General features: G+C 33.5%; 2 protein-coding genes across 2 annotated transcripts in view; one reads left to right on the forward strand and one right to left on the reverse strand.

The window, feature by feature from the left end:
• Positions 1–893, forward strand: part of CycH (cyclin H) — an 8,724-nt gene extending 7,831 nt beyond the window's left edge. The window contains exons 5-6 of the mRNA XM_072530924.1: positions 419–533; positions 661–893. Of these exons, the coding sequence (XP_072387025.1) occupies positions 419–533; positions 661–763 (218 nt within the window). The 3' untranslated portion in view covers positions 764–893. The remainder of the gene's footprint in view (positions 1–418; positions 534–660) is intronic.
• A 4,978-nt stretch (positions 894–5,871) lies between these two features.
• Positions 5,872–59,466, reverse strand: LOC140441138 (barH-like 1 homeobox protein). Its single transcript, XM_072531602.1, has 4 exons — positions 59,101–59,466; positions 17,314–17,483; positions 7,101–7,237; positions 5,872–6,216 (listed from the first exon to the last, which is right to left on the reverse strand). The coding sequence occupies exons 1-4, from the start codon at positions 59,414–59,416 to the stop codon at positions 5,994–5,996; spliced, it is 846 nt and encodes a 281-aa protein (XP_072387703.1). The 5' UTR covers positions 59,417–59,466; the 3' UTR covers positions 5,872–5,993.
• Between the last annotated feature and the right edge of the window lie 12,623 nt (positions 59,467–72,089).

The raw sequence follows: 72,089 nt of genomic DNA on the forward strand, positions 1-72,089 counted from the left end.
GGAGATTAAGCCCAAAATAGCATCTATTAGCCGTGCAAATTCTGCGGTTTATCTCTGCGGTAGTGTCATTTTCAGTATTGACGAGCGTTCCCAGGTATACAAATTCGTTAACTGCTTCGATGACGTCTTTTGCTATAAGTGGCCGTAGTATTTGTGGTTGCGTACCTATTTTCATGTATTTCGTTTTATTGGTGTTTATTATTAAACACATTTTTGTAGCCGCTTCCTATAGTGCTACGTTACTACGTTATTTGTTAACCAGTACTTCGTATTCGTGATGTGGAACATAAATACTTGAATATGAAGAGTATTTTTACTCAATTTATGGAAGAGTTATGCAGTAATCTAGTTCATTTATAAGATTATATATCCAGAGATTAATTTCTTATAAAAATCTATTAATTTTGTATTTTTTTAGCTATTAGATCCATGGTAAAAATGACTGACTCGGTGCCAGACAAAAATCAACAGAAGATCTTAGACAAAAAGCTCGAAAAATGTAGAAATCCAGATAACAACCCAGATAGTGAAATGTAAGTGGTGTTGTTTAATTAGCGTTTTTGTTATAAAGACATCTTTCTTCTTCTTACCATGTTACCTTCTTACCGAATTCTTTTCATAATGCGTCTCTTCACTACACCATCACTTTTTATTTTTTAGTTACAAGAAGCGTATGCAAGCTTTGTTGGACGAAGACGATGAATTGTACAATGCTATATCAGCGCAAAATACTTCTATGGACACATCTATGCTTAGTATATAAGTTCTTCCGCTCTGAAATTAGGATAAGGACAAAATTTATATTTAAGTTTGAAATAATTTTGTGATATAGAATTTTTCATAATTATTTAAATATTTCTTTTCAATTAAATAAATAAAATAATATATTATTATTGTGATTGTTTCATTTTTTCTACACAGATCTAGGTGAAGTTGGTAAACTTGATGGGGATAGGTAGGGTATATTTTCAATATTTTAAACATATTTTTAAGATTTTTTTTTGAAAAATTGTTTTACATAAATTTATTTACAACATTAGTACATTATATAGCACAACATTGCAAGAGCATTTTCTGAAATTTTGGTACAAAAATATTAAAAATTAAGAAAATGACAGCTACTTTTCCATAAAGGAAAAAACAGTTACTTTTCGGTGTTCGTCGTTACTTATAACGATCATCTAGGTTTCAACGTTGAGATGTTGTTCATTTTATCGTTTTTTTAAATTTTAGAAGTAAAAAAAGAAGAATTTTTGAATTTTCGAAAAGTTTTGACTAATTTGGTGTTATAAAATTAATTATAACAACGAAATGGACAATATCTCGACGTTGCGACCTAGTAATTTATCTAAAAAAGAAGTGTGCAAAATTTGAGAAGGATCTATCAAGTAGTTTTTGAGATACAGTGAACCCGACTTAAAAAAAATTATTCTGAGGAAAACGCGTTTAAAAAAAACTTTTTTTTTATATACTTACACAGTATCGTCTATTCTAGGCCCATATGACGACGTGCTTCCTGCTAAAACATCTAGAGCATCGTTTTGCTCCTGCTTTCGACGAACTCTGCCTTTTTTTGTTGCATCTGCAGCCATCTTATCCGCTCTAGTAATTCGATTGTTATCTGTCGCGAGTGCAAAATTGTGAGAACTTGACACTGTACTTATTCCATTTCCTATGTGAATGTTCACGCGCCTCACCCAATCACTCACCTTAATCCCTCAACCCACTCGATCACTCATAAATGCCTATAAATAACACATCAATTTTGCTCCGATCACTCTGAAACTTTAACTGGATACTTTTAAAGAGTTACACTATCAAATAAAAAAATAAAAATAAAACCCTATCCCCCCCCCCTTAACAGGTTAAGCACCAAGGATTTTTCACCAAAATGTTCCCCTGGACCAAAGCAATATTAAACAAAATTTTAACATTTAATCCGCAATCAAATCGAATCCCCACCATTTAGACCTTTTTTTGTTTAACAGTTTAAAAAAAAAATAGAGCGGTCACCGGTGTCCGCTTCGGCCTGGCGGGAACTACGTATGGACACCGGTGTCGGCCATGGCCCACCGAAGACGTTCAAAACGAGCGGACACCATATTCATCGAGGTGTCCGATGACGCAACGAAAGGAAATTGCACAATTTCTAGGTTTACTGGGATACATGGAAATAGTGCGAATGGATTCCATTCGGGATTATTATTCAACGAAGTGGATGTTCAAAAATAATGTTGCTCCTAATATGAGCCGCAACCGATTTAAGTTACTTCTGAAAATGTGGCACTTCTCAGATAACTCATAAGTGCCCAGAAGGACACCGACTGTATAAAGTGCAACCACTTATAGACCAAATCATAAGCAACTATAAAAACATTTACACCAGGGAAAAAATTTTGCATCGATGAAACCATGGTACCGTTTCATGGACGTTTACTCTTCAAGCAGTATAATCCACAAAAGTGCCATAAATATGGCATTAAAATATTTAAAATATGTACTTAGAATGGTTATACGTGGAACTTAAGTGTATAATTGTCAAGAGGTATTTTAGGGTCTAGTAGAATTTGTGTAACTGATAATTGGTCTACAAGCCTTCAATAAATTAGAGCACATACTTTTGGAAAACAACACCCATTGTCTCAGAACTTTGCGAAATAATTTCAAGGGTAATCCAGCCGAAGTAATAAAAAAACTTAAAAAAGATGAAGTAATTGCCAGAGAAAATGAAAGAGGGATATGTGTTCTCAAGTGGCATGACAAAAAAGATGTTTTGGTTTTACCCACTTGCCTTAAATGGTCCAACTTCAACGTCGGGGAAATAATATTCAAAAACCGAAAGCGGTAATTGATTACAATTCAGGTAAAAGCTCCATTGATTTATCCGAACATATGTCGAGTTACAGTACGGACCTACGACGAACTGTCCGTTGGTACAAAAAAATAGATAAACTCGTTTTCATCGTTCTTGGCGTGTGCCTGAAATAAGCTACTGCGGAATTTTTAATATTCGTCTCTCTCTGATACACAGATGCGTAATTCAATTGTGCGAGTCACGTTCGTCATGGTAAAGTGCGATGAGAAGGGAATGAAGAGACCACTCACGTCTCCCAGTATTGTAGCAATAACACCGATGCGTTTGGCCGATACGGTGTCGGTGATAAGTTCGGCCTCTTTACGAATACAGATAGCTGGCAGTGACGTGTTTTTTTTTAACATGTTACCCTGATCTGTGCAGGTTTGAGGTAGCTGATGAAATAGTTTTTATAAGTAAACAGTTTTTAATTAATTAATAATTTGAGCTCTTACTGTGTGGAATTCCATTACATAAAATAATACTCTCGACACCTTAAAAATTCCAGTTTATTATAAATTAACTCTCCCTCTCTTCCGATACCCATTGCAATAATGACTTGTGGCATTGTTCTTGAATGAGCTGGCTAATAGGTTTATAATTGTAGCAATTACCATTGATATTTTATGTTGTTTTAGTCAGTCATTGTTGGAATTTGTTCTGAACAGTTTTACTTATTATTTTTTGTTGTGAATAACTAATTGTTCTATTTAATAAAAAAAATGCCGGGAAAAACGATAACAGGAGAAATGTGTAGTTCATTTATTGGAGTATTTTTAAAAAGAAAAAGAAAACAACGGACCTTTGCTTTCGTTATCATCGGTACATGAACGAGTAGCGGACGCTTTGAAAATCAGTCATTGCACAGTGACAAGAATAAAGAGTGAATACAAGACAGGGGCAGCTCTTAATACACCAGGAGAGTCACGTAATGTACAAAAAGAAAGACTAATGATGTCAGCGACACTATAAAAGGAGAGATTAGAAATGTACTGTATGGCATGAAAGCAAAAGGAGAGCACGTTACAATTAAAGTTCTAAATACACAATTAAGAAACAAGCATCTTTATGATGGTTCTGATACAAGTTTGTGGCGTCTTATTAAGCATTGTGGGTTTTCATACAAACTAGAAAATAGTAGAAGAGTGCTATGTGAGAAACCATGTATTGTCTCCAAACGACTGTATTTTTTGAGGCATTATATGAGAAATTTCAGTAGTCCAAGCCCACTTCAGTTCGTTTTTTTAGATGAAACATGGATATTCCTAAAAGGGGCATATAAACGTACTTGGCAAGATGACTGTGTGAAAAGCATCAGAAAAGGACACGAAAATACAGGTAAACGCTTTGTTGTTTTACATGCCGGAAGTAGGCAAGGATTTGTTAAAGATGCTGTATTACTGTTTTCTACGAAATCGAAGACTGCAGACTATCACGATTCTATGGATAAAGAGTCTTTTAAAAAGTGGGTCTCCGAAAAGCTGATACCAATGTTGGAGGAACCATCTCTAATTATTATGGATAATGCCTCATACCATAGCTCTTTAATAGAAAAGTTACCGAATGCCAGTTGGAAAAAATCGGACTTATAAGAATGGTTACGAGCGAAAAAAATAATTTTTGACGACGATTCGGGCAAGACAGAGCTATTGAGTCTTTGTCGCCAGAATAAACCACAAAATACCAGGTACGTTATAGACGAGCTACTCCAAGAACATGGGCATCAGGTTTTGAGATTGCCTCCATATCACTGTCAATATAATCCGATTGAGTTGTTCTGGGGCACTTCTAAACAATACTATGATCGTCATATTGGAGAACATGGACGTGGAGATGGAACAGTGAAAAAAGTTTGGGGTGATGCATTAGCTGAGGCAACACCTGCAGTGTGGGCGAGTTGTGTTAACCATACTGAAAAATTAATTCAGGACGACTGGACAAAAATGGTCACATATGATGAAAATGAAAGTAGGATTATCATCGATTTGGCGGAAGATTCCAATGATGAAGACAGTTCCAGTGAAAACGCTGACTGATTAGCTAATTAATCAAGGTCAGTACGTTGTAACAGTTCAGAATTCGCTACAGTGCTTAAAACTTAAAAAATCTGTATCATTTTTTAATTAAAGTGGGTTAAATAATTAACACTTTTTTGGATATATTTCAAAATCCTTTTAAAATGTACTTTTTGTTATATCCTGTCCTATTGTACTGCAAGCTAGAAAAATACTTCTTCGCAATTTATACGCATATTCCGTTATTAGAAATTTAATGAAAAATAATTTATAATTTTCTTTTATAACTATTATTTCGTTTGACATGCTACATTTTGCTCCGCCACTGGAGGAGGTAAACGAATCGAGCTTAGACAAGGAAAGACAGATGAAACAACTTATTGCAAGTGTTTTTACACGCACACGCCAAGAACGATGAAAACGATTATATAGAATTTTATTAGGTACTTCAATTGTTATGCCCATTTTGTCTGGTTTTGTTTTGTTTTTGTCTGGAATGTTTCAATTTAATTCACAAAACTAATTAATTTTTTTTAAATAAAGGTATGCACATATCTATAATAGATATATATTTCTATAGCTTATTTGTTTAATACTTTTTTATCAATTGTAGTTATTCTTATTTCTATACTTGAATGAAAGACCTCAAGTTGGTTATTTCCTCAATTTACTTAATAATTTATTTACTGCTTTATTGTAGATAAAAAATATATATGGATTTTTATGATTATTTTTATATACGTATATCCGCCAATTAGCCACGAAAAAGTATTTAAGAACGGAATCAATTAAACTGATGTTAGTCTGGTGGCTGGTGAATAATATAGTACCTATGAAGCCAAAATACCAAGCAAAGTTTGGTGTAACGATCAATATAATAATGGTCGATTGAAACATAACACGCCCAGTTATAGATATAATAGGCCCTACTGACAAATAAAATAAAATCAAGAATAAGTTTAAACTTTTATTATAAAAAATGTTTTATTTTTCAATTGCTTCACCAATTCCACACATTTTATTATAGTTATTTTACAATTTTCCTTGTACAATTATTATTTGTAATTTTTACAATAATATAATTTGTTTAAAAATAAAGTTAAATAAGTCGGCTCGTTTTAATTTCACGAATTTTCAAATTGTCTTCCAAAATTTTGTAACTGAAGCATTGGAGGTATTTCGGTTGGTTGCTCTTGTGCATATTCGACATAGTTTCTCATGCATGGCCTTTGCGGGTGGATAGGCATTTGGGACCCCATCGGTGGACCTGGAGGAATTGGTAGCATATTTGGTGGGAGTCCTGGTTGGGCACTGGAAAGACCTGGTTGTCCAGGATAGTTGAAAAACCTACAAAAAATGTTAATTTAAAATTATTCAAATTTAAGAAATAAATTATATAATATTAACTTTATAGTAGCTGATTAAAGTAAAAAAAAGATCAAGTTTTTCGTTTATAAATTTATAATTTATTTAATAAGACTAAATGTGATTTATTAGTTGTTCTTCTCATTCATCTAGCTTCTTAGCGGGTATTGAAACTCATATTTGTAAGATATACGGTAATAAAATTCGAGAACAATTTATTTTGATCAATTCAACGTTATTTTTTAGGGCAACTTTTACTATTCTTCTTTATAATTTCATTAGATATGTGATGTATCCAAGATTCTCAACGTACGTTGGTACTACCATAGGTATCACCATGTATAGTTGAATAAAGATGTAATTCTCCTTTGACTACTGTTCGAATAAACCCATTCAAACATGCAAAACTATTTAAACATATTTTTTAATTTCGAAATAAAAATGTAAATCTACTTTTGACAATACTTTGCTAACAGTGTAAATATATAATTGACAATAATGTTTAGTATTTCGTGCGCTTAAAAACATAACCAAATAGTTGATCAACAAATCAGGGATTTGTCTCGCTTTTGGTATGAGAGCAATTAATTACAATTAATTATAATTATAATTAATGATAAGTTTGTAGTGCGCTTTTTATGTGAATCAGTAAGTTTGTCTAAGAAGATTTTCGTAGTTCTCGGTACCCTTAGATATCCAGGGTTGCCACATCTCTACATTCAGGATCTGCCTGGTAGTGAGTTGGATGAACAATACAGATATTGGAAAGACTTATATTCACTAAGTATGGTTAATTAAGATGCTATGAGGTAAATAAAACATAAATTATGAGAGATGTGTTTAAAAATTACCAGCAATGAACTTACCATAATCTATCTCCTAAAAAAATTGGTCTAGGCGTCATTATACCCATGGAGTTATAATATTGTTGGGCTAATATTTCAATATCGTTCGTGTATTTTCTTTTCCATTTTGTTCTTCTGTTTTGAAACCAAATTTTTATCTAAAAGCAATAAAATAAGATAATATGCCTAATACTTAATATATATAGTAATTATAAGATGTATAATTAATATGGAATATTGACGACGAAAAGTAAAATTGTTCGAAGAACTATTTAACGAATACTAAAAATAATAAAGGATTTTTGGTTTTGGTTTGTATTAATAGTTGTGAAGCTAATTGTAAAAGAATGTGTAATTAATTGTAGAGTAACTGGAAAAACGATTTGAGTTACAAAATAAAGAAATGTACAGAGAAAATTGAAGTACCCACTCTAGATGTACCTAATAAAAAAGAAATTATAAATAGCGACTTAGAATCGAAGGACATCTTACTCGACATAGTAGCATGGCGATTTATTTTTATATAATAGATGTCTCTGTTTAAATCGTCTAACTTTTCCGTGTTTGCACAAAGATTTATTGGCATTAATAATCACCTACTACCTACCGAAAAGAAATACTAGGTTTTATATACATATACAAGGATTTCCACAGTTTTCACTGTATTCCTTCACTCAACCGTTTTCTCCAATTTTTCCTGTTTAGCCAGTCCCCTTCCTGTAGGTTTCTTCTACTCATTGCTTCGTCCACCTCATCTCTGAAAGATCTTCGGGGTCTGCCTCTCTTTCTTCTTCCTATCGGGCTCCACTCTGTTATTCTATTTATCCACCGATTTTGGTCTGCTCTTCTGACATGTCCGTACCATGTTAATCTCTTCTGTTCGATGTAGTCTATTATGTCGGAGTTCATTCCCATTCTCCTCTTAATCTCCATGTTATTTTTCCCATACTAGGTTTTAATGGTGGTCAAATAATTGGTACTAGACCACAGGAGGAACATGGTTGTCTTAGCTATGATTTCAAATAAAAACCTTGAGAAAAAATAACAAATTACCTGGAAAAGATGTCATAATCTACGTTATGTCATTCATAACCTACGTTATCATTATCATCATGGTACTACAGCCCTTAACCTTCCGTTACTCGCGCACGGTGCGTCAGACCGGCCGGTCTTGTATATTTATAGGTATACAGATATGGATTACGAGAAAGAGAAACAAAGATTATTAAAATTATTTGAGGAAGTATCGACCGACGACGAAATGTATGAAGATAGTGATGAACAAAATAAAAGTGACCATGTAGAAGAACGATCCGAATGTAGTGATACTTAACAAGAATTTGAAGACGATTAAACAGAGGAAGAAAATGTTAATTTTAGAAGGTAGCCGTACTTTATAAGTAAAGATAAATTAACAAAATGGAAAAAACATTGTCAACCGAAGAATGTAGAACACGCAGTAATAATATATTTGTACGATTGTCAGCTATAAAAGAATTTGTTAAAACTCAATCAACACATATTGACATATGGAATTGCATTTTTGACGAAGAAGTGCTAAATCTGGGGAAGGTTAGGTAAAGTGAGATACTTAGCGTTTGAGGCTGTATAACACCGAAACTATGTATTGGAGGCTACTCACATTAGTTGTTGACTGTACAAATATAAAAATTGAGAGTGTTACAAATGATTACAACTGACAAAAGATGCGAAACCTACCGACATTGCCGAAATCAAAGCCCTAATTGTATGAGATCCTCCAGGAGCTAACCAATGACTGTTACAGAATAATCACTATGATCTTCAATGTTATGCTTAGTCTGCATTACTTCCCTCTGCAATGGAAAGTGGCACAGATTATACTCATTCAAAAACCTGGTAAAGATCCAAAAGATGTCAACTCATACCGACCGATTAGTCTACTCCCAGTCATCTCTAAGGTCTTCGAAAAACTTCTACTACGAAAAATCAAACCAATATTGGACGAAAAGTGCCTCATACCTGACCATCAATTCGGTTTTCGTAACCAACATGGTACAATCGAACAAGTTCACAGACTATACACAACAATAAGAAGTAGTCTCGAGAACAAGCAATACTGTACTGCAGCCTTTTTAGACGCCTCTCAAGCTTTTGACAAGGTGTGGCATACAGGACTTCTGTACAAATTAAAGAAAAATTTACCTTACCCTTAATTTAAACTGCTTCAATCATACCTTACAGAAAGGAGATATCTGGTAAAATATAGTGAAGCCTATACAAAACTCTACCCCATCCTATCTGGTGTACCTCAGGGTAGTGTGCTCGGACCGATTCTGTACCTGATATATACGGCTGACTTGCCAATAAGCAATAACCTAACGCTTGCAACATTCGCAGATGATACTGCTTTCTTGGCCTTTCATAGCAACCCAATAATAGCATCAGAGAGACTGCAACTACATCTGAACAAAACAAATGAATGGCTTAAACTCTGGAGAATTAGAGTAAACCCCTCAAAATCCACACAAATTACATTCACTCTAAGAAGAGGTACATGTCCACAAGTTAACCTCAATGGACACTCTTTGCCCTAAAAGCATGACGTAAAATACTTAGACTTGACAAACGTCTAACTTGGACCAAACATATATGGACGAAAAGGCTTCAATTGGGAATTTTATACAGAAAACTTTACTGGATGTTGGGAAAAAACTCTCACCTATCGATTGACAACAAGCTGCTGATATACAATACAATAATAAAACCCATTTGGACATATGGCTTACAGCTCTGGGGTTCAGCTAGCAAATCTAATATTATGATAATACAAAGATTCTAATCCAAAACTCTGAGAACAATCGCTAATGCACCTTGGTATATCCAGAATGATGCAATACATAGAGATCTTCAGGTACTAACAGTCTCTGAAGAGTGCAAAAAATCTTCTGAACAATATCAAAACAGGTTGCGGGAGCATCCTAATACCCTGGCACACAATCTTCTCAACAACTGACAAGCGAAGAGATTGAAGCGACATGACCCCTTGGACCTACCTCACCGATCCTGACAGAGCCTACAGCAGTGGGAGTTACGCCTTCAATAGCACCCAGCCATTGTGATCAGTGCCGCTTTTAGTGCTCGCGTATCAGTGTATGTGCGCATCCTACCGGTAAACAAGCCAATTTGTGTCGTGATGATTTGGCCACTGGACCTTACATCTCTCTGTCATGTAAAGACAAAAAATTTTACTTATTGTTTTCACTGCAAAACAGATTGTAAAAATCTTAAATGTTAATAAAAAAAAATGAATTTAGGGGATCTCTGAAGAACAGATGGCACTGGCATTGAAACTTTTCGGCTTGTAATGGGTAAGCCTAAATTTCAATTTCTTTTGCAGTGTCTGCGATTTGATAACATTCACACAAGAAATGAAAAAATACAAGTAGATAAGCTGGCCCCAATACGAATATTGCTAGAAAAATTTAACAGCACATTTAAAAAATGCTATTCTCATTCTGCTTATGTTACTATTGACGAGAAACTAGAAGCTTTTCGAGGAAAATGCAGTTTCAGGCGGTACCTTCCTAGCAAGCCGAATAAATACGGCATAAAAATTTTTGCTATTTCCGATGCCAAACAGTTCTGTATCAGCCACTTAGAAGTGTACGTCGGAAACAACCAAATGGCCCTTTTTAAGTTAGTACAGCGACGCAAGACGTAGTAGAAACACTTTGTGAACATATTTATGGGAGTAATATTAATGTTACTCTGAATAATTGGTTTTGTAGTGTCCCTCTAGCTGATAGCCTTAGATAAAAAAAATTAACCTTAGTGGGTACAATTTGAAAAAATAGAAAGCACTTGCCATTAGAATTTGTACAAAATAATGGCCGGTGCTTTGGCTCTTTAAAGTTTGGTTTTTATGACGAAATCACATTAGTTTCGCATATTCCAAAAAAAAAATCTAAACGTCCTACTCATCTCTACAATGCACCATAGAGATGATATTGACCCTACCACAAATGAAGCTGAGATAATAATTACATATAATGAGAGGAAGAGCGGAGTAGATGTTGTGGATAAATTATGCGCGCAATATAATTTCGCCAGTGCCATAAGACGATGGCCTATAGTTCATTTTTTTTAGTTTGTTGAATGTAGCAGGAATAAACTCTTTTGTAGTTTATACTAATAGTCTAAATGAAGAATCTAAAACACCGCGTAAAGAATTTTTACTGCAACTCTCCAACTACAAGTATTAGTCGTAACACCCAGGACTCAAGGTCGCTGTGCTGTTTGTGATTGGCGGAAAAATATGAAAACAAAATAATATTGCCGAATATGAACAAAATATATGTGTTTGGAACATGTTACACCATTGTGTAATTTATGTTATGAAAATGTTAATTAATATTACTTATTTTTTGTTACAATTACTGTTTATTTTTGTTTGATTGTGTATTGAATTAATTTCTTAAAGTTTCTAGTAAACAAATTTAACAATATTTAATATTTTTTTAATTTCCAAGTTTTATATTAAATAATAATGGATCACTATGAAAACTAGCTAACTTTTCATTAAAGTAATATAATGTTGGAAGAAATGCATATCTACAAAATTATATGATCATATATATTCAGTAAATAAAATAATTGTACATAATTTTCAAAAAAAAAATTAAAGAATATTACTGACTTATATTTTCGGACCCGGTCTTGTGCACCATGTGCGAGTATTTGATCACACAAAATTGGCGCGAGTAACGGAAGGTTAAAGGGCCTCAGCCTTCCTAAGATTTTTTCGCGATTCTGCTCTGTCCCTCAGGGGCGGCTCGTGATAGTACAAGATGGTGAGGCACACTACACTTAAGGAAAATTATTATTATTATGGTTAGCTTCTCTTTGCTCCAGTCATACCCGGCTAAGGAGGCATTGCTCGCGCCAGCAAACAATGACTTGACGTGAGAAGGACTTCTGACGATACGCGCGCGGATCAACAAAAGTCATCCTCACCTCAAAGCTCTCCTAAGCCCTCCTCCACCCTCCCTTATGTGCACTGAAGGTGCAACATAAGGGCTGACTGCTTTTTGAAAAAGTCCGCGATTGAGCTGTATTTATGAGCACCATGTGTAATAGGGTGCTCATAAATGTAACTTAAATGATACCCAAGGTGTCGTTAAGCGACTTACTCCGGTTTATCATGAAATCTCGTATCGTGAGATAAAAGCGAACGAAAAACGAGGGAGCTCTAATCCTCGAGCCTGCACCTTGGTTAGCGGCCAAGTTGTAGCCTCAAGGATCTAGGTGGCATCTCCCGTGGCCTTTTTTTATTTTTATAATTTTTTTGTGAATTTTTTATTATTTTATATTTTTTTTGAATCTTTATATTTTTTATTAATTTTTTTGGGATTTTTATATTTTTTTGGGGGTTAGTAGGTATTTTTTATCTGGGAGATTTGTTAGTAAGTGTTATAAATGGCGACTGCTAATCTAGTGCCATCTTCTTCACGCTCTCACATATCCCTTCAGTTGAAGCTTCGGTCTAGCATATCTCCATTGATCGTTCTCGTCGTAAGATGTTAGTCGGAAGGTCGATTTTGTGACATCATAACGTGAGGCCGTTTACGTTAAATAAACTTAAACAAAGGGTTAAATTTTGTTTTTTGGTTTTTTATTTCACGATTTTTAAAAATTATAATTATTTTAGAAAAACTTCAAAAAAATAAATTCTAAAAGGAAAACTGAGTTCTAAAATTTAAAGTTTTTTATAAATTAAAGGAATTCTGCGAGACTTCTGTTCTGCAAAATGATCTATTACATCGTCTATAAAAACGTTCTCATCCTGTGATTTTATAAATGATTTTTCAATTGAGATTTTTGCCATATTACTCAATCGTGTCTGTCCAGTTGTATTTCTGATGTAATTTTTAATCCTTTTTAGCGCGGAGAAACTTCTTTCTGCAGAAGCACTTGTCACTGGCAAAACAACACAAATGCATAATAATTTAAAAACTTCTGGCATACAAAGTTTTAAATCATAATCGTGAAAAAAAGTTAACATTTCATAAGGGCTTGCGCAATTTTCTATTATATCATTCCCGTACATAGCGGATAACTCACTTTTTAGTTGATTTATATCAAAAATATTATACTGCGTTGTCAAGTTTTTTAATAGATCGTGAGGAAATTCTTTAGCAAAAATGGGAAATTTTGATATATTCAACAGATCAAAGAAATGTAATTTTTCAACGTCGCAAAACCTAACCTCTATTTGGGTTGCTATAATGTCAAGAATTTCAAAAAAAATTTGCCTTAATTGTTGAGTTTTATCAGTCATTTCAACTCCCTTACGACGACGTTTCGAGTGTAACGCAGCGGTATCCAGTTTTTCATAAATTGTATCAAAATAAGTACTGTTACTCCTAAATTCACGTATTTTACTTAGGGTATTTTGAAGTAAATTTCTGGCCTTAACAATGTCTGTATTTCTATTTTGTAGAATGGAAAAAACAGTATCAGTTTGATGAAAAATCAACGAAAATATTTCTAAAAAAAATATGTTCTGAGGATCTTCTAAAAAAGCTTTTAAACCTACTGCTTCTCTTATTGTTTTGTCATCAAAATCGCGACTATTAATAATAAAATCAAAGGTCTCAAGTAATTTAATCTTATTATTATTAACTGTGAGAACTGCGCGTGAAGTAAAATTCCAGCGAGTTGCTACATTAGAAGGTATACGATTTCCTCCAATGTGTTCTAACACTTGGGTACGCTTTGTAGATTTAGAAAAATATGAAGAAAAACCGGATAAGGTTGAGAAAAAAACTTTAACTTGTTGAATTGAACTGCATGCGTTACTTAAAACTAAATTAAATACATGTGCATAGCAATGAATGAACATGGCTTGAGGCGCTATAGATTTAATTTTTGCCTGTAGACCATTCACTTCTCCCGACATTACAGAAGCTCCATCGTATGTCTGAGCCACTAATTTACTATGCAAGTTGAACTTTCGAAATTTGGTAGATAAAAATTCAAATAAATCTTGAGCAGAACGCCCGGAACTTACATCGTAAAATCCCATGAATCGTTCGACTGGTTTATCGTTTATTACGTATCGAAAAATAACGGATAGTTGTGAATGGCAGCTTATATCAGTAGTCTCATCCACCTGCCAGGAAAAGAATAATGATTTTGAAATTTCTTCCTCAATTTTTTTATTTATAACAAAAGCAATTGAATCGATTAATTCATTTTGTATGGTTTTAGATGTCCCAGAAAAAACTGATCTAGAGTCATTATCATGTTCTAAAAATGTTTTTAAATTAGTGTCAAATTTACTAACAAGAACAACTAGCTCTTTGAAATTCCCGCGATTTAAAGATTCATTAGATTCATCATGCCCCCTAAACGGTAACTCTTGCATACAGAGGTGTAACGTAATATCTATAAGGCTTTTTAAAATTTGCCGATTTTCTTTAACCCTAGCATTGAAATTTTCAATATCTATTTTACGCGAATTGTCTAGTGCTGTGGCGATATTTTGCTTTTGTTTTCTCATAAGAGTAAGCTTGCAATTCGATGTAATATGTTGAGAACTTTTATTGTGTAACAATAGACTCCGAGACAAATTTTTCAAATCAGTATAACCACTTTTGAACCAAACTTTGTCGCTAGTATTAGCTGTGGCAAATAAAATGCATGGCCAACAAAACAATTTATTTAATGTTATACTACCCGTAAGCCAGTCAAACTTTTCGTACCATGCATTTTGAAATCCCCGATTTGGTTTTCCGACGCCACCGATAGAAACAAGATGTTTACTTAAATCTGGAATAGGTCGTTTTACTAAGCCCCCTTTCAGACGAGGATACTGTATCCGAGATACTGTATGCGAGATACAGAATTCGTGTCTGAAAGCGTTCATTTAACGTAATGTTTCTTCTGTATCCGAGATACTGAATTCGGTATCTCGCATACTGTATCTCTCGCGCGTCTCGTGTGAAAAGCTCCATTTGAGTCTATGTAATATCTGCGTCTCGGATACGCGTATCTCGGATACAGTATCCTCGTCTGAAAGGGGGCTAAACCACAAAATATTAAATAAACAACGGCTCAATTTTCCGCACCAGCTTCTAATCTGTGCATCTCATTCTCTCTTTAAAAATTATAGCCGCCGAGGCAAGCCTCACGGCATTGCTCTGTCTGACATATTAGACATCACATTATCTAGCGAAATTCAACATGATTTATTTATTTTCTGCCCACGATTTCACCGAACAAGAGAGGCATGCCGCATGCCGCTCTGGTTTGGTGTAGTTCTTAGCAGCGTTGCCGTTTGGATACAAAGGTACCCAATTCGCTACATTTTTTCCCTCGGGGTATAAAAGTACATTTTAAATAAAACATAGATTTTTATTTGAAAATTGTAACAACATTGTTATGTTGTAGTAGAGTATTTTCCTTTAGTAGATGGTACTATACATATTGTTCTATTGTTTTCCGATTTAACAAAAAATATTTTTTTTCTATGCATTTACCAGATTGGCAACATTGGTACATTTTGGATAATTTCTGCAAAATTGTTGTAGTAAGAGTAAGTAGTAGTTAAATTACTTCCTGTTGACCTCTTTGTGCGGCAGGATCACGTTTGACGTATCTCGTGTTGTTTTTCATTAAAAAAACAGTAAGATTACATGTTATATAATAAGTGCAATTCTAATTAAGTTTTTTAAATAATTTTGGTGGGTTTGTTGTTTGTTTTTGTTTGCAGGATTTTCGGTTTTAGTGAAAAATGGATTTAGCACCGAGCACTTCGTCACAACTTTCCCAGGTAAATGTAAATATTCGTAATACTTATGATCTCGTAAATTTTTTAGTCAATCAGCAGAATTTTTCAAGTCATTCATATGAAGATAAATTATATATAGTTAAAGTCGTAAAACGACCTATTCCAGATTTAAGTAAACATCTTGTTTCTATCGGTGGCGTCGGAAAACCAAATCGGGGATTTCAAAATGCATGGTACGAAAAGTTTGACTGGCTTACGGGTAGTATAACATTAAATAAATTGTTTTGTTGGCCATGCATTTTATTTGCCACAGCTAATACTAGCGACAAAGTTTGGTTCAAAAGTGGTTATACTGATTTGAAAAATTTGTCTCGGAGTCTATTGTTACACAATAAAAGTTCTCAACATATTACATCGAATTGCAAGCTTACTCTTATGAGAAAACAAAAGCAAAATATCGCCACAGCACTAGACAATTCGCGTAAAATAAATATTGAAAATTTCAATGCTAGGGTTAAAGAAAATCGGCAAATAAGCTTGTCCCTTGTCCGGCCCGTAGATTATGAAGAAATATACAAAGATAAGACATCAGGGGTGTACATATTTTAATTTTTTATCATAATGAAAATAAAGTTATTTAGAAAATTCCAAAAAGTTAAATTGTAGTTAAAGAACGTAAATAGTCGATTGATACTGGTGAGGCACTGCCTCACCTGCCTCATAGGACCAGCCGCCCCTGCTGTCCCTTGCTTGAAAACTAGACTAGTTCCCAAACTCGAAATGTTCAACTAATGTCTCCAAAATACTGAGAAAATGGAAAGTATTTTGGAGACACTAGTTGGATCATTCGAGTTTGAATTTTAATCAGCTCGAACGAGTGACGAAATGGATACACCGAAATAACAGTTATGCCGTTATATTAATTCCGATTCAAGCGCGAAAGGTGTGAATAATTTGTGCTACAATGTCATAATATTTGACTTTTATTACATATAGGTATACATAAAATAATTGTACATCGGATACCATAGAATAACAAACGACAAGTGACATGATCAGGGAGCATAAAATCATAAAAGATCATGCTGGTCCGAAATGGATCCAAATAGTTTATGGTAGAGAACTTTAGAGGAAAGAGGAGGACGCCTATATCCAATAATAAAAGTTATTGGCTGATTAGATAGATAGACCTTTGAAAGAAAGCTAGATTATTATTTAAGAGAAAATATTAGTAGTAAGTACTATGTATTTACTCAATATTCCAACATTGTTCTAATCCTGTTAAATACATGATGTGCGACATGATCTGTTATTAAAATCTCCAAACAAATTTAATTTTTTTTATTTTGAAGAGAAAGAGAGGGAAAAAAGAAAAAGGAGATGAAATGAACTATTATTTTATGTCATGGGTAAAGCACCTCATTAGCTACTAATTTTAAAATACAATGTTTCTTAGTTTACCTGCGTTTCTGTTAATTTAAGTGTTTTCGACAACTGACATCGTTTGGCCACCGACAAGTATTTATTTCTTTCAAATTCTGCCTCCAATGATTTGATTTGTGATGCTGTAAATGCAGTTCTGGGCCGTTTCTTTCGCTCATCGTCTGATTTACAATCTGAGTAACTTAAATCTGAAATAAAAAATATATTAAATTAGTCAAGCTTGTTTAATTTAGTAACTTTCTTAATTTTAATAAGTTTTTTGTTAAGTTCAACTATTTGTGTAAAACATTTATAGTTTTACACTAAGTGTAAAATTATTTTTAATAATTAAAAACTCGGGAAATAGAAATGAATTGAGTAAAATTATTGCATAAGTCTAAACCCATAGATGATTGTAGATCTAGATAAAGAAGAACTTTTATTAAATTAATGTGATGCATTAGAAACTAACAAAAACAAGTTAACGTATCTTCTGGCATTTAGTATCAAAAGTATAGTATGAATATTATTCAACAATCCTTCTAAGGGAGAAGGGGTAAAAGATAACACAGGCCGACATGATTTTAAGTGTTTTTTGAATTTGATAAGTTTCCTTAGCTAATACGTTAATTCTGAATGTAAATTTGGTATCAGCCCATCACGTCAAGATTTTTCACAAAATTAAAAAAAAAATCTTGTGAAATATTTTGTACTAGAGCAAAGAAGCACTTTGTTAATATTTTCATAAATTGAATCAAAATTATTTCTTTAAAATACTTGGTACATCGATAGAAAATATTTTAGTATATTATGTTTATTTCATTTGATTGACAACACAGTTGTCTACGAAATAGTTACAAGCAGCTGTTTGTCTTATCGAGTTGTGTTTCGTTTTCTGAGTGTTTTGTGCTTTATAATATCATCAGGAAAGTGGAAAAACAGTCCTCACATATTTTTAATACGCGTTTGGTGATTTAACAATAACAAAGCATCAACGAAACTAGTGTTGCCCAAAATCGGTCTTGGTCTTGCAGTCTTGGTCTTGTTCTTGCGTTTTTGCAAGACCAAGACCAAGACCAAGACCGCCTAATTTTAGCAAGACCAAGACCAAGACTGACTGTGCAAGATTTAAGCAAGAACAAGACTAAGCCTGCAAGACTCTTGCGTCTTGCAGTTAGGACTGAATGTGGTTTTAGCAAGTATAGTAGTTCGGGTATAGGCTTAAAGACTCAATGAGACGCAAAAAAATGTAATAAAAATTTAAAAAAACTGAACTAATGCGTATTACAAACAATACCATAAACATACATACCGAATCAAAATATTCATTAAAAAAACACATTTGACACGTGCTCAGAGGTCGAGATTACAAAATTAAATATTTTACATTCTTCATTTTTTTCCAGCACACGACTTCTTCGCTCTGAAATTAATTGTCCATATTTTGAGTATAGCCGTTGATTGTATTCAATCAACGGTATAGCCGCCCTCTAATCATAAAAATAATCTTCTTGCAATGCGACGCCGACAGTAATATCGTATTCCCATTATAATTTAGTCAGAAGGAATCTAAATAAACAAATCTTATCGGCCTAAGACTATAAATTGTTTCTGCTGAGTGTGCGATGAGATCATTCGGTTAAACAAAATTTGCTGAAAGAGCGCGAAAGTAACGAGACAAATTAATAACATATAATGCCGCCTACCGTAACAAAATACCGAAGTATTTAGAATAACGAAGTAACGATATATAATTCTCGGTTTGTTATTATAATTGGACAGTAACGAACATAAAGTAACTAGTAGTATCGTAGTTACTTTTTCGTCATTACTTAACTTCATTCCCAATTGAGCTTTCCTTTGAGTTTAATGTAATAATTGTTTTTCATCTAATCCTTTTTGTTCCCGGAGTGACAAATTTACAATTTGACATGAGGGACAAAAATTCAAATAATTCTAGTCGGAATAGTGAGCGTTGGAGTTATAGATCTAAAAGACCTAAAAGCAAATTTTATGAGTTTTTCGAAATAATTCATGCATCGCTAATTGGTTTGTGTAAATTGTGCCTACATAGAAAGGTTGAAATGAAAATGAACAACAGAAACACGTCAGGTTTAAGGAAGCATCTAATATCTTTTCACAAAAAGGAATTACAAATATTTCTTCCTGAAAAACCAAAATTCGGTAGAGATATCACAAGCTTTTTAATAACCGCTGGTAAAAGTGGACATGTAAAAAAATATACTTATTACCTTATTACCAACTACATATCATATACCTACTACTTTATTTTGGTAAATTAATGTATTTATTAAGTAGGTATCTCCTTAATTTAAAAGAACTTCTTTTGATTGTCATTGCTTTTTTACCTATTCTTTATTTTTTCAAGTTAGTTTTTTATATAAAAGTAGAGATAAGATTTCTAAAAACATTTATTTTGCTTTAATAAGAGGATTATAGTTTGTTATCTTATCACCTAAAAAATCTGTGCCCTTGATACATGTATGTGGATTTTTTGTCCATCATGTCCATCAATCTCTTTCTAGGCAGATAATGTTCTTTAAAATACAGGCATGCTTATGTCATTAATTTGTTTTTTTTTGTATTTTAACCATGTTTTAGCACATTTAAGCTTAGTAAATGCAAACGTTTATTAAGAAACAGATTGACTTCTGTGGGGCATGGTAGATAGCTGAATTAGTTAGAGCATAGGCACGGTAAGCTTAGATCGTGGCTTCAAACCCCACCCGATGTCAGTTGTTTAGACATTTATTAATTTGGTTGGTCTTTATTATGGCTATGTTAATTCAAGCTTAAAATGTACTTACTCCGTTACGTTGTTCTAAGATCTAAAGTAACATTTAATAAATAGCAATAGGCTAATGGGTAACTGCAAGACTTGCAAGACTCTTGCTGCAAGACCAAGACCAAGACCAAGACCAGGAGTGCAATACCAAGACCAAGACCAAGACCAGGTGTATTGGCGCAAGACCAAGACCAAGACTGCCTAAGTCTCGTCTTGTTCTTGCATTTGGGCAACACTAAACGAAACATAACAGAATTCATCAACACAACTTAACACGCTTACTTTGGTATATAGCTTGATGATCAGGATAAACCTTGGGCTCCACACAAAATGTGCTTTCATTGTGGTATCTAGTGAGAAAATTGCCTAAAGGTGCACGTAGTTCTTTACTTTTCATCATTCCTTTGGTATGAAGCGAACCAAAAAACCATCGAGATGACTGTTCTTTTTGCTCCTGCGACGCCAAGGGTTTTAATTCGAACAGGGAATCTTAATTTTTTACCTTTTCTTTACACCATCCAACAGCATTCATCAGATGGAAGTTTAAACGAAAAAACAGATATACCGAATTCAATCATAATATAGACCAATCTCAACAGTTTTTTCAATTTGAACTAAATAACTTGGCCCTATCGAAGGATGCTGTATAAGTCTTACGATCACGACTGAAAGATAAAAATCTGTTTGCTCTAGGAACCACATTTTCGTGGTATAGCCATCGTGAAAAAAGTTAGCGGAATATTTCTCTTAAAAGGACGGTGTATTGTAGTAATATTCCTGAAGTAGTCATGAAACTGAAGTTTAGAATCCGAATGATCAGATGTTACGTTTTTTCTCTTACTGTATGGCTGTGAAAGTTGGACAATGGAGTCTGAAATAGAAAAAAGAATAGAAGCCTTTGAGATGTATATATACAGACGAATGTTGAGAATTCCATGGGTACAAAGAGTTACTAATGTTGAGGTACTTCGTCGCATGTGTAAACAAAAAGACTTACTAAGAATAATCAAAAAGAGGAAAATGCAATACTTGGGTCATGTGTTGAGAGGCGAAAGATATGAATTACTTCAAGTTATACTGGAAGGAAAAGTACAGGGCAAAAAATCAGTAGGAAGACGCCAGAACTCATGGCTGAAAGACCTGAAGAGATGGTTCGACCGCTCATCAGCAGAAATCTTTCGCGCAGCAGTTTCCAAAACTAGAATTGCCATTTGGATCGCCAAACTTCGAAAGGAGACGGCGCCATGAGAAGAAGAGTCATGAAACTAGAAGCTGACAATTACGATTCCACATGTTGACGGTTATTTATTGATATTTCTAAAAGAAGTCTGAAAGGTGAATTTTGCACAATGATAATAGGTACTTATGCCTCGGTGACTGTTGCTCATTCCGTGCATCTCAATGAAATGTAGGAGAATCTTGGGTTTGCTAAATAATAAATAAAATAAAGTGTAGCTAATATTGTTGGCAACTCTGTGGAGAACTCAAAAAATTTCCATACTTTTGCGTCAGCAGTCTGGATTCACAAAATATCCATGTTTTTTGTGCGAGTTGGACAATCGAACACGAAAGTGACCAAATTTACATTACTTTTAAGAAAGAATGGCCACGTGATACAAAAAAAGACGTGATATGTGATGCATTAGTTGACCCAAAATTAGTTCTTTTGCCACCCCTTCATATAACGTTAGGATTGACGAAGCAGTTTGTCAAAGCTCTAAATAAACAAAGTTACTGCTTTAAATACCCGTATGACAAATTTCCTGCACTTTCCGAAGCAAAACTTAAAAAAAAAAATTTGTATGTCCTCAAACTCGAACCTTAAAATTGGACAGATTGTTCGAGAATACAATGACCCAGGATGAATGGAGTTCTTTCGTAGAAGTAAAAGAAGTCAAACTACAAAGAAATTGTAACTAATATTCCCTAAAAAGAGCAATTCGTTATCTATTTGGTCTCAAACAAACAACTCATTGCAAGACCTACTTAAAAAATCACGGAATTTTGACGCTTCCCTCTTTATTTCTTTTGGAAACGGTTTGTTTGATTCGCAAGCATCTAAACATTTTTCCCGATAGACCTGATCATGGCTACTCCATTAGAAATTCGGATTGTAACGTTTATTTACCGATCCCGTCCTCTCAGCTAGTAAAGAATTCTATTCTATATAGTGCAAAAAAACTTTATAATCACCTTCCAGGAGAAATTAAATCCGCAACATCTTTCATTAAGTTTCGTAAGATGACAAAAATCTATCTCTCTGAAAGACCATATTATTCAGTTGACGAGTTTCTTAATGTATAACAAAGAAACAAAATTAGTAATGTTTATAATTACATTTGGGTGTCTCAAGCAGTGACTACAATTTGTCTCATTTGTTGTTGTCTGTACAAATTATGTAAGTGATACTAATTAAATTAAAATACTAATTTAAAATTGTATTGTTCTGTTTTTTTATTATATTTGTTTTTGTTTTATACTTTTTGTACTGATTTTTTTTAGCTTTGTCCATAAAATTGTTCAATAATTTTCAGTGACAATAAAGCATATTTCTATTCTATTCTATTCTATAATATGGTCGAAAATTATAACAAACTGGTATGCAATATGAGCGTCAACATTTTCTGGAGTCCCACATTGACTATTTTCCAAAATACCTTGGAGCTGTTAGCGAGGAGAAGGGAAAGAGGTTCCATCAAGACATAAAGAAGATGGAGAGACGTTACCAAGGAAGATTCGTATTAGAATGATGGCTGATTACTGCTTGACATTGAATCACCTACAAAAATCCATAAAAAGAAAACTAAAAAACGAAGTTTTCACGGAAAAAGAAAACAATTTTGTTTAAAAAAAAACAAACGATTGTCTAATGTAGATTATACTGCATTGTTTTTTTTATGATCAACTCAATTTTGCAGTGGAACGTTTTATTAAATACAATTTTAAGTAATATTTCCTCAGTATTTTTGGCAGTTCCTATGAAAAATTTCCCTGAGAACCTGACGTGCTGGAAAAAACTAAGCACAAGATTTGTAATCAGCACACCCCCTTTTCTGTACGATATCTAAAACTTGAAACACTTTTTCGTGAGAAAAAATGTGTGTTTGTGTAATACTTCTCCAATTCAAGCACGACCTTTTGAAGAAATGAGATATAATATGGGATGTAGAACTGAGAATACGAGAGATAATCATACTCCCAATGTAAACAAACAAAAAGGTGATCGAAAATGATCGAAACATAAAGGACTGTATGTACCATAGTGTGACTATAAGCATACATGTCTACATGTATAAAAAGCAAAAAGTATGGTTTTTTTTATATATAGGAGAAACAGTTAGTACAAAGTAAAGTTTTTGTTCCTTTGAAGAAATCGTTCCTTTAATGTACTCGCCACAATCCTGAAAACATTTCAAACCAATTAAACCACTGTAAATACAACAAGAATAGCCATAAATCCATTACAAGTCTCACTAGATTAAATTTAGTGCTTAAGAATTCTTATATGTCGTTTATAACAGAAATTAATGTCAGTTATACGCCTCTAATCGTTTGACGGGAAACAGATCCTAAATAAAGAGGAGTTTAAGGTTAACTGTCACCGGCGGCGATTATATACGAGCGCCGTGAGCGGCGTTTGTTTTTTGCCTCATTTTTCAACGCTCTCTAGATCGTTAGCCGTTTAAAATCTAATTTTGTCTTGCCAGCGCAAATTAGTCTCTTCTTGAAAGTGTCTGCACTTCCCACTGCGCATCATTCACATAAATTTCGCTACGGCAAATTAAAAACAACTGTTTGGTGTAAAATTTGAAGCCTCTGTACTACTACCGCTCAGAGGTGGACTAATTTATTAAGAGATTAGTTAGATACTATTGGTTGAAACACAAATAGTTCTAAAAGTTTTAACTAAAAACATTAAGAAAGAAAACAAAAGTGCATAAATTAAACAGAGATTTGATTCGATACATCCATCCATGTTTTGTTGCAACCAGATGCTCATTGGTCTGGTATACAAATAGTTCAAAGATGGATCAAAAGACTGGTGTGAAAGAAACTTAATTTCCATTCTTCATCGCGCTAGAAAGAAGAGCTATTATCTATGAAAGCAACAAAACCGATAATGATGTACAGAATCTTTCTGGGAAAACTTGGGGATGTAATTCTCTCAATGAACTCAATGTTCAAATATAACAGATAATAAATCCGGTACAATTGTAACAGATGTATTCTGAGTTTTTTCAAAGTATCTTAATGCTTTATATATTCCTACCTCTTCAGCACTAGCTTGAATAATTAGGATTTAGTCAACAAAGTTTTTCTAAGTTATTTGATAGAATGTAGAAAGCGCACGCAATACCAACAATAGACTTTGAGGCATCATTATAAAGAACTAATGAGTCTGACATACTAGCTAAACAGGACCTCAAAATATTGGAACTAATAGAAGAATTTACATGGTACTTTGGTTGTATTACAGTGATGGGCTGCAAGCAATAAAAATGTTCGATGTTTAGAGAATTTAGAGAAACGAAAATTTAATATTTAATAAAACCGCCAAAAGAAGATTCACTAAAAGATTTCGCTTTAGTGTATGAAACTTTACAGTTAAACATATTGTTTTTAATTTTGTTTTGACTGTCATGATAAGGGCATTTATTTATCTATAGATACATGTCCACTGGTTTTACAATGTTTGTGATTTTGAATTTTTTCTGAACCACAGCTAATGCATGCGGAAGAAGTGCTTTTACATTGTTTGCATATATGCCCAAATTTTAGACAATTGTAACATTGTGTTACACGACCAATAAATTGTTCAACTGGAAAAAAGACTCGGTTAATAGAATGACGATTAGGACCAGGAGAAATAGGGTAAAAATGGAAGAAAACTTTTTCCAGACAGGTCAGGCGAATAGAGATTTAAAGCAAGTGGATCCGCTATCAACGAATCTATTGAACCTAGTACTCAAACAAATCGTAAGAAGATCCAATATGAGCACATGCAGGGATATTTTCAATAGCAAAGAATAGTGCATATCGTACGCAGATGATATGGTGGTACCACTGAGGACGAAAAAACATCTAGAGAAAGTTATCCAGAAATTGGAAAAAGAAGCAAAAAAAGGACTAACAATAAATCAACTACGTATGGAAATGAAAGGACACATAATAAATGATAGCAAATATATCAAAATGTAAGGAGCAGAGGCTGTTTATAGTTTTACTAGTGAACTATAAGGAGCACGGGAAAAGAAGGAAAAGATAAAGACAAAAGATGTGTCAACAACAGACAAACTGCGAGTCTACGAGAAATCAGACCCACAGTGATGTTTGTCCGCGAAATGTAGATCATGAACCAGCAGGAAGAAAAGAAAGTAGAGATCTGGGAAATAAATGTGCTCAGAAAAATCTTCTGAGGAATGCAGACGGCAGAGAATATTGGAATAAGACGAACAAATAAAGAAATAATAAGGATGTAATAATTATGACAAACTTAGAGCTTAAATAGCTAGATGGCCGGGTCACACTATACGAATGCCAGAGAACCGAAATGTTCTAATCAAAAAACAATACTTAAGAAGGAACATAAAAAAGAAAAAATTGTTGGATGCTGTAAATCAAGACTTGTCAAAAATTTTTCAAAATTCGAATGAGACCCGGCACGTTGTCCCGCTCTACCCCTTGGGGGTAAACGAGGACAAACTTTAAAAGCTTAAATAGATACCCCCTTTTTTATTACAGATTCAGATTCAACGTCAAAAACTGTATTCAGTAAGATAAAAATTGTTTTTTTGCGATAACAGCGCCATCTGTGGCTAATGAAAAAAATTAGTTAAACTTGTTTATTTTTTTACGTAGATACCAAATATGCAAAAAATGATATTTTCTATTTAAGATTTCAAAGCTACCTCCCGCCCATCCCCAGGGGGTGTAGTTGGAGGATCGTGTTTGGTGTCATTCGGTAGATTTTTGAAAAGTAGTACACACTTTTTTTTATTTTCATTTACAAGTATATTTTTTGGGATATTAGACCTTTCTCATAATTTACTTCCTCCAGGGTATCAGGATAAAACGTATTTTCCGATTATAGCAATATCAATCAACAATTCGACAACAGTTTTTCAACTAAAAGTTACTTATTTTTTCATGAGTGATCCAAATCTGCAAAAAAATGGGGGTTCAAATTCAACATGTTAATGTTGCCCCTTGTTCACTCACAGGGGGTGGACTTGTCTCTTCTCTCAAGTTGTTTAGTTTTTACGTAGAAACCAAATATGCAAAAAATGGTATTTTCTATTTAAGATTTCAAAGTTACCTCCCGCCCATCCACAGGGGGAGTTTTTGGAGGATCGTGTTTGGTGTCATTTGGTAGATTTTTGAAAAGTAGTATACACTTGTTTTTTTTATTTTCATTTACAAGTATATTTTTTGAGATATTAGACCTTTCTCATAATTTACTTCCTCCAGGGTATCAGGATAAAACGTATTTTCCGATTATAGCAATATCAATCAACAATTCGACAACAGTTTTTCAACTAAAAGTTACTTATTTTTTCATAAGTAATCCAAATCTGCAAAAAAATGGGGGTTCAAATTCAAGATGTTAATGTTGCCCCTTGTTCACTCACAGGGGGTGGACTTGTCTCTTCTCTCCTTAGATCAATACATAACTCACTATACACTAAAATAGTAAACCAAACATGTATTTTAATGATTTGCAAACAGTGAGTTAATACGTCTATGCCCAATAAAAATGTTCCCCAAAAACTTCGGTCATGAAAAAACCAGTTCGCTCCTGTGCAAATCTATAAAGACCTCACTTGTCTCGCTTTATTAACTATATCCGGTGTCAGAGGTCCAATTAGGCCCGTGAAATATTAGAGAGGTGAATCTTGTTAATTGTTTATTATTACCATTCATTTGAGTTTAGACATTTTTTGAAATGCGACCTGCTTCTTTATACGACATACGTCAAAATGTTATTCCGGAGGTTAACGCAACTTTATGAGCATTAAAATGAAAAATTCGAGACGCCAGATTTTGTTTTCATTAATTAGGTTTGGATATTTATCACAAATTTATATGTGTGTATAAATACACACTGATAAAAATGATTTGTTAAATGCTTGTAGACGAATAATATTATTTCATAGAATAGAAATATGGTTTATTGTCACTGAAAATTGTACAATTTCATTGACAAAGTTTACAAAAAGTTAAAAAAATAACAATTATAATTTAAAATTTACAAACAGTACATAAATCGTCAATATCGCAAAATAAAAGATAATGAAGTATAATCCATTCCAACATTGAACTAAAATGAAAATTGCATAATAAAATCTTACGAACTAATACGTTTAAGTTGCTGCATGTGATACCCAAATATATATATATATATATATATATATATATATATATATATATATATATATATATATAAATACTTTACTTGCTTGTACCTAAACGTATTGTAAGTTATTCGTTAAGAAACTCTTTCACTAAATATTATGGTCTTTCAGATCTTCTTCTTCTTAGAATGCTGTCTCTCTACGGAGGTTGGCAATTTTAATGGCTATTTTTATTTCTGAACTTGCTGCTCTAAACAAATCAATCGATCCGCATTGATACCAATCACGTAGATTCTTTAATCTTAAATCTTTTTCTGTATTACGAGTCTCAAAATGTCTAATCTTGGTCCCTTCATCAAGTGGCCTGGGTATTCCAGTTTTCTGGTTTGTATAGTGGTGATTAGTTCTGTTTCTTTACCAACCCTCTTTAGTACTTCTTTATTTGTAATTCTATCAGTCCATGATATTTTTAATACTCTGCGGTATAACCAGAGTTCGAAAGCCTCGATTCTTTTTAAATTGCATTTTTTTAATGTCCAAATCTCAGCTCCATATAATAATATTGAAAATATATAACAGCGAATGGTACGTAGTCTGATCAACAAATTTAGATTTTTGCACGTTAGGAGTAGCTTCATTCGTATAAATGCTGATCTGGCAATCTCTAATCGCCTCTTTATTTTTGCAGTATGATCATTTGGTTTCATTAATCAAAGTTCCCAAGTACTAATATTTTTTTACTTGTTCTATCACGTTACTTATCACGATTGTTAATAGGTGATGTATATTTTGTGGTCTTTTTGTAATTAGCATGTACTTCGTTTTTTTTAGCGTTTATAGTAATTCCCATCTCAGCACTATTCATACTTAAGCTTTCGATAAGATGTTGTAGATCTTTTCTACTCGTTACTATGATCACAGTGTCGTCTGCATATCGTAAGTTGTTAATTATTTCCCTTAACGGTAACTCTCGCTTTGATATTATTAAGCATGTTTTGGAAAATTTCTTCAGAATATAAGTTAGGTCAGAAAACAAAAGTGGCGATAAAGCACATCCCTGTCTAACTCATCTGTAGATCTTCATTTCTTCTGAGTGTTTCCCATTAATTTGCACTATGGCACTTTGGTTCCAATATAATGTTTGCACTATATTTATGATTTTACTGTCAATGCGCTTGTTCATAAGTTTTGATATTAGTTTTTCATGTCTTATTCTATCGAAAGCTTTTTCGTAGTTAACAAAGCACAAGTGTAGATCAACGTTTACATCCCGGCATCACTGAATTAATATGTTGATGGCAAATAGTCCTTCTGAAGTACCCATTCCATTTCAGAACCCGAACTGCGTCTCGCTAATATCTTCCTCTAGCCTTTCGTGTATTCTCTTATGTATTACTTTCAGTAGTACTTTTAAAGTATGACTCATGAGGCTTAGTGTTCAATAATCACAGCACTCTTTTGCTGCTTGTTTTTTAGGGATGGTTATAAATGCTGACTTCAGCCACTCTTGTGGTATTATTCCCGTATCGTACACCGTGTTGAATAAATCTGCCAATACTTAAAAGTTATTCTCTTCCACTAGTTTAACAGTTCTACTGGTACTTCATCTAATCCAGCTGCCTTATTGTCTTTAGAGTTTTTGATAGCATATTTGATTTCATCTATCGTGATCTTCTGTTTCTCTAAAGGATTTAATTCTTGTATTTTCTGCATTGCACCTCTTTCATCTTGGAAAAGTTCTCTAACGTACTCCTCTCATTGTCTTAATTTCTCTAGTAAATCTATAAGTAGTACTCCTTTTTTGTCTTTTATGTCTCCTTGCTGTATATTTCGACCCATTCCAGTCACTTCTCTTCTTTTTTTGTGCATAATTCTCATATCGTATTTTGTTTCTAGTTGTTCTATCTCTTTACATTGTTTCATCAAATAGATTTCCTTAGCTGTTTTGATTTTTTCCTTAATTATTCGTTGTATTTCTTGATACTTCTGTAGATCTTTTCCTTTATATTTCCTTCTTTCTTCCATCTGTAATAGTATTTCTTCTGTCATCCACTGTCTTTTAGCCTCTGACCTATGTTGTATCAAACTTTCTTGAGCTGGTTTCAACAATGTGTTTTTTATATTATACCACTTTTTATTTACATCCATAGTTTGTTTGTCTTTCAGATAGATAGGCTTTTGTCAATTTACGGAACTTAAGGAAAGAAGTTGTAGATTTAAGTTGCAAAAGGAGATGGTTGTATAATTTTGTTGCCGAATATAATATAGATTTCTTTATTAACTCAGTGGATGAGATCGGTAAATACACATCAAAGGTTGAACTTTTGGTGAAGTAGTCATAATTAGGTCTTGCTGGAAAAACATGTAGGGGTTTACGAATTAAGCAAACAGTTCTAAGATATATAAAGAGGGAAGAGTTAAAATTCCGTGATTTTTGAAGTAGCTTCTTCGATGTGTTATTCTACTGAGGCCAAAAAGATACCATATTGCTCTTTTTTGTAATTTAAAAATAACATCAGATTGGGCAGCTGTACTAGAACCCCAAAAAGGAAGGCCATATCGAAGATGATCTATGACCTAATAAACAATGTTGTTTAAAATTATCTCAGGTACATCGTTTATTTGAAACATTTTTTTCCACGGTGTACAGATTCTTGGCAAATTAATTTTTTTGCGTTTTTACCCCCCTACGATGGCAGTTTTAGGGGGAAGCCCGTGGGTTAAAGTGATAAACTTTTCCGCAACTTTTTTGGGGTCCCAAAATTAATATTCTCTGAAAAATTCAGCTCGTTAGTATGATTTTTAGGGGTCAACTCTCTGACGACTGGACTACATTGCAATACTAACTATAAATTACCAAACCACTCGCAGAATAAACTCTATCTATTCCGTTTCACTAAATATTTTAAACACTTAATTATACATTCTAATTATAATAAAAGCAAGAAGTTGCCAAATTCAATTCTACGATTTTATTGCCAAGTACTAATGATCTTCAACGTAATTTATTTCATTTGTCAACAAACCGTAAAACTCGAATAAAATCAAGTGTAAAAAATGGTGGAGTTCAAAATACTAAGGAAGATATTTGGACCAACCCAATGCAGCGATAGTTCGTGGAGAATTAAAATGAACCACGAGCTGGATGAACTAATGCAGAGCGCAGATATTGTCAGATTTGTAAAATCACAAAGACTAAACTGGCTTGGTCACCTAGAAAGAATGCCAGACAATCGAGTTGTAAAAGTAGTCCAGAGATGGAAGCCCCAAGGAAACAGAACAAGAGGAAGGCCCCGTAAAAGATGGATAGACGACGTAGAGAGGGATCTTAAAACCATGAACATCAGGCAGTGGCGAAGGAAAGTATCCGACAGGGCAGAATGGAAGAACATTGTTAAGCAGGCCAAGACTCACAAAGGGTTGTAGCGCCATTAGAAGAAGAAGAAGTAAAAAATGTGGATTTAAAATCTTCCGCCATAGTATTGAAAAATAATAATCAAATTCCGAGATATTTTTTCGTGCTATTCTTGAGAGTACTCAAATATCTTAAATCTGAATATCTTAAAATTTCAATATTAACCCTTTCGAGACGGTTTTTTTTAACGAGTTTTAAAAACATATTTTTGTGGTTTTTTATTTTTATATACACAAATATACCCTTTTTTAACAAAAAATGTTAATGAAAACGTTAGGGTGTTCGTGGGGGTAGTGGTACACATATGTACCATTAGTCTTGTGTATTGGTACATATGTGTACCAACAGTCCCACATAAAAATATTATTATATACCACATAATATATTTGTATTACTTTATTACTCAAAAGTACAAAACAATTACTCAAAAATACAAAATATTATTTACGGTGATATACTGCGAAACAGTTTTTACATAAAGGAATGTCACACTCTTCGCAAAGGGTTTTTGTACGTGTTTGAGTTCTATTATCAGTGCACATTTTACATCGTCTTCTTGTGCTTCCTTCAATTGGAAGATGTAATGATACACTCTCGAAACGTTTTCTTTTCATAGATATTCTTCCCTTCTTAGATAAACGTCGTATAGCAGCTATTTTTTGTCCTTCAGCTATCATTTCTTCTGCCAGAGGTACCAAAAATTGAATCAGAGGAATTTTTTTCTTATTTTTTTCATTATAAATAATCCATGAGTTTACAACTGACATCATAAGTAAGCGATGGAATACTTTTTTCCACCATTTGTTTGATTTACGATCTAAATCGTACAATCCTACCATTTGGTCTGCTAGATCAACCCCACCCATAATTTTCCTGTAGCACGCTATCATTTCTGGACAGGACACATTTACTTTCAACCCATCTCTCATGGTTTTATTGATAGATGAAACACTGTCATTATGGCAATTACTCAGCATCAAGACTTCCTTGGTGTCCTGCCATTTCACAAACATTAGTCCGTTTTCACTGCACTGAAATACGCATTCACCTCTTTGCAATTTATCTTTTATTTTTGGCAAGTTTTTTCTATTTTGGTTACAGGTCCCTATTGCTGCGTACTCTATATTTTCCAACAGACAAACCGAAGTAAAAAAACGATCAAAGCAAAAGGTTATATCTCTTTCTTTTGCTGTGGAAACAAGTTTGTTCACTACACGTTCCCCAAGAGTTCCTTCTACATATTCAGTTTCGCTACCTGTGTAGATGTTGAAGTCGTAGGTATATCCAGTAAACGAGTCTGATCTAAGCCACATTTTGATTCCCCTTTTTACTGGTTTTAGCGGCATATACTGTTTGAGTGACGATCGACCTTTGAATTTCGTCATGGACTCGTCGATACTTTGAAAACTGCTGTCTTGTCGATATTTTTGAAAGGTACCTTTCAAGCATTGTACAACGTCATCAATGTAATACGTTTTTGAGGCTTCTGTTGGTTTCTTTGGTGATGCAAAATACATTTTTTGATGATATAACTTTGAATCTGTCACGGGATATTGCATTTTGAATTGAAACGTTTCCCAGTGAAGGATGAGTTGACCAATAATTACTGATTTCTGGTACACAGTTGTAGCACATAACTAGCATACAACCAAGAACTATTTGAATTTCTCCTAAGTCAGTTTCTTTCAGACGAGCGTTTCTTCTTGACTGCTTACATATTTCAATCCTTTCATTAGTGCATTGAGCAATATACATATACAAAGAACGTGGAAACAACTTTTTGAAATATTGGTATGGCGTCAAGTTAGATTGTATGCCAGCATCCAATGTACAACTTCCTTGACTTGAAATTTGTTTTTTCGGAGCAAAACCTTCATTTGGTGTTGACCACAACACAAAAGAACTACTAGGTGTGGCAGTTTCTTGTAAAGTTTCCTGTGTATCACGAACTTCTAACTCTGATTCTGATTCTTCATTAGAAGTTTCGTGAAAATTATCTTTGCAGTCCTCGTCTGATTCCGATTCATCATCAGAAGGCTTATACATGTCATCACTACTTCCAGACTCGGAAAATGATAATTCTGCATAATATTGAAGTTCTTTCTGTGTAAGTGGCCTTTTTTTATCCATATCTAAAAATGACATGAATAAGACTAATGGTACACTTACATACCGTACTATAAGACTATTGGTACTTATTAGTACCATAGATTTTAAAAACAGTCAAATGTTTATTTTACTATAAATAAATAACAATCTAAATATACTTACTATAAAAAGACACAAAAACAAACAGTCTGTAAAATGATATAATACAATTTAACTATAATTTGTATCAAAAAACAATGTATTTATGCTGACTGTAGCAACCAACACATCTAAAACTCGCAAATTCTAGGTTAACTAAAATATTTTACGCGGCTACACGTGAACGTGACTCAAACGATGCAATGGAGAACTGACTGGTACATTTTTAAATAATATTTAACGGCAAAATATCACTTTAGGCTTGTATGCAAACATAGTGGTACACATATGTACCTGGAGTCTCGAAAGGGTTAAATACGATAACATTTTTTTTTATTTCTACATGGTATTTCAATTGTGATATTCGGCAGATATTCATTGTTGTTTTTTTAATAATAACTTTTCTAACTTTGTTAATTGAACTAATTTTTGGTCAAGTATGTAACGAACTATGCACAGCGTTTAGTTAATTTGAAGTTATCAAATACATTAGTATATTTCTTTTATTTCATACCGTAGATTTAGTTTGACCTTTAAAGCATTATTTATATTATTGTCTCTTACAGATACAACTTGTTATTTGATTGTAATAATTATATATACATATATATATATATATATATATATATATATATATATATATATATATATATATATATATATATATATATATATATATATATTGAAAAAGTTGTATTTTATTAATTTTATTTTTATTTATAATAAATGTTGTAATTTTTAAAATCTGTGGTTCGTTGTTTAATTTAATATATACCTCAGCTAGCTCAATTATGTGTTCTAAGCAATCTGTCACTGTGTGACGTCGACTCTGTAGTCTCCTGGTAGAGTTCAAAAAGAAATTAAACCAAAATTTACTTTAGACCTTTGATAAATTAACCCAAATGAAGCACGTTATTTATTAATATTGAACAAATTAATATAAACAATAAATTCATCTGCAACTTGGGTTGCCTTTAAAAATTTACAAAAATAGGAATCGTATAAATCTTAATGTGGTTTAGAGTCGTGACAATAAAAATTTATTACAAAATGTGGAGACTCTATACAAGTACCTAAAAACTAAATAAATATTGCAACTTTATAAAGTGTTTAAATGAACTATAAAGAAAAGAAAATGAACACTTTATTCCGCTGACTTTTAACTTGCATTCAAATATAATCAAAATTTCAAATGATCCCAAAATTATTATCCAACCTTACTTTAAACAGTTCTGATTTATTTAAAGAAAACTAACTACTCGCAAAATAATTGGTGAAACTGAATATCAATCCTCTCTTCGGAAGTTAAGGTACGTACTATTCTATTTTTAATTTAATGATCATTAATATTTTCAATTTTTTTAGGCCTATCGCAATTATGTTAATTCATGAATTTTATTTTCTCAATTTAAATTGACATTTCTGTACTCCAATAATAATTTATAAGTTAAATTGTTTCTCTTACTCTCTGGAACAAATTCTGGATATCTCTGCTGTGGAAACTGTGAAAAACTAAAATTCTCTTTAGACGAGTTAAAAAAACACTCCCGACCTATTCCACAATTTCAGGACTCTCCTTTCAAAATTTCTTGTCGGCCTCCCTCCAAAATCTATCCTTCGTTGCTAACAGCAAACCAACGTTCTTTTTTCTTTTCGTCTTCTATTTTTTTTTTTAAACCATAAAACTGTCCTGTTCTGACACATTTGTCAATCCACATTAATTTCTCATAATCACTTTAATCACATCTAATTTGGGAATTTAAAAAAAAAAATGTTCAGATATAAAACTTATTCTATTACAATGCTAATACAATTTATTCTTTTCATCTCCACATCATTGTAATTTCTTATTTAACAAAACCCCTATTAATTTAGCTCCCATAGACTTGCTTGACAGTTATTTTCTGACGTTTTCAAAATTTCTATGTTTAAATATTTTTTAAGAATTCTTCTTTTTTTTTTCTTTTAAGGTTTAGACGATTCACCTATACACTAGGCAACTATACTATTCAGAAATTATTAACACTATACCAGGTAAGTCAAAATTAATTTATTTAACAATTTACTAATCTTTTTCTCTCTTTTATTTCAGAGTCGAACCCACATTGTGATGGCTTCATGAAATTCATGAACCACAAACTCATATAAAATCCATTTAAGTTGTATCCTTTTTAACATATTGAAATCATTTCAACTTCCCCCCAATTTGGATTTTGTTCAGTGCTAACTATCAGCACTTACTAAATCTAAATTCTTACCGGTAAACTTAAATATTTTATTAATATTAACATAACAATAAACTGACTTTTATTAATAAGCATATCTCTTGAATATTTTTTTTTATAATTTACTCTATGACAAATACAGAATTCTCCAAACAAAATCTACAAATCTTTCACTAATTATATCAACTTCAGAATCAAATTTCCAAGTACTTTCCCAATTTCTTTACTTCTTTTCCTGTACTATTTATTTCTTGTACTATTTTCGTAGAAATTCTTATAATTGTTCCCCTATATACTATTTCATATACTATTTCAGTATCTTTATTCATTGCCGCATTATTATTTATTCTTTTTATATCCGCATATAATATTCATTTCATCATCTCTACATATAACTCTCTATATTTCATATTTCAATATTTCTTATAATTTTATTTTTCATCTTATTTCCGCATATACTATTTATCATTATAATATTCCCTATTTCCCAATTTCTACAAAATATCGATTTGTCCATAGTACTTTGCTCATTTATTTATACTTGTAACTCCTATAAATCTACTTGAAAATAAATCAACCTTTTATGTTTATATAAATTCATCATTATTCTGTACATCTGTTCCTAATAAATTATTTAATTATCAAATTTATCTCAAGATATGCTTATTTATTAATTATCCTTCTATTTACAAAACTTATATCTTATAATACCAAATTCGTGTCATAATATTGTCCTTATTTAAATTATTTACAATGTTTTTGTTGATTAGAGTTACTTCTGAACCTGTATCTAATAATAACTTGTATACTGAATCTTGTATGTACCCTTCAATAAACTTTAAAGTATTAGTGTTATTATTTTTTATTTAATTCCCCAGTATCTCTAATAAACTCCCTTGGATGTTCATACTTTGATAAGTAGACAATATTATGCACATAGGAGCGGTCTAAACAAAATTTCTCCCTTCTGCATCAACACTTGCTTCCCCCCTATTCTCCTCTGTTCTAACTACATTCACCTGTCTTCTCTCCTCATTTTCCCCCCTATTATATCTTGGATTCCCTTCTCTGTAAGCTTCCCTATTTCTCGTCTCCTGTGGATAATTTCCCTGATTCTGTCTCCAATTATTGCCCCTGTCATTTCCTTGTCTCCAGTTATTCCCTCTATCATTGTTTGGATTCCCTTGTCTACGTTCCCAGTTATATCTTCCGATATCTCTCCTGGCATTGTTCATATTCTCTCCCCTATTTGTAAAATCCCTGCTTCTATTTTGTCTCTCAAATTCTCTTTCCCTATAATTATTCCCTCGATTCACATATCCCTGTCTATTTGCTGTGTTATTCCTATATGTCCCTTGCTCTTGTCCATTTCGATTCTGCGTCCCTACACTCCTCTCAATCCTCTGAAGATATCCTGTCAGACTTTCCATCGTCTTTATATTGTGAAAAGCTATTGTTTCCGCCATGTTATGGTTATATTGCCTGGCGATGTATAGGACAATCTCCTCTTCTCGCATAGCCGGTTCTAAGTATTGTGCTGTCTGGAATAACTGCATTGCGTACAGATTGTAGTTGGTACTTTTTTCATAATTGAATTTCCCAAAATACAACCGCTCCCTGAAACTAGCCTGTTGGTTTTCTCCCCAAAAATAGTTAATAAACTTGGCCTTAAATTCCTGCACATTATTTATGGAATTTTCATTATTGCAAAACCATAATAATGGCATGCCCACTAACATGTTTCGAATATTCAATTTCATTTCTATCGGATCCCTTACATTCTTTACCTTATTTTTGATGATATCTACAAATATTCTAGGATGTAAGTGATTCAGGTTTCCGTCAAACTTAATTCCCCCATCGTTATAACTCGGCATCACAGTACTCACTCCCCTTGTTTGTCCTAGATTTGATTCCAAACGCTGAATCTCCTCACTTGTATTTTTAAATTTCTCTTTCAATTCCTCAACTTGTCCCTGTAATACTCTATCTCCCTTTTCCGCCTGATTTGCATGCCTACCAATTTCCAGTTCCAAATTCTGCAATCCCATCTTTATATTGTTTTTGATAATGGTAAGTTTTTCCTCATGATCCTGAGTTTGCCTTTTGACACTTTCTACCTCCCTAACAATCTCTTTATTCTGCTTATTAACTTCTTTGTTTATTTCCCTTGGTAAATTCTCTTGAATGGATGTTCCCAACTCTACAAATCTGCTCCCAATTTCCTGTCCTATTTCCGCTCTAATTATGGCCTTTTCTCTGGATATCTCCTCCTGTACATTCCTCTTAAAATCCTCACTTTCTCCTCTAACCTGTTCTACTTTCTCTTCTAAACCTTGGGTAATGTGTAGCATCTCTTCCCTGACTATCTTCACTTCTTCTTTGATTTCTTCCCTCATTTTAATTAACTCTCCCCTAAGTTCTCCTTTAATATTATTTTCCATTTTGTTCATATCCCCCCTAATATTGTTAATATTACTATCCATTTTGTGCATATCCCCCCTAATATTATGATCCATCTGTTGTAGCATCCGCATTATTTGCCTCATATCCATCTGTGTCATCCCTGACTCTCCAACATCTCCTTCCCTGCGTCTCTCCTCCTGCACTCTACTTTCATCCTCACTTTCATCACGTCTATCTCTCACTGTCTCATCCAACTCCTCTCTCAAACTATCTGTTAGACTTCCCTCTCTATCACCTTGTCCTGCTTCTTGTATGCATTGCTCTAAATATACTACAACTTCTCCTGACCTTCCTCTGCTTTCTTCATCTACCTGTATATCCTGTTCCTGTTCTAATACCTGTTCTCCTTTACTCTCTTTCGGTACGACTTCTTTTCCATTTCTTAAAGTCATTCGGTCTGCCATTTTATCCTAATATCTATTTATTCTCAAATTTAACTTTAACTGCCCCAGAATCTCTGCAACACTAATCACACCAATTTATTTTTACTCTAATCTGTGTAATATTAATAAATCTGCTTAAAAACACCCTTATTTCTGTTTTCCGAGAGGCCCCACGTTGTTAGCGTCAATTGAAAAAGTTGTATTTTATTAATTTTATTTTTATTTATAATAAATGTTGTAATTTTTAAAATCTGTGGTTCGTTGTTTAATTTAATATATACCTCAGCTAGCTCAATTATGTGTTCTAAGCAATCTGTCACTGTGTGACGTCGACTCTGTAGTCTCCTGGTAGAGTTCAAAAAGAAATTAAACCAAAATTTACTTTAGACCTTTGATAAATTAACCCAAATGAAGCACGTTATTTATTAATATTGAACAAATTTAATATAAACAATAAAATTCATCTGCAACTTGGGTTGCCTTTAAAAATTTACAAAAATAGGAATCGTATAAATCTTAATGTGGTTTAGAGTCGTGACAATAAAAATTTATTACAAAATGTGGAGACTCTATACAAGTACCTAAAAACTAAATAAATATTGCAACTTTATAAAGTGTTTAAATGAACTATAAAGAAAAGAAAATGAACACTTTATTCCGCTGACTTTTAACTTGCATTCAAATATAATCAAAATTTCAAATGATCCCCAAAATTATTATCCAACCTTACTTTAAAACAGTTCTGATTTATTTAAAGAAAACTAACTACTCGCAAAATAATTGGTGAAACTGGAATATCAATCCTCTCGTCGGAAGTTAAGGTACGTACTATTCTATTTTTAATTTAATGATCATTAATATTTTCAATTTTTTTAAGGCCTATCGCAATTATGTTAATTCATGAATTTTAATTTTCTCAATTTAAATGACATTTCTGTACTCCAATAATAATTTATAAGTTAAATTGTTTCTCTTACTCTCTGGAACAAATTCTGGATATCTCTGCTGTGGAAACTGTGGAAAAACTATATATATATATATATATATATATATATATATATATATATATATATATATATATATATATATATATATATATATATATGTATATATATATATATATATATATATATATATATATATATGTATATATATATATATATATATATATATATATATATATATATATATATATCGTATTTTTAGTGTTTAAAGCATTAGAATTACCCTTCCCTACTCTTTTTGTTTCCGTCTAGTAACCATCTCTATCTTTCTCGAATTGTTATTGTCTTATTTTCTTTCCGTTCTCGTCACTTTATATCATTTACGTCATCGTTCTTATCTAATTTTCTATCCATTCTCGTATCTACTAATCTTACTTACTCTACATGTGCATCTTATATTCCTACGATTTAATAAATTTGTTTCCTACGTTTTTAATCTACGCAGTTAGTGAATTTAGTGTACATCACATGATTTTTTAATAGCTACCCAATGGCAACCCCTTAAATTATGATTGAATAAATCATAGTATATTAAAAATATATTGCACTTTTTTAGAGTAGGTTTAAATCATCTGAATAACTAGTCATAATTTTATAGTAGTTTTAATATTATTGAGTCCGGCCCTGATCTCACCGCCATATTGGTATGATCGGTAATCACACCTTCTGATGTCATCTTTAATATACACGTTAATATGCTCATATAGTTCGTCCCAAACCCTTCTTTCAGTGCGTCATAGTTGATCGAATTCTCTCTAACACATTAAGCTAGAGGTGACAGAAAAAAACGTGAGTCTGTGATTAATATACATAGAACTTAGAAAATTATTTATCGTAAAGCTAATTCTACTTACGGATGTATAATTGGTTGGAGTTTAGAATACGCTAAATAGATAGCCAATCAATGATGCGCATAACTATAAGTTGACGCAGATTGTCTCGATCTTGACAGTACTTTCACAATGTCAACTGATAAAATGATAATTGTCATTCCAAGTTAGTATTATCAGACATTTTACAGTGAAAATTTAATTTTGTATTTTGTTGTCATAAAAATATCTTAAATATGCCGAGATATATTGAGAAAGAACAAAGACTAATATTAAAATTATTAAATTACTTTCAATTAGAAAAAGAGAGATTACGATCCTGCAACTGTCAAATTTAACTAAAATGTCATGCAATAATTCTCGACATTCTTAAAATCCTATATGACGTCAAAATTAGTGATGCACTGAAAGAAGGGTTTGGGACAGACTGTAGCTTCTCCATAGATTCTAACTCGATGAATTATCGTCACAATCACAACCAATAATTGTGACTTAATAATCCCATACAAATATAATATTAAATCTTAACTTATTATTAAGTTTTGTTTACTGAGAAACGCCGCTAATAACTTTGCGTAGACGCGGCAACTTTGCTTTAATAAAAAAATATTTCTATGGAATATAAGAATAATTGTGTATTGGAATATGAATGTTTTCAGTATAAGCTTTTATAAATGATCTTTATACTTCGGTCGTATGTGTGCTACAAAAATTATTCGGGTTCAAAGGTCAAAATTTGAGGTTTTTTGACCATTTTGACCAAAATCTGCACACATTTTCACGCCACCTGTGAGGTAGCGTACTCGCTGCGTTTTTTTTACCGTGGTTTCCGCTGAAGGCCTACTACACTAACTGTCTTGACAATTTTAGGATAATTTTAGGGAACAATATCCGTCAAGTTCTAGATATTACCTTATTATTAATATTGATTATTGATATTGCTATTGATTATTGGGTTAACTATTGTTTTGATTTCTTTATATATTTTACCTTACCAGACCAGACTTGACTTAAAATATCTTGGTTATTGTAAATAAAACAAATAAATGTTAATTTTGCAGGCTTCTCTGTAATAATAATTCTACTGCCATACTTCAATTTCAATCGTATTTTTATAGTTCTGTCATCTAAAGTTACATCTTGACAAACATTCATTAATTCATCCAACGAAAACTGACAATCATCAATCGTTTCCATGAATTGAAAAATTTTCTCCATAGCAGAATTTACAGTTTCATCCTGTAAACGGCCAATTTTACCACAGTATTAGGTTTTAAGAAAGATTTGTAACAGCTGTCATAGTGTTTTGTATCTTCTTCTTCAAGTGCCATCTCCGCGGCGGAGGTCGGCAATCATCATAGCTATTCGGACTTTTGAGACGGCTGCTCTGAGAAGTTCATTTGATTTACATCTGTACCACTCTCTCAGGTTGTGCAGCCATGACATTCTAGGCATCCCTATGTTTCTCTTTCCTTGGATCTTTCCCTGCACAATCAGTTGGAGCAAGGTGTATTTCTCTCCACGTGTAATATGTCCGAGATATTTCAATTTTCTTGTTTTAATTTTATTCAATTTTTCTTGTTTTGTATCAGTAGCGACTAAATCATACTCAAAATTAATATGTTCAAGAACAGCCTTTAAAACATCATCACAACAATCTTTAGCTAATTTCAACAGGAATTCTTTAAATTATAGTGTAGTAGATACGTTACAATTTTTTTTTCGAAGATGCTGTGCTTTCTTTTGCTCAGTTTCTTCATTGGTTTTATTGCCAAAAAATGAACAGTATTTTTTAAAACAAAAATTTGATCCACTTACTCGCGTTCTAGTACGAGGTGGACTTATTTTTTAAGCACTAGCCTGTTCCTCCTCACGTTATCTTTTCACAGCAGTGAATAAAGTTTTCCGGGTGTATGATTTTCTGCAATCCACGTATACAACGGATTTTTGAGTTCTTAATACTCAGTAAACTCATCACCTCCCGCGACAGTAGCCTCGATTAAATTTGGCATTCCACTATCAGTTACAACTGCTTTATCATCACTTAAAAGTTTATTGCAAATAAAGCAAAACTACGACATTTTTTAGAGTTAGAAAATAGCACAAATATCCTAAATGGTAGACGCTTGTAAGTATATTCACTTGAACTGAACCTTTACCACTAAAAGAAGACCTGCGGACAATAGATTAGCACGTTGTTGTTGTTCAAGGCCACGTGGGCAGAGGAGATTCAGTTAGGGAAAGACTATCTTTTGAATAAATGTTTTCAGAATAGTATAATATGTAGGAAAGAGACAGAAATAGGTATTTATATTTATCTTAAGTGCCTGATATGTATATACATGGCTTATATACGTGCATATTGTAAAAATCATAAAGACTATTTTTGTAAAGATTATTAAGATCTACCGTTTTCGGAAAAATCCAAAAAATCTCAAATTTTGAGCTCGAATAACTTTTTTTGCACACATACGATCGATGGGGATTTTTAAAACTTTATTTGTAATAGTCAACTCCAGCTCTCCACCAATCTTTGGCTTTCTGGGCATTTTTGTTATTTGACTACTATTTTTATGTCTAAATTGACCGGATTATTTAGGGACGTTTTTAGTTTGTGAGACGTCAGAATAAAAGTACAATGATCGCTGTATTATCTAGTATCATAATGAAATTATATTTTTTGTGTTTTTAATAAAATAAAAAGCAATGTATACAATTAACGAAAAATATAACCAAAAAATCATTCATAATAATTTAGAATGATATATGAATCCATGTAAGTTTTTCATCATCTTCATGGTATCTTAATTTCCAAGCGTAGTATTTCAACAAGCATTCGTAAACCGTAACCAGTCAAAATTAATGAACGGCTCAATATATTAATCTCTGTTTAGACAGAAGTGTCGTGTAGCAGCAATTAGTCGACGGGATGTACTGTCGCCGACAACAGCTTCAGTTACACTCTATCTCTAGTAGCATTTTTGGACTTTTTCACTACCCGGGAAATGTAAAAATAAAGTTTTAATGGTCTGTGGCGGGAGCATTCAAAAAAAGTTCAATGTGATGACAGTCGGTATAAATTAATAACTAGGTATACCTACGGATTTAATTTAAAAATACGGGGTTAAAATCATATTTTAAATCGGTACTTGGAGTGTAACGTCTTTAAACATTCAAGAAGAAGAAATAACCAAAAAATTGAGAGAGAAAATTATAGAAATATGTGCATTTCAAATTATGCTACATAAGTTCTTGACCACAATTCATTCAATTGTCACAATTTTGTTGCCAAAGAAATCAAAGACAAAGAAGGAGCATCCCTGTTGGTACTTAGACATAAAATATATACACTAACTATTACAAGAATGTAAAAAGTCTCTGAAGATATTTATCACAATATTATGCTGGGAAATAGAAACTTTCTTGTAAGTACGGGGGAAATACAGTTAGTAAATAAAGAACCTTGAACAATGGCCTCCCCCAGGGCTCCGCATTCTCAACTGTATAAAGTCGATATACTTTCTCCTAGATCTACTCGTACAAAATTTCGATATGTAGAAGACTGGACACTTCCAAAAAGTATTGGACTATAAACTAAAGTATATTCTAACAAATGTTCTTGAAAGGTTGGTTAGGTACTTCAAACAATGGCGACTTAAACCTAACTGACTACAAGCCCATCGTAGATTTTTAATGGGTCATTTAACCCGGCATAAATCACATATAAAACAATACTACAATATCTAATATCGACTTTAAAACTACAGTACATTCAACCAACTTACACCTCTAAACAATTAAAGGAATTCGCAGAAAAATTTTCGTTGCAGTAAAAGGCACGGTAAACTGCACTGGTGTTCTCCATAATGTTTAACATTTTGCTAAATTTTAGGTATAAAATAAATATATGTCTCATTAACCAGTAGTTCATAGTTTTGCATGTTTTGTTACATTTTTTTTTTAATAAATAGTATTCTTTAATAAAAATACTTCGGAGTAAACTAGAACATTAGAACATAGTCGTTAATTTAAATAGTGGTGGTTAGATTGACCATATGTCTGTTAGAGGGTACCGTTTTTGAGACATCTGCGAGTACGGGTTAAAGTTAGGGTTTTGGTAAATATATTTAACTTTTTATTTTCAAATGAAAATACTTGTACTAAAAATTAAATAATTGTGGGAAACATTTTAATTTGTTTATGTACCAATTTCCAACCATTTCTAAACTTTTTATCAAACATAATTAAATTACAATCGGCATTCCTAATGATCTATGGCTAATTTGCTTAATGTGTTTAGAATCTTTGTCAGCGGTTATATTATATTTTACCTCTCAAGCACAACAGTTAGAAAGATTCTGTCATATTGATCTAAACTCAGTATATATTGTTCTGAAGCTATTTTCTTGTGGCATTTTAAATTAATTACTATTTAACTGGGAATAAGCCACAATTAAAGGTTAAAATACGTTTATTGACGTTTCAATTTCCACTTCGGAAATCGTTCTCAAAATACAAAAATGTTTGTATTTTGAGAACGATTTCCGAAGTGGAAATTGAAACGTCAATAAACGTATTTTAACCTTTAATTGTGGCTTATTCCCAGTTAAATAGTAATTAAACTCAGTATATTCTAATTCAAACGTGTAGTTTCAAGTGACCATCATGCCTAGACGTAAGTTGGATATTGATGAATTAATTGCAAATGTGCATAAATACTTTACAATGGAAAGCGACAATGGTGGACCTTTAAAGTCATTATTATGTATAAGTCAACGCGTTTGTGACGCACTCGGGATACGTAAAAATAAGCTAAAAACTGCAATGAAGACTGTCAGAGATTCTCAAGAAGATCTTACTGTGACTGAGTATCACGAAGACAAGAAAACAACTCGTAAACATTCTAGGAGCATTGACTTACCCAATGGAGAAAATTTTGAAATTCGCAATATTTTGTATCGAATGCGTGAAAGCAATTAACATGTCAGATTAGATACTTTACTCGCCAAAATAAGAGAAAGACAAGTTTCTAAAATTAAGAGGACTAACCTTTGGAAATTGTTGAGAGATTTAGGATTTAACTTCCAAAAGAAAATAATAGATTACTTTTATGCGAAAGTAGTAGTGTGGTTCACAAAAGAATTAAATTTTTGAGATAATATACTAGACTTAAATCTAAAAATGCAACATTCGTATACTTAGATGAGACATGGATATTTGCAAAGGGTGGAGTTAAAAGAATTTGGCAAAACGATAGCATAAAATAAATAAAACACAGATAGCGAAGGTAAAAGACATATCATTCTTCATGCAGGAGGGAAAGAAGGCTTTATAGAAAACGCCGATTTGATTTCTTCTTCAAAATCATAATCTGCTAATTACCATGAAAACATGAATACAGATATGTTTGTTAAATGGCTTGAGGAGAAACTGTTATCTAGTCTGAGTGAACCATCAGTTATAGTTTTAGATAATGCATCTTACCATTCGGAGATTTTGGAGAAACAACCAAAACATTCGTGGAACGTACCGAGCATAAAAAATTGATTAGTAAAAAATAATATTAATTTTCCGGAATAAACCTTCAAATCAGAATTACTGTTGACCAATACCAATATTGATACTGACCAAATTGTATCAGGTTATGGACATCAAGTACTACGGTTACCGCCATATCACTGCCAGTTTAATTCCATCGAACACATCTGGGGTATATGTAAAACGTATTATGATAATCACGTTAGATGCAGTGGATACAGTGACGATGCAGTTACGGAAATGTGGCAAGAAGCTGTTAAAACTGCAACTCCGGAAATATGGGCCAAAACTCTAAATACATGTGAAAAATTAATAGAAGAGTGGTGAATCCGGAAAAATAAAATAAGTGAAATTAATCCAGTGATTATAGATTTTCATAATGATAGCAGTAGTGAATTTAGTGACGATGATGATGATTTATAAATTTAAATAATCAGTAAGTACACTATTATAATGTTATTTACAAAATAATTGTACAGCAGGTTAACCATTATATGTATACATTCATTATTAGCCAAATAAATAATAATATTTAAAATTCCATTTGAATTTTTGCTCGTCATTTTATACAAATTAACTCTAACTGATAATAAATGCAAAAATATTCGAAACAAAGTAAGTAATTAAAAACATTATGGAAACTCCAGTGCAGTTTACAGTCTTACTACAACGAAAGGTCTTCATCAATCGTTTAGAGGTGTATGTTGATTGTTGGTTGAATGTACTATATGCCGTTAATTCTTATCGGTACAGGTGAGTCACAGATAAGATAAACTTACCACTCGAGCGGAGAGGGACTCTTTGGCCCAACATATTTGTACATCATCTAAAACTTAGGAAGGTAGCACAGGTAGGTCTACTTAGGAAGGTAGCACAAAAATACTGACCTGCAACCTAATGCTGTACAAAAATATTGGTACTAGGAGCAAGGAAATTGTTTAATTTTGAGAAAACTTTTTCCTCATTTTCAGCAATTTGACACAGTACGAGGAGAGGTACTGTGTCAGATTGCCGAAATGTCAAAAAAACAAAGATTGAATGCAAACCTGGACATTCACAATAACGAAATCGAACGGGTGCACAAATATAAATTTTTGGGAACAAGCGTTAATAACAACAATGACATCACAGAAGAAATAAAAACTAGAATTGGAAAGACTTGAGCTGCTTTTGTTAATATGAAGGACATTCTGGGAAGTCATGACATTAACTTAAACCTGAAAATGAGATTGGTTAGATACTACATCTTCTCGATACTGCTGTACGGAGAAGAGACTTGGACTTTAAACAAGAGCAATACCGATAAACTAGAGGCCGTTGAAATGTGGATATACAGAAGAATTTTGAAAATACCTTGGACAGACAAAATAACAAATAGTGTAGTTCTTCGAAGAATGAACAAAGAACGGGAGCTGTTGATCACCATCAAGAGAAGAAAGTTGGAATATCTTGGTCATGTGATGAGGGGGAAAAAGTACCAATTGTTCCAGTTAATTATCCAAGGAAAGATTCAGGGCAAACGAAGCGTGGGGAGACGACTTATAGCTTGGTTGCGCAATTTAAGAGACTGGTTCCAGTGCACATCTAACCAATTATTTAGAGCAACAGCTTCAAAGATACGAATAGCAATGATGATTGCCAAACTCCGTAGCGGAGAGGGCACTTGAAGAAGAAGACGAGGAGAGGAACGGGTCGTTTTGTTGTGACGGAAGAACGAATGTCCAATGTATAGACAGAGAGCGATTATAGACTGATAAAATTAATGTCGTTCACAATGAAAATTCGGGAGAGAATTGTAACGTGAAAGTTACGGAAAGAAACATTGATAGGAGCAAAAAAGTTTGGATTTAGGCCAAGAAGAAGGACAATGGATGCTTTATTTTCATTGAGACAGTTGATAGAGAAATACAACGGAAAAAATAGAGCTACATTTGATATTTATAGATCTTGAGGAAGCGTACGACATAGTTTTTGAGCAAGAGTTTCTGAGCAAGAGGAGATGTATGAGAAGGAAATGGGTTTCTAAGAAGAAGGTAAGGCTCGTGAAAGATATGTATGATGGAGCATACACAAAATTAAGGACTGGTGTCGGATTAACTGAAAGTTTTTTAGTGACGGTTGGTTAGCAACAAACAACAAAATTAAAAAAAAAATAAAATAATTAATCCGACAAGCTGTAGATAAACATGAAATTCGTTCTCGACATTCGATTTAAAAAAGAAGAAAAAGAAAAGAAAATGTAATAAAGTTCTACAATTTCAATTATATATGCTTTATCATCATTTCTTTCAAACTTTATGCTGAGTGGGCTAAAAATATAATATAGAAAAACAACTAATACTTTTTTGATCATTTATATAACAATGTGGGTGTTACTGAAATCTCGACTTAATTAGTGTTTAAAGGAATCTAGATTAGCTTTATAAACAAACAGAACTAATAACTAAAACAAAGAAACTTTCGACATGTCATAATGGCCCCTCATTAACAACGCGCTAACTGATTCTGGCACATGTTTCTGCTTCTAAAAATTCGAACAAAATATCTCAATCATCAAGTAAGTGTCGGGCAAAAACAAAAAAATTAACAATTGCAAATAGATTTTAAATAGGCTCGAGGAGAGGAAGAGTTGAATACTCGGTAATTAGAGAACGTTTAGTGTCTCTTTGTCTTTCTCGGTGCTTCCTGCCAATTAGGCGTTGATATATGGCCCGCACCAAGATTCCCGGGGGATATGGAATCTTCGAATTTGTCTACGCTGGTATTTTTATTTGGTTCTCGGTATTTATGTGTCGTTTCTTAGATTAGCCGGATTTCGAAAAGGGAACGCTTTTTCATTGAAACAGAAAAATCTGTATCATTTTTTCTGGTTTAAATAAAAATAGAATACAAAAAATCTAAAACAATAATATAAGTATTTAACATTTACTCAAATGAAGATATAGTAACAAAGATAGTTTATTCAAGTCAAAAATAGAAAAAAATATAAATTGGAATAAAAAAACCTTCTTCTTCTTAATCAAGAATGCCGCGCTTACCGAATCCCACATACAGTAAGTTTATGTGAAAGGTATTAAGGTATTCAAGTGATTCTTCAGAAGATTTTTAAGATCCTTCAATATGTCCAACAGATGTAGTAATAATAAATTAATATTCTTTGAAGATAATGAAGTAGAAACTGGCTTTGATCTGCTTGCAGAAGAATTTAATTCAATCATTATTATGCTTCTGTTGGAGAATTTAGTAAGTTAGTAAATTTAACAAATAATGGTAGGTTAGTGATTATCACAAAATACACTTTTCAGGTTGTGGAAAACACAGAAAACCCTTGAAGCTGGCAACTTTTGTGAGCCAATGCTAAGATAGTCAATGGCATTGTTCTGTCTGTACTAAATAACCTTTCTTTTGAAGAACTAAACTTTAGTTGTAACCTTATCGAGCGCATTAACCCTTCAGTGAGTGTGCCAGTTTTATAACATGCAAGGTGGCGCGCGGACTCTGAGTCCGCACTTATTAATGACCTTATTTTATTTGAACTAAAACTAATTGCCTGAAAAAATATCGTGTTTCTTTTAGTTAAAATTATAGATAATGAGTCAACAACAGAAACGAAAGAAGAAAGATATATTTCATATAGAAAAAGGAACAAGCTTTTAACGCACGTAAATTTTAACAAAAAATTTCTAAAAAAACAGTAATTTTTATAAAAATTAATTGAAAACAACTTATTTTCCATAGCAGTCATTGCATATAAAATTGGCATGTTCCAAAAACATAAATTTGTGGCATCTTTTATAAAAATATTTCGTTGGTCTATTTTTCTTACGGTCGCAATATTTACAGCTATCTTTTGGAGGAAAAGATATATTTGGTTGTTGTTCTTCTTCTTAAAAACCACAAATTTTCCTAATTCTTAGTTTTAAAATTGTTGTTACTGAGATTATTGAAGTAATTACTGTTTAAATGGGAATAAGCCACAATTAAAGATTAAAGTAAGTTTATTGACGTTTTAATTTCCACTTCGGAAATCGTTCTCAAAATACAAACATTAGTCAACTAATGTTTGTATGTTGAAAAAATGGTGTATGTAAAAAATGGTGGCCGTCATGTGCATCGAGACATAGTAAAAGATTATTTTAATATTAGGCATGACGTTTACTCATTAAATGATTTGATGTTTTATAGGGACAGAGTCATAGTTCCGGATTCTTTGCGGCATATGATGTTAAAGTTGCTTTATAAAACACACTTTGACAAGGACATAGTGGATTTGGTTAGAAATTGTGTTGATTGTGAGAAATATCAGAGAAATAATGTTAAAGAGTCGTTAAAGCTATTTTAGCAGTTCAAGCACACTTCGATTTGAAATGGGCATATCACTTACTTTTCTACACTGCTTACGCCAGACCATCTTTACTCAGTGCCGCCGGCCGACGGGTAGTTTAATCACAACAAATACATTACTCTCCATTCAAATTAGTTTTATCACAACTAACTGACCGTATGTTCATGAGATTTGACGTCACGAAGGCGATAACGATGAAACTAAGCGCCAATGATGAGTAACACGTTTCACTATTATATTTTAGTATTTTTTAGCAATTTTCTTCAAAGTTGGAACACGCTTTTCTCGATTATTACTGGACACAGAAAGGTGAAACAAAAATCAACAATTACAGAAAAAAAAACTCTTTCAAGTGATGGGCGTAAAAAGGTTTGTTATAATAGAATGTTAAACAGTATAATCCAATTTTTTAACAGAAGTTTCAAAAAAAATAAAAAAAAGTAAAACCATCATTTTAAAGGTAACATAATTTCCAATAACGTGTTCAAATTTCGAGACATTTTGTCGGTAAATAACAAAGAAAACACTGTCCCTAGGTTTTGGTGCACCCATAAAACAGCCTTAATACTAAGAGAAATTCCAGAACTGCCATTTGAAATGCTAGCGGCTGATATTTGTGAATTTGGGAGAGCACCTTATTTATTTGTAATGGATTATCTATCAAAGTGGATTGAAATTGTTCCGTTGCAGTCCAAAACATCCCAGTCAATAATAAATTTGTTTAAGACTATGTTTGCCACTCATGGGATTCCTTTGGAAGTCGTATCTGATAATATGCCTTTTGGCTCTAAGGAATGTCGGGAATTCTCTAAGGAATGAAACTTTGAATTTGTGACATCTAGCCCTAGATATCCCAGAGCAAATGGGCAGGCAGAACGAGCCGTCCAGATAGCTAAAAATATTTTAAGGAAGTGTGAAGATCTTCAGTTAGCCTTATTAGAATATAGGAACACACCACTATTAGGATCAGACAAATCCCCAGCACAACTCTTGAATAGTGGTAGACTTAGAGGCGAACTTCCAGTATTACATGAAAAATATTTACTAGAACAGGTAGACCTAAAAAATGAAAAGAATAAATTGGATAATAAAAGAAAATTGTACAAGCGCTACTATGATAGGAATACAGCTACAAAAGAAAAATTAAGTGTAGGAGATAATGTGATTATAAGAGAATATGCGCAATGGAAACCTGCTGTGGTTAGACGAGGTTTACAAGAGCCAAGATCATATGTTGTTGAGAAAGAAAATGAGACACTCGTAATAAGAAATAGCTATCACTTGAGACCATCTAATAATATGCCTAAACATCATATTAACCTAGCAGATGATTTTGATCACAATCAGAATTACAGACATGCAACATAAATGGCCTGTGAGAGTGAAATACCGAATCAGTTTCCTACCAGAAGTAAAAGATTAATTAAACCCCGATCTAGATATAATGATTTTAAAATATACCTACTAGTTTTGCAATCAGTATTGTTATTAGTTTTTATTTTAGAATGTTTTTATTCTTAGTTCATTGTTGTTTCATTAGTTCATTTCTATGTTTTATTGGAAGAAAAAGTTGTCATGAGACTGAATAGCTCATGAGTGTAAAGTCCTGACAAGACTATGACATGGGACAGGAGCCACAAAATCTCATGGCATAGATAGAGATATTAAGCACTTTAGATTAGGTTATGATGACACGATATTACTGAAAGTAATAATAATAAAGATGTCCGTGTAACACATTATATTATTAATTACTATTTAAATGGGAATAAGCCACAATTAAAGGTTAAAATACGTTTATTGACGTTTCAATTTCCTAACACTAACAGGAGAATTTTACTGTCATCATGGCATGTATTTGTCTTTTTAAAGACAAATTACATGTTATGATCTTTTCTGACGGATATTCTTAAGTTAAAGTTGATTTCATGTAATCGAATGAACTATCTTATAAGTAAAGTCGTCCCAGGAACGCAACTCAACAATATTGGCAATATCATTTTAAAGTCGTCTACTTTAAAATGTATAATGTATGTCCGAATTGTCAATATAGATGAGTCAGATAAAATTAAATTATTAGAAGAATTTTTCACTGAGTAACAAAAAACAAAATTTGTTTAATTTACTAATGTTTGTATTTTGAGAACGATTTCCGAAGGGGAAATTGAAACGTCAATAAACGTATTTTAACCTTTAATTGTGGCTTATTCCCATTTAAATCGTAATTAATTTAAAATGCCACAAGAAAATAGCTTCAGAACAACTTACATTATATTATAAAAGTCCGTATTAAACATTATTACATAATTTGCATAATACATAACTCTACTTTTGATTCTAGCAACATTAAAAAAAGCATAAAAAACGATCATTGGTCACCTTCTTGTGGTTATTGCGCAATTATGTGTTGCACATAACTTGTCTCAACATAGACGTCGCCATTGGTCTAAATATATGTTGTCAATATTTCAGATTTGTAGGTATCTATGGTTTCAGCATCTATTGTGTAGTCCAAATGCCGTTAAAGCCAGAATCTCAACTTTCTTCTTCTGCATGCAATAAGAAACAAGGGCACAATTTTTTCTAAAAGCAAAAATACTTGACCTTTCAGGTCGATTTCCTTGTACAAATAAAGGAGGCATTCTCTTTTATTCTTACGTAGAATTTCTACAACGCTTAGTCTATGATTTTCCAATAGCTTTTACACTAAGGGTATACTCATAAACCAATTATCTAGAGTAATATTTGGCTAGTCTCAACTTGTGTGGAGGAGAGGCTTTAAATTGATTAGGGGCCCTTCAGTACTTTGCGTAAGATAAACTAGGAGGGGAAAGTCCTCAACCCCGACACGGCGCATCCCAATGGCTGATAGGGAAAATTCCTGCAGATATGCAGGACAGGTACGAATAAGGCATAGCCAAATAAGTACCCGCGGATTAACTGAGGACATGGCATTAGGCAACAGTAATGTCATTACTGGATAAAGGCTGTGGGAAAGTAAAAAAAATCTTGTAAACTTAATTTCACCGAGTGATTGCCGGTACAAGCAATCCCCCACTAACTGACCAACGGCTTCTGGCCGATCAGTTAGTAAGTGGTAAGCCACTTTTTTGTCCTGGGCTTGAGAAATTGGCTCCAAAGACGGATGAACCTATTAGTGGTCAACGGCATAAGGATGTAGAATTCAACGGGAAACCACTACATTAAAGATCGCCAGATTTCGCTAGAACAATAACCATGCAAAGTGCGGTTAATCACATGGCCCCTAGTCCGAGGTAGAACTTTAATTGTCGAGGGGTGCTAAGAATCTCCGCGAGGAGGAGCCACCCGAATGTGACAACTAACTATATAGAGAACAAATCCTTTTTAAATTTCGGGACATGGAATGTGAGGAGTTTGTTCGAACAAGAAAAGACGCACAACACGATTCAGGAAATGAACAGACTGAACCTAGAAATATTAGGCATAAGCGAAATGCGCTGGCCTCGCTCCGGTAAAACATTGGTCATGGATCAAAAACGATATACTTCTCCGGAAATGACACCCGAGATCATCCGTTGCAGCCGTTGCAAAGCCGAGCAGCCGTTGTAAATGTTGTTCCCTTTTCGGATAGAATACTATTATTTCAAATATAGGGTAAGCCAGTGAACATTAATGTAGTACAAGTGTATGCTCCAACTGCAGATAAATCAGAAGCTGAAATAGAACATTTTTATAAACAACTCAAACAACTTCTACAATACACAAGAAAGGAAGCAATTATTATAATAATGAGTGGTTTAAATGCAAAGATAGGAAAATGCCGAGTTGACAATATAATAGGTGATTATGGTTTAGGAATAAGGAATGCTAGAGGTCACAGATTGGCTCAATTTTGTCAAGAAGAAAACCTGGCGATTATGAACACATGGTTTCGATTACCGCCCCGTAGACTGTATACCTGGAGGTCACCACAGGATAATGAACAAAATTGCATTAAAAATCAGGTCGACTTTATTCGAACCAATCTAAGATTTAAAAATTCCATTGTAAGCGTTAAGACTTTTCCTGGAGCAGATGTCCCCTCAGACCATATCCTCCTTGTCACAAAAATGAAACTGAGGGTAAAAAAATAATAAAATCCAAAAGTTCTAAGGTGAATACTCAGTTACTCAAGATAAATGAAATCCGTGCTGAGGCTAGGTAAATACGTACTAATTAGTTAAATAAAAACTTTCAATCGCTGGAGAAAATAGAGAAGAAAAGTTCGTAAAAGGCATTCAACTCATCTAGACCTAAGTAACTTTTTAAGCAATTTTTAAGTAACCTAACCTTTTAGGTGGGGATTTCAATAAATTTGCCAAAATATTAATAAATTTGTGTGCAGACTTTGAGACTTTAATAAACATGATGTGAAAACATATTAGCCTCTAAAAGACCTTTAGCAAGAATGATTTTACCAGAAGAATGCGACAAAATAAATTGTTAAATATTATGTTTATATGTTAGATGATTATGTCACAATTGATTGTAATAAAAATTACATTTTATATTTGTTTCGACGTTTCGATTTCCAATCCGGACTTACACTCCATCCAGGTTGAAAAAATTCAAAACAAATTTTAGACAATGATAAAAGCAAAAGTCTACTCGTTTGTTTTTTGCGAAAACAAAAAAAAAACACAATAAGATACCGGAAAAATATAGAACTAGCAAACTAATCCTACTATTCAAAAAAAAGGGAAAAACAGCCAGAAAACTACAGAGATATAAACTTTATGTAGTTAAATAGTACTCTGAAACTTACAACTAAAATTTTGCAAGGACTGATAAATCAGAGGTTAAGCTCAGAGTTCAGCAACAGGGTTTTCGTACTGAAAGATAGTGTACAGATGAAATATTCGTAATAAAGAAAATTACCTAAAAATCACTAAAGTACAATAAACTAGCATTTCTATGTCTCACTGACTTAAAGAAAGCATTTGACAGAGTATATATATATATCGAAGATATAATGCGTCTTCTATATAAAAGAATTCCCTTAGATATTATAAAAACTATTAAAAACATCCAAAATAACAAAATGGAAGTCATAATAGGTGGACAACTTAAAGAACCTATAGAAAAAGGTAACAGAATAAGACAGGAGGACTTATTAAGCCCTATTTTTTTTAATTCAATTAATTAATAATTTAATTTAAAAGTGTCAACAAGGTATGAGGATACAGAAGAACAGTACGGTACAAAGATTTAACATGAGAGCATAAAAAATTTATAATAACTATTTCAACTCAGAAACCCAAAAGAATAGTGTGCAGTAATCAGCAAAGAACCAACTAGATGTAAACTAGAAATCAGTAGTAAACAAATAATGGAAATAAAATACCTTGGAATTACACTGGAGAGAGACGTGAGAGATCAAGTACAAACAGAAAATAGACTTTCAGGATGCCTTGATAACATTATATGCCGAGACCGACACATTAACACTGAGATAAAGTCAAGAAAAAAAAAAGAGGTGTGCGACAGGGATGTATATTGTCCCCATTATTGTTCAATACATATTCAGAGCACATTATGAACCTACCGCTAACGGACATAGACGAGGGAATACTTATAAATGGAGAACGATTGAACAACATAAGATACGCTGATGATATTGTCATTTTTGCAAACAGTCTTGAAGGTCTGCAAACACTTGTCTCCAGGGTGGCATAAGTAAGTAGCAGATTTGTGCTTGATTTTAACATAAAAAAAATACATGGTTATAAGCAAAAATAGGATACCACCTGGTCACCTGGTCAATTACTAGTTAACCAATAACCTATAATACAAATCACCAACTTTTGTTATCTGGGTGCAAACTTAAATAGACAGTGGGACCAATTAACGGAAATTAAGATAAGAATCGAGAAGGCAAGATCTGCTATTGTCAAAATGAAAAAAATCTTTAACAGCCACAATATAAAATTGGAAATAAAAGTTCGTTTACTAAAATGCTACGTATTCTCCGTTCTTTTATATGGCGTGGAGTCATGGACCTTAACTGAAGCATCACTGAAGAGACTCAAAGCATTTGAGATGTGGTGCTATAGACGCATGTTGAGGATTTCCTGGATAGACAGAGTTACCAACGAAGAAGTACTACATAGAATGGGTAAAGAGCGCGAACTAGTCGTAACCATAAAACGTCGCAAACTAGAATACCTGGGCCATATAATGCGCAATGAACAACGATATGACCTACTTCGGACCATACTTCAAGGTAAAGTGCGTGGGAAAAGAGGTCCAGGACGATGAAGAATATCCTGGCTGCATAACCTGCAAAAATAGTTTAACTTAACCACTACCGGACTTTTCAGGAGAGCAGTCAACAAAGTGAGAATAGCCATGTTAGTGTCCAACATCCGTAACGGATAGGCACCATAAGAAGAAGAAAAGTAAAGAATTTTTCATTCCAGTTTGTGACCAATAATGACGTGTGCATCAGAAACAAGACCCGATAGAGCCGCAACACAAAGTCCACTGGAAACGGCAAATACTAATAAATGCTAAATAATGATAACGAGATTGAAAATAAAATTGTATTGTTATCAACCCAGATAATAGGCTTTGTTTCGAAAATATTATGGAGACAGCAAAACAAATATCTATAATACAATCAACTTCAGCAAGAACACAAAAACTGGCAACTAAATTAACAAATAAAAGAGGTTTCAGGTTTCTGGGAGCCAAAAATGTTACTTTAATGGAAGACGAAAATAAAGACATGGTGATAGCCCCTCAAAATCAATATCCAGTTTGATAAAGATGCGGAAAAATCCTAGAAATATTTTGAAAACAACAGACCAAATGACAACCAACCAATAAAAAAAGAAGACAATTTTGCCTATTATTTGCGCTATAACGAAAAAAAATGTAACAAAGCTCCTGAAGAAGACTATAGTAGTAGAACACTTCAAAAACCCTTAGCAAAATAGCAGTTACCAAAGCAGTATACTTTTTAAATGACATATGAAACAGGAATGGCTAACTAACTTCCACATAGATAGCTCTCCCCAAAACAAGTACTACAAGAAAATGTAAGGACCATATAACGTTATGTCTGATGAGTCACGCTGCAAAAATCTGTATGCGGATCATTCACAATACAATTCTTCCCTAATCCCAAATCCTTAAACCCCAATTCCAAGGGTTGGCCCTATTGACGCCCTATTGACGCAATTAAAGACATTTTTAAGTGCAGAGACTGCTTTACGCTTCTTTTTCTTTGCATGCCATATCAGAATTATCCGACGTTGGCGATCACCATTGCGAAGGCTTCTCGATCTTCTGCAATATGGAATATTTGTCCCGCATTTGATATCCGAGTCCATTCACGAATGTTCCTCAACCAAGAAACCCGTTTCCTTCCTACACCTCTACGGTCCTCTATTTTATAGCTTTACGCTTGCTTTGTTGATTACCAGGAGGCATTTGATCTTATAAAGCACGACAAAATGAATCAAATTTTACAAAAGATCGGGCTTGATGTACGGTACATTATTATTATCCGCAATGTATATTGGAATTATAATGGGTATGTTCAGAGTGCAAATGACAACACCAACTATATCAGCATAAAACTAATAATGCGAGTCAGGAATGCCTCCGCTTCTCTTTAACGTCTATGCGGAATATATTATTACGGAATCTATGAAGGAATATCCAGAGGGTGCCAAAATCAACCAAATTGTAAATTGTGAAGATACGCAGATGACACTGTGATACTGGCTGACTCGGAAAAATATCTTCAAACACTAATGAATGTCCTATCGGTATCAAGTACCAGAATGGGATTAAAGATAAACTCGTCTACACCAAAAATCTAAGGTTTGGCCGTAGAATCTACATGAACAACAGCGCGAAGATAGTTATCGACGATATTAACTACCAAAATGTCCACGGCTACATATATCTAGGAAGGTAAATAAACAATTAGCTGGACTTCTCAAAAGAGATCAGGGGACTCGTTGAACTCTTAGAACCCAAAGGTAGCCATCTAGGTAACATTTCGGACACTTAAGTGCTACGTTTGGTTCTTATTGCTGTATGGATGTCAAATGTGGATGATAAAGCATAGCGATATAAAAAAAACTGCATGCATTTAAAATGTGGATTAATGTGGATTGCGAACAAAAATAAGGATTACATAAGTTATTTATTGATTTTAAACAGGCATGCGACTCCATAAACCGAAGGACGCTAGATTAGGCCATGAGAACATTATAAAAACTCAGAAAAGCTAATAAGGCTAGTGAAAATGGCCCGTAGGAATACGAAATATATCAAAATAAAAGGTGCAGAAGCTGTCTATGGTTTTTAAAATGTGTCAGCATTTTAATACTTAGGAGTAACCATAACGAATACGGGAAAACGAGGAAAAGAGGTAGACAAAAGATTAATGAAGGGGAGCAGAGCGATAGGGTCACTAAATTTAATACTGAAAGCAAAACATGTGTCAAGATCAGCTAAACTGGGAGTCTACGAGACAGTGATTAGACCCGGAGTGATGTATGCTATCGAAACGTGGATTATGAACCAACAGGAAGAAAAGAAAGTAGAGATCTGGGAAAGTAAAATGCATAGAAAATTTTTCGGAGGAATCCAGACGGCTGTGAATATTTGGAGAAAACGAACAAATAAAGAAGTAATAAGGATGTATGAAAAACCAATAATTACAGCAAAAATACGTGGCAAAAGAGCTAGATGGCTTGGTTATATTAAACGAATGCCAGAGAACCGAAATGTTAAAACAATACTGAAGGAGGATGAAACTGGAAAAAAAAGAGGAGGTCCAAAGACGAAATAGTCAGAAGCAGTAAAGCAAGACTTGTGGCGTGATAGATTGGAGAAAAAAAGCACGGGACGGAAAAAAACAGAGACAAGTAACCAAGTCTTTGGAAAGTAGAGACCTGCAATAATAGAAGGAGCTGAAAATCTTTACTAAGCAAAATCTGATGGAAAAATATCACTATCATTGTGGATTGATTAAGAAATACAAAATGGAGGCTAAAAGACCAATCAGACGAAAAAACTTTTTCGGCCACGAACTAACTGAAACTCAATATCGCTTAACGTTGATTAGATTATAACAATACTTTACAATAGGTAAATTACGGATCAAAAATCTAATGATAAACTACGAAGAAAAGACAATTATTTCATAATTCGTATTATTCAATTTTCTAACTTACCTTCACTTAGTCGCATTGGGTGTATCTCCCCCGTTGTCGTGGAAACTACGTTGTCATTTTCTCGTCTAACTCTTTCAGATGAACTCGCTGTATTGTCACTACCATCGCAGCATGCACTAGAAGTACTTTGTCCGAAATCAAAACAAAAATCTTTATCAACTCTCACTTCGGGAATACAATCACTATTTTTTGTCTGTTTTTCAGAATCCTTCGAACTACAAGACAATAGAGAATCTATAGAAAATTTCACCGAATTTTGTCCAGTTTTCTTTTCCCCGCAATCAGTATTATCACTTATAACTAGAACCTCATCCATTTTAAATAGTAAGTTATTTTCAACTTTATAATCGTTTCAGTTCTGAAAGATATATTCAGATTCTGAAAACTAAAACAACTTTCCTGTAAGCACGATTCCGACCAATGAGAGCCGAAAGGCGTGGCTTGAAATGATCTGTTGGGCCAGGTTGGGCAGTCTGGATAATTGAGATAAATGTGACTATAAGCATATGTTAAATTTAAACATATTTTGAATTAGTTCATTTTAATAAGTGTCTCATCGACGGTGAAATGTTGTCATGTAATTGTTTGCAGATGTTTGAAAAATGAAATAATGGTTTTCCTGTAAGTTTTGCCAACCACCTCTGAATTAATAATACTTATTGGATCTTTGATCTTTTATATGCAGTGACAGTTTCATTAATTATTGTATTATGATGCCTGTCCCCTAGTAATATCTTTTGACAAAATAATATACGATATGGAAAAGCGAGACTCTCCTCTTGACACGCCCTCATTAAATAGAGTTTATAAAAATGATCTAAAAAAAGGAAATTTCAATAAGCTTTCTTTGCCTAATTCTTCCTTTAATTTATATCGTAAGCCTTGACGACCACTGTCGCGCAAATTTATAATTATTATCGAGATTACCAGATTTAAATATATCTACTAACTTAACAATGCTACAAGAAAGTAGTTTCAGAACCTTATCTACTGGAGTATCTCACATAAAGAATACCCTCCATTAAGATAAGCAAAATACCCCCACTTATTACAGAATACAATTTTTTTTATTTTTTTAGAACGTCAATTTTTCGTTTTTATTTTTTTTTAGATGGAATAAAATCAATTTAAAAATTTCAAAAAATTCACACACACATAGATGATGTTTTACAAAACTTCTCTATTTTTTCTAGATCCGTCGGTTGAGTCTACATTACCTAAAAAAACATTTTTTCGAAAAAAGGGTATCTATACCTTATTTTTGGAGGTAGCTGCAGGTTCAATATTTTTGATATTTTTCCGTATGGTGCTCTATGTTCAAAAATCATAAAAACTGTTTTTTAGTTGTTCTGGGGGATTTTCTTCGTTTTATAGACTCCAAAATAGATCAAATCAAGGTTTTTCATAGGTTATATATATTTTCATAGGTTATACAAGGCCTTTAGGACATTCAAAAATTCAGTTTTCTTCAAAACATATAAACAAAATTGTTTTTAATCGATAAGTAACTAACAAAAAAATGTAAACCATAATAATATGTAATGAAACAAAAATCTAATACCTACATTATGTTTTATTACTTTACTCCGTTTGGAGTACTAGAAACTAAATTCACTACGAATTTTGGCCATGATGAACGGCAGGTGGAATGCAATTTTTAGATTCCCTTGCCGAGTAATTTATCAAGCTGTTTGCTTTGCAAGTTTTAGAAGGCACAGTGGTAAAAATTTGAATTCGGTTTCGCCAGGTAGAAATGGTATGATTTCTCTTTTTGTTTTTTTTTAATGTTCCACGTTCATTGTCGAATGTTAACCGGTACATTTTGGAGTTGTATAGGCAAATGATTATTTAGAAAATCCAGATATAATAATATGGTACCATTCACACGACCGACAAAAAAAATGTGGACCAATCAAATAATCGCCAACAATACCATCCCAAACATTTATAAAACACCCTGTGACGCACCCAGGGGGGTTTTGGGGGTTAAACCCCCTCCAGGGCATATAAAGTAAAATATATATAAAGAATAGTAGGAAAATGTAACTTGCCTTTCACACACAATACAAAAAATCCAAAACGCTAATTGAATAACTAAATTACCACGATAAATATGTAGAACACAATAATTATTGTATAAATACACAATAATTAATACACAATAATTAATAATATTTTTCATTATATTTAGATATAGATACCTAATATTAGGCTTGTGACAAAAGTAGACAGAACGAGTCTGTTGCGAGTAGCATGCGCCTACAGGACTGCGGTAGAAAAGAGACATCTCTTTGAGAGAAGAGAGCATTTGACAACAGCTATAAAAAAAGAAGAAAGGGAAAGATCAATGGAAATATGGCAAGAAGAGAGGAACAACAAGGAAGATGTTGCCCAGTGGACCAAGACGCTGATCCTGAGCCTAAGGGACTGGGTAGATTGTCTGTTTTAGGGCGTGTCTTCATAGGTTCAGAAAGAGAGATACAGATAAATGCCTATACTGCGAATATTCCGACATTGTTAGTCACACAATGCTGGAGTGTAATACATGTACAGTAGAAAGAAACAGAATGTATAAAGAAATAGGTATGAACCCTGTGACTGTAAGAGAGATGATCGTGAAGATGATCGGAAGGTACGGAGGGATGGAATAGTGTTCACAATTACATCCGAGCAGTTATTAAAAATAAACAAGAAGAATATAAACACCAACCGGGCCAATGACCGAAATAAGATCTAATTACTATTTTAATGGAAATAAGCTGCAATTGAAGGTTAAAATAAGTTTATTGACGTTTGAATCATTGATCTTTGATCTTCCACTGATAACTTGTTTATACTCCAACAATTAATAAAAAAAAAGAATAGCAGTTGGTACCGAAGTACATCTAGCCTTCATCGACCTAGAAAAGGCGTATGATACAGTTCCAGTAAATTGTAGCAAGCTTTACAACAACTCGACATTAGTCCATACCTTTTAGGAATAATCACAGAAGTATACAGAGATAACACTACTTATCTAAAAATCGGAAATAGACTATCAGAGCCAATAAAAGTAACTAAAGGTCTAAAACAAGGATGCAGTATGTCACCCTTACTCTTTAATTTATATATTGAGGCAGTCCTCCAAAATTGGAAAAACCACTGCCAGGGAATGGGAATTCCCATAGGAAATGACGTAATTTGCGGATGACCAAGTCGTCCTAGCTCAAGATTCTTATGATCTAGAATTTATGATAAAGCGTCTATACAGAGAATATGTAAAATGGGGGTTACAAGTCAACATGAAGAAAACAGAATATTTAGTTATCAATTCAGATGCAAGGTTTGAAGTGTTGATAGACGAAGACGTGGAAATCAAACAAGTGGAAAAATTTAAATATTTAGGCACACTCATTGCTAAGAACGGCTTGGGAGAAACCGAAATTAAACACCGAATTAATCAGGGACGTAAAATTGTAGGATGTCTGAACTTCTTATGGTGGGATCGCAACATTTGCAAAAGGAACAAAAAAAGAATAGGGCAAACCATGGTTGAATGAGTTCTTTGTTATGGCTCTGAAGTACGGACAATTAATGCAGACCTGGAGGGAAGATTGTTGGCAGTTGAAATGGATTATTTGAGAAAAAGTGTTAGAATATCAAGGCAGGAAAGGAAGACAACGATCGAAAAAATAACATGAATGCTGCAGAAACGGTCATTGAATAGAAAGAAGAGGTTCAAAATGGTTTGGCCACCTATTGAGAATGCCTGACGAACGTTGGCCCCAAAAAACTTTACAAATGGAGGATTGGCGGAGGAGACCGGGAATACGGCGATAGCCTTCTCCAAAATGTATTGTATTTACAAGTTGGATTAATGTCAAACGTCAATAAACTTATTTTAATCTTCAATTGTGACTTATTCCCATTAAAATAGTAATTAATTGAAAATGCCACAAGTAAATAACTTCAGAACAATAGAAAATATCTAGATAAGAGAAGGGAGTGTTCCAAAAATGCCGTCATCCTTACAGCGGCCACCCCACTTCCGGAGTACGGTACGGTAAGTAAGAGAGAGTGGTTTTAGTTGGTAGGGAGGATAATAGATACCTGAATCTTTGGCACTGCTATCTTTAGTACTTTAAATTAAACTAAAACCCAAATTATAGTGACTCAAAATGAGGTAGCATAAAAAAATTTTAAAACCCCCACCCCCTTAGACAAATTCTGGGTGCGTCACTGAGACCACCTAGTTTGACTAAAAGTGTTAACAAAATAGGGATTGCTTGATGCATAATAATGAAAATTATGCCGATTTACCGGTCCATTTTTGTGAAATGGGCCGGTAAAAGGTAAACAAAATGTAAGTGGCAATATTACATAATGGTAACAGTCACCAAAGCCACCTCGTCGTGGTGGCAAATTCATTTGGCTCTAACAAATGAACCAAGGCATATTTTGACATGAAACAAAAAACACAATACTTAGGAGACATATTTGCAACCGAAAAATAAGGTTTTACGAAAATTCGAAAACAGAATTATTGAACAGGATGTTCAAAGTTAGGATAATAAAACCACGTTTTAATTAACCCCGCACAGTAAGTCAAATATAAAGTTTTATCAAAAAACTGTCTATACCAAATTAAAATTTATACACAGTATGCTAAAAAATCATCACAATAGGGCTAAAAATAAAAAAATTGAAATACTTTGAAGTTTACCAAAATTTTATCGGTTGCGTTTCTTTGCATCTGAGTGTTATATATCTAAGTGATTCACTTCAATTACTTAAAGTGCACTGTATTTTGTAATCAATTTCTAAAATAATGTAAACGGTTTTTCATTAAGTACCTATAAATTTTTGAATAAAAAGCTTAAATCTATATTTTTTAAGAGAATTGGTGTCAACTAATTAATCATCAATTAAAATTAGTCTTGACAGGTCCAAACCGACGGTTTTGCGGTTAGTAGTTCCGTCACATGTAAGGGGACACGCTTGATTAACTCAGGGAAGTCTAAGGATTTCGAATTCGGATCTTTTGCAGATGTAAGAAATAGTAAACGATAATTATTAACCAGGCGAGCTGGCGCCGAAATATTCCCTATACGGGATAGTTCTAACAAAGTGATTTTAGTTTATACAAGGGATTAATATTTCTTTAGAGGGTATATGACACTTTCTAGTCCAGGCGGTCCGAAGGCTAAATAAGGCGGAAGAAATGAGAAATGGGCTAGTTACATATTTCCGTAAAAAATGTGACTACGTTTTTAAAGTCCGCAACTCGAGAGTTTTATCGTCGCGTCGACACTCAGGCATCAAAATATGTATTAGGTATAAAGTCGATAAAAGGTACTTTTTAACGTAAACAAATCGGGAGCACAATCATCACTGCTCAGAGAACTCAGAAAATCTAAAATAGTTCCAGATGCAAACCATAAATAGATACAAAACGGAGTAAAAGAATAAATAACACACACAATACGAGTACTATAGAATACAGTGAGTTGGGGCAAGAGCGTCTTTTCGGCTGTATAAGAACAATTCCTAAAATAATCACATAAAATTTCATAAACTATGTTGCCCTTCATACATTTCGTATATACAACATAATTTTTTTTTCTTCTTTCATTACCCTGTCCGATTATCGAACGTTGGCGATCATATTGGCAATAATAACTTTGTTTACGGCGACTCTAAAGAAATTAGCGGTGGTCTCTTGATACCATTGCCGGAGATTTCGGAGCCAGGATGTTCTTCTTTGGCCTGGGCCTCTCTTTCCGGCGATCTTACCCTGTATTATGAGGTGTAGAAGGTTATACCTCTCTGTATGTCTCATTACGTGACCGAAATATTGTAACTTTCGAATTTTTATCGTTTTTATTATTTCTGTGCTCTTTTTCATTCGATGTAAAACTATTTCATTTCTTATTCGATCAACCCAACTTATCCGCAATACTCGTCAATAAATCCACATCTCAAAGGCCTCTAATTTTTTCATTAATGTCTCTGTAGGGGTCCAGCTCTCCATACCATACAGCAATGTGGAGAATATGTAGCAGCGTATTAATCTGACTTTAAGGCTTAACGTAATATCTCTATTAATTAGAATTTTCTTTAATTTATAGAAGGCGGCTCTGGCTTTTTCAATGTGTATTCTTATTTCTTTATTTATATCCCAGTTATCGTTAACGTTTGCACCCAAGTAGGTAATATTGTGGACTCTTTCTAATTCTATTCCATACGCTTTGATGTTCGTTGGTTGTAACTCCATTTTGTTGACAACCATGAGTTTTGTCTTAGAAGTATTAAGTTTTAGCCCATATTCATTACATGCTTCGGTTACCCTGTTTATAAGTCGTTGCAGGTCTTCTTCATTGGAGGTAATAAGTACCGTGTCGTCTGCATATCTGAGATTGTTGACATTAATTCCGTTAATTTTAATGCCTGTATCTTCAACTAAGGCTTCTTTGAAAATAAGTTCGGAGTAGATATTAAAAAGTAGAGGCGATAGAATACATCCTAGCCTCACTCCACGTCGTATTTCCACTGCTTCCGTCGTGTTGTGTCCAGCTCGTATGTTTGCACATTGATGCCAATACAAATGTTTGATAATACGGAGGTCTCGGTCATCAATTTCCACCTGTTGCAAGACACCTATAAGTTTGTCATGGTTTACTCGGTCAAAGGCCTTTTCAAAGTCGATAAAACACATATATACTGGTTGTTCTATATCCCTACATCTTTGAACCATGACCTGCAAACTGAAGAATGCTTTTCTGGTTCCGAGGTTGTTTCTGAAACCAAATTGTGTTTCACTTAGTTGTACTTCTATTTTGTTGTAAATTCTCGAGTGCAGTATTCTTAGGAAAATTTTCAGTACATGACTCATCAAAATGATAGTGGGATGACCGCCACACTGTTTGGCATTTATTTTTTTCGGTATCATTACAAATGTTGACAGTAGCCAGTCAGTTTAATTATTTCGCTTGGAATTTCATCTGGACCGGTTGCTTTCAACAACATAATTTTTCAACGTTGAAATAATATATACTTCAACTGTCAAGGGTACAAAATTTTCTTCTGTTTAACTTTCAAATCCAGTTTGGTAAGTTATTAACTAGATTGCATCATTATCAAATTATCACTATTGTAAGTGCGCACTTGCCCTGCAGTAATTTAATGAATTTTTTTTCATTTTAGATAATGGTACGTGATTATAAGAGAGATGCCCATAAAGGTTTAGGTTATTTAAAAAAGCAGTTAAAAAATGCATGTAAGCTGATAATATCAGGACAGATATCCACTGGTAAAACGTCTTTATTGTACCATATTCCTAAATCAACTTTACGAGATCACGTAACTGGACGAAGGGTTAAAAAAGTTAAGGATTTGGAACACCAATTGATCTACTACTAGAAAAAGAACTATGGAAAAATAGAGGATCCGTCTATTCCGAAAGGAGGTATCATCAAAAGTGAAAGACTGTGTTAAACTAAATAAGATGAAGACTCAGTTTAAGGACGGCCGGTCAGGACCAGATTAGGTTATTAAATTTCCAAAGAGATTTCATTAAAAATCCTCAAGCTGTTGATATAAGAAGACACAAAGTTCTAGATCCTTTTGTAATTGGAAATTACTTTGATGTAATGAAGAATACGAAGGAAAAATTAGGCCTTACAGATAAAACAGGACAAGAATGAAACCTTTATGAGAGCAGTTTTAATTATCCATCAAAAACAAAAATTGTTGGCTAAATTGGAAATACATGCACACGAACCACAAAATCTCACCGTTTTAGTAGCATGCAGTGCAGTAGGGAAAAAGGCGACTGCGCTAATAGTATTTAAGGGTAAAGACGTTTATGACAAATGGACCGCTCCTGAAATAGATCCAGAAACATAAAATCCGCCCTGTACTTCTGATATAGATGGCCCTGCTATGCATATTGTGATTTAAATAATCGAGGATGCAATGAAAGAAAATGTTATAACTTTAAAACTTCCACCACACTCTAGCCATTTACTGCAGCCAGTAGATTTAGCTGTGTTCAAATCACTTAAAGACTCTTTGGATGCGAAACTAGTGGCAAAGGCACATTTTCACTATTAATGAAACAGTTATGGTCTTATTTTAATCTTGATATACGAAGTGGATTTAGGAGGGCAGGAGTTTATCCTTACAACAATACCGTTATTTCTAAAAATAAATATAATCCCATAATATGCAAGCGATGAAAATGTCGGTGAAATGCAATTCGGATTCCACAATTCCATGGGTACACGTGAAGCACTTTTCACCTTACAACTCCTACTTCAGAGATGCCGCAATGTCAGTCGTGATGTCTATATTTGTTTTATTGACTACGCCAAGGCATTTGACCGTTGTCAGTGCCAGAAAATGGTCGCCGCCCTACAAAGAGTAGGATGGATGAGAAGGACATTCGGATCATCATGAATTTATACTGGAACCAGCGTGCTCAAGTCAAGGTCGAAGACCAGCTGACCGACAAAGTGAAGATCATGCGAGGAGTAAGGCAAGGCTGTGTACTCTCGCCGACTCTTTTTAATATATACTCTGAGGAAATTTTTACTGAAGCCCTCACAAACCTAGAGATGGGAATCCGAGTGAACGGTGAATACATCAATAATATCTGCTACGCCAATGACACTGTGTTAGTAACCAGCCTAAATGATCTACAAGCCTTACTAGACCGAGTGAGAACTGTGAGCGTAACATACGAACTAGACCTTAATATTAAGAACACTAAATTCATGGCTGTCAGCCGTGCAAATTTAGATCCCGGCGTACTAATGGCAGGTAGCGAAGAGATCCAGAGAGTCGACAGATTCACTTACCTCGGAACTACCCTCAACTTACAATGGGACTACGCTCAAGAGATCCAGAATTGAAATGGCACGGTCTACATTTATCAAGTTGAGATCCTTGCTGTGCTGTAGTGATCTTAGTTTGGGAACCAAGATGCGGATAGTGAGGTGCTACATTCTTCCAGTGTTACTATATAGAGTTGAAGCCTGGACACTGACGCAAGCTACAGAAAAGCGGATTGAAGTATTCGAGATGTGGATCTACAGGACACTAAAAATATCGTATGTGGACCATGTCACCAACGTTGAGGTCCTACAGCTAATGACAAAAGAAAAAGAAAAGTTTAATTTAGTGAAACAACGTAAACTTGAGTACCTCGGCCACGTGATGCGGAACGAAGAAAAATATCGAGTTTTTCAACGCGTTATGCAGGGTAAAGTATTTGGCAGGGGAGGACCGGGACGTCGTTGTATCTCGCGGTTGAAAAACCTCCGACAATGACCTCAGCGGAGCTGTTTCACAGAGCAGTCAACAAAACCATGATAGCCTTGATGATCGCCAACATCCGGACCAGATAAGGCACTGAAGAAGAAGATACAAGTGATACACAGAACATGTGACAGCCTAAAATTCGGTAAAAGTTTTAAATGAGACTACTATAACTAATGATCCTACCAATATTAATAGGTCTAATGTAACTGACGAGCCCATTGCTTCAATTAGTGCAATCACGTTTGAAGAACTCCTTTTATCTTTAAAGAGAAGATCTACAATTTAATATACACGCTTATAAATGGGCCAGTGGAGGCCCATTTTAGTTCAAACTGTATATAAACGTGAGTGTAATGCATTGTGTATTAGGGAGACAAAACTCAAGTCAGTTTTGAAAAACGGAAACAATGTAAATAGTGAACTAGAGGTCGCACAATATAAACGCGACACCCTAAGACTACAGATCTTCCTAAGAGTTGTACGTGAAATTCGAGACTTCATACATGTATAAAATGGGTGAAAAGAAAGAATATGCTTAAGTAGAGATGGTGTTAAAATTTTTTTTAAAATTGAAATAAACTAAATTACTACGATAACTATATTGGACGTAACGGTTATAGTGACGCTTCTTCTTCTTAAGGTGCAGTGAATTTCTGCGTAGGCGTCCACCGTACATCGTCTTGTCAGGTGAGATGTTAAATAGTCAGGATTAAATAATTCTGTTTTTAGCAACATTGCGAAGCATTTCATAGCTGTGGATTCCTATCCATTGTCGAATATTGCGCAGCCATGACATTTTTTTACATCCCAGACCTCTCCTACCCTCTATCTTCCCTTTAAGTATCAGTTGCTGAAAAGTATATCTTTCTCCTCGTAATATGTGTCCCAAGTATGCAGTCTTCTTACTTTTTACATAGGTAACTAAAAAGTTCCCTATCCTGTAAGCCCGCTCTTCTGAGTACTTCCTCATTTCTGACCCTGTCCGTCCATGATATTCTAAGCATTCGACGCAGGTACCACATTTTTTTAAACACTTCAAGTTTGTTAATGGAACTGGCCTTTAAAGTCCATGCTTCCATTCCGTACAAGAGAACAGGCCACACGTAGCACTTAAGCATCTTGTATCGGAGGTTGAACTCCAATTTGCGATCAGTCAGAAACTTAGAAGGCTCAAAAAAGCATTTCTGGCTTGTTCAACTCTGCTCTTTATTTCATTCTCGGGATCCCAACCCTCGTTCAGCAAACAACCCAAGTATATAAATTGCCTGACCTGTTCGATTACTTCTTCAGAGACATATATCTTTGCGTTGGGGTGATCATTTCTACTTATAATCATTGTTTTTGTCTTCTTGATATTTATTTTCAAACCCCGAGCTTCACTTGCAAGAGTTAGATCATTTAAAAGGCATTGAAGATCTTCGATGTTATCTGCCACTATGGCTGTATCATCGGCATACCTGATGTTATTAATAAATATGCCGTTAACTTTAATACCCTTATTAGAGTCTTCCACTGCTTCTGCGAAGGCTTTTTCTACGTATACATTGAACAGCATTGGAGACAGTATACAACCTTGCCTTACTCCTTTTTTAATGCAGAAATCTTCTGTTTCGTTGAAATTTTGAAGACGTACTGTTGCTGTCTGGGGCGTTAATTATATCCTTGTCGTCCAATCCCAACTCTTGTAGGTATTTTATCATCAATTCGTGTTTTACATTATCGAATGCTTTTTCATAGTCGATGAAACAGACAAAAACATCCTTTCTTTGATTTAAACAATTCTGTATTAATGTTTGAATACTAAAGATCGCTTCTCTCGTGCCAAGTCCATTTTTGAAACCAAACTGACTCCATCCACTGACCTCTCCACATTTCTTAAACAATCTAGTGTGCAGTATTCTCAGGAAAAGTTTTAAAAAGTGTAAAGTTTTTAAAACTAAACTGCTGCGTCACTATCGTGTTTAGTTTAGAAAACATATCAGAAAGCGTTGAATACTGCTACTGAAATTTGGGAAAAAGTGTATGGAAGTGTGAAAAGTTATAAGTTAGAGTTAAAAGTTAGAACTTTAATATAATAGTTATGACACAACATGTTCATTTTATTAATTTTGGAAACCCGTGGAGTTATTTTCGTAATTTCATTTTAATTTTCACATAAATGTCACTATTGATATACTAGTACACTGCTAAACAAACTTTAAAAACAGGCTTTTATGCGCAGCTAAAGTTTTTTACGTAGAATCACCCCGTATAAAGAATATACCGAAAAATATTACTATCCAATGGCCTCATTAATAAAAAAGTGTTATAATGGCAATGGGAAGTGGTTAAATTGTGTCCATGTGTCCCTGTAAATTAGTTTCCTAATAAATCAGTAACTTTCAACCTGATGCGGAGTCAAATTGTTTAGGAATCTTTAATATTTCTCTGAAATTTTAGGAATTTAAGAGTTCTTGTGAGAATATTTGAAATATGATGGCGCATACGGCTATTTTCATTTACGGAATAAGTTTCTTAAAGGTTTTGAGTCGTAACATTATGGAAAAATTATTATTTAAAAGAAGGAAACAATGATTTCGATAAGTCTCCTCCTACCTACAATTAGGTAGATATTACTTAAAATTTTCATATGTTTATATATCTTATTACGAGCTTTATTTCTTCTATATTTTTTTCTAGTTTTTTTTCTACTTATATCCTCAATTTTATTTGGCGATTTTCTCTTTCACTTTCCTCTCCATAATTTCCAGTTCTTTAATCTCCCTTTTTAACTTTGCACATTTTATCTTTCCATGTGCCCTTACCAGGTGCTTTTGGTATTGATTCCTTATTATAAATTTATTATCCGTTTCTTTTCTGACCTTACATTACTTAATCTTTTTCTTCTGTTTTTTCTGTCTCAATGCTTAGGGCTTGTCCTCGTAAAATTTACCTTAGACCCAGATTTTTTCACAATTGTGTAGGTTTTACTAGCACATTTTGGAATTGAACTTGGTACTTAGGGAAATTTTTTTATTCAACTTACTTACCTATTGTTCCACGTTCGTATGCTTCTGACTATTTTTAAAAATGAAAACACTCAAAGGACTTAAAAAAAAGTACGACAAACTGATGAAAAAACACCCGTGCAATGGTTTAACAATAAATTAAGGTCTTTCAGATCTAATATTTCTCTTATTAAACACATTGCAGATGCCACTAAGGATCCCGATTTGTTCAAAGTATATAAACTTGTGTTCAAAGTATATAAATTATCACTATGCACTGATTATATTAGCTGAAAAAGCTTTTCTTTTAAAAATCTAAGAACCCTGTCAAAACGGTTTGGAACACTGAGAATGTCTTTTAGATTTCCTTTTAGGCTGTGCTTTTTTCTGGAAGAATCATACTGACAGCAGTCCACTATTGCGTGTTTGATGGAAAGGAGGCTATTACAGTAGTGGCATACTGGAGAGTTTTCTGATGCCATAAGGTATCCATGTGTGAGACGTGTATGCCCTATTCGTAGTTGGTGAATAACTGATTTTTCTTTCCTGTTCATAGAGGAAAAATTGACGCGAGATAAGTTGGGTTGAACGTCATGCAGCTTAGTTTTTGTTTTACTCCACAGGTCCGCCCATGAGCTGAGGATTTTTTGTTTTATCAATATTTTAAGATCCGTATGGATTTGGACCTCTTTGAAGGCTGTG

This window comes from Diabrotica undecimpunctata, chromosome 5 (assembly GCF_040954645.1).
Source record: "Diabrotica undecimpunctata isolate CICGRU chromosome 5, icDiaUnde3, whole genome shotgun sequence".
In the NCBI taxonomy this organism is placed as follows: Eukaryota; Metazoa; Arthropoda; class Insecta; order Coleoptera; family Chrysomelidae; genus Diabrotica; species Diabrotica undecimpunctata.

Excerpts from the sequence above, each read along its gene's own strand:
- LOC140441138 (XM_072531602.1), bottom strand. The coding sequence starts at position 59,416 with ATGGATGAGGTTCTAGTTATAAGTGATAATACTGATTGCGGGGAAAAG. Across the intron at positions 7,238-17,313 it reads TTAAATTAACAGAAACGCAG|ATAAAAATTTGGTTTCAAAA; the intron begins GTAAACTAAGAA and ends TATTGCTTTTAG. Across the intron at positions 6,217-7,100 it reads TTTTTAGGAGATAGATTATG|GTTTTTCAACTATCCTGGAC; the intron begins GTAAGTTCATTG and ends CATTTTTTGTAG.